The sequence below is a fragment of the Arachis hypogaea genome, chromosome 14 (assembly GCF_003086295.3).
Source record: "Arachis hypogaea cultivar Tifrunner chromosome 14, arahy.Tifrunner.gnm2.J5K5, whole genome shotgun sequence".
NCBI classification, from domain to species: domain Eukaryota; kingdom Viridiplantae; phylum Streptophyta; class Magnoliopsida; order Fabales; family Fabaceae; genus Arachis; species Arachis hypogaea.
Window position 1 is genome coordinate 69,037,015 of NC_092049.1, and position 70,604 is coordinate 69,107,618.

Below are 70,604 nucleotides of genomic sequence, written 5' to 3' on the forward strand. Positions count from 1 at the left end.
AAGTGGCACGCCCAAGTGACTTCTTGGAGTTAGCGTGCCACGCCTTCGATACCAAGTGGCACGCCATAGTGGAGGTTCTTCTTAGAATGGTGAGTTGGTGTGCCACGCCCCTTTTGCTCAAGTGGCATGCCCATAGTAGTTGGTGGGTCAGGCGTGCCACGCCCAACCTGGCGTGCCACGCCCCTTTTGTGTCCTCCAGTGTAGCTCTCTGGAATTTTGTATTAGTGTGCCACGCCTAGTCCCTGGCGTGCCATGCCCACATGCATGCTTGGACCTCTTCTCTAGACTTTAGTACTGGCGTGCCACGCCTAGCTCCTGGCGTGCCACGCCAGTGCATTTTTGTGGCGTTTGCTCCCAAGTGGCACGCTAGTTTCACACGCCCAGCTTCTTGTTTGTCTTCTACCCATTTTTTATGCCTTTTTCACCTGAAATTCAGCACAACTCATCTCAAAGTAGTGTACCATAATATTCATCAAATAATGTATGAATTGTATTGATCAAATGAGATTTATGCTCTTTTATGGTCTTCTTTATGCAAGAAAGAAGGGTAGATGATGCAAGTCATCACAACACCAAACTTAAGCTTTGCTTGTCCCAAGCAAATCAATGTGAGTAAGCCTTTATAACTTGAGGCCTTGGCTTTGAATGATTGCAATACAACTAAGAGTAAAACTAAGTGTTCAACACATGTATGAATGTTTTCATGTAATGAAAAGCTCTTGGATCCTTGAGGGTTCTTTCAGGTATAGGCTTTAGGGATCCTTTCTATTGATTGTCACCTTGAAGTAGCAAGGGTTGTTTTGCTTTTTTAACCACCACTCTATGTGTTTTGTCTTAAGACAACCCTTTATTTAAGCTTTCAATCAGCACTCCCAAACCAGTTGGTTTTAGGGTACTAGGTATTGAGACACCCCTAAGAATTTACTTGCCCAGGTCTCTTCTTGACACATCTTCACCACAAGTATTTACTAAGATCTTTAATTCTTTTTGAGCTTTTTAATGTTTCTTTTTTCCATCCCAATAGTTGATGCTCATAGCCTTGGGCCTTTATTGCTTACTACCTCTTGGTTCTATGGATATTCAAGGAGCACCCCTTAACCTTCCCTTGTTATACCTTCTAGGACTAATTGCTCTTCCATGACTCATTTTCTTTTTAGTTCATCCAAGGTTCTACACTTAGTTTCTTATTTCTTAGTTTGTTTGATGATCTCTCTTGGCCTTGGTCTCTCTTATTGTTTTTACACAACTTACAGTAACTCTTATGGAGACAAGCTCTACTTTTATTTATGTTGAAATGAAGACTTGAAATACATGGCATTTTCTTTCTTGTAAACTTAAAAGACTCATAAAGACTTCAAACAGGAATTAAAACTAAGCATAAAACATAAACTATCCTAGCATGATTATTTATTCAAAAAGTAAATCAAACAAAAGCTTAAAACAGGATTTCAGAAATTAGAAAGTGTCAACCATGGGACTCAACAACCTTGAGCAGCTTCATCTTTAGTTCATTGGCCCCTTCCCTTTGTTCTTCTTCTTGGAAGGGGAGGAGCCACCTTCATCTGGCTTGGAGGAACCTTCTTGTGCTTTGGCATCCTTGGGCTTCCAAAATCCTAGCCTCCTCATGTAGGATTTCACATTCTCCTTGTGTTGGTATGCTATTTCTTCTTGCCTTGAGCTGAGAGATAAACCCATATTTCATGAGTTCTTTTGTGCTTAATTAGAGTGATTTATTCAACTCATCACCTACTTATTCACATTAATTGCATAGTTTTACTTTCCCTTCCTTATTATGTCATATAATGAAAAACATGTTTTCTAAGCTTTAAAAATTAATTATTCTAATTACCTTTATTTCCATTCGATGTCGTGATTAGTGTGTTGAGTAGTTTCAGATTTTCTAAAGGCAGAATGACTTAAAGGATGAAAAAGGAAACATACGAGAATGGAAGGAGGAAGCAAAATGGAGCTTTAAAGAAACTGGTGTCCACGCGATCGCATGGATGACGCGATCGCGTGCCAAGCACGAATCAGCAGCGACGCGGCCGCATAACTGACGCGACCGCGTGGCAAGGAAAAGCTCCAAATGACGCGACCGCGTGACCCACGCGGACGCGTGACAGAGGCCACGCACCAGAAATTACAGAATACGCCCCCAGCGAATTCTGAAGCCCTTTTTGGCCCAGATCCAAGTACATACAGCATAGACCAGAGGTTATAAAGTGTGGGAATGCTTCCATTCAAAGGAGAGCTCGCATATTTTCACCTTTCAATGATTTGGATTTAGTTGAGAGGGAGATCTTCTCTCTCTCTCTTTTAGGATTTAGGATTTCTTCTTGTTTTAAGAGTAACTCTGGATCCAGGTTTAATGTTCTTTTAGTTTTACTTTTATTTATTTATTCCAACATTTGAATTGATTATTATAATTTATGAATTATTCCATGTTATAGATTTCTAATTGAATTAATGATAATTGAGGTATTTTCAGTTTATGATTGTTCTCTTGAGATACCACAGTTGATGCTAAGGAGGATACCGTACAATCTCCAAGGCAAGTTGTTTACGAAGAATCAGACGGAATAATCCAAGAAGCAAATTTCCTTGATGATGATAGTCACAACTCTAGTGCTCCTAGTGATGAACTTGCGTCCGCAAGTGAATTCTCTGAGATCGAAGAATCTTCCCCAAGTGAATATGAAGATGATGCGGAGGTAAATTTCTCTCAACCTCCAATCTATGACTCAAGTGATGAGGAAGACATAGAATACTTTGACCAGAATACAGATACAATTGAAGATCTTTGCAAGGATGTGGAAGAATTCACAGAAGAACACAAGGACACAGAACTCGCAGAACCACCAAAAACACCTATCCCAAGGCCATTACCACCCAATACAAGCTTCAAGTGGGTACAATCCTTAACTTATAATTTTACTTATTCACTTGAATATGGTTTGCTTGAAATAGATGGCCAGCTTAGAGCTCTCTGCGGCTTTAAGAGTAAGAGGGAAATGGCTCGTACTCAGAGCTGGTGCACCAGGTTCAATAAGGTTCCACGCTTCACCTCGAAGTACACGGATTGGTATCGCACTCAATTGCATGGATCACGGAGAACGTTTGGTCGCCACGGTGAGATTCTACTCTTTAACCCGCCCGAATGGAAACTTACAAATCAAAACGGAGGCGGATCTAAAAACACAGCTTGGGATCATGGATTATGTTCTGACATTCGTCATACTGGGAGGCTGGATATCTGTTCAGAGCTGCGCAGGAGCTTTACATGCCTAGTTTGGGACCTCGGAGGCTATTGGCAAGAACTGGTGGAAATTTTTGGATGAATTTAAACACAAGCCACCATAACAGGATACTCTTCCAATGTCCAACTTAAGGACTTTAACTAAAAGTGCTAGGTGGGAGACAACCCACCATGGTATGGTCGCTTCTTTTTCAATTTATTTCTTGTTAATTGCTTTCATTTTTCCTTTTTTATTTTAATTTATTAAACCTGGAATCATGCATAAGCATCCATGATAGTCATTGCATTCTGCACTTTTCATGCATATAAAAAAAAAGAAGGTTGCACGATGCGACTGCATGCCCCATGTGATCGCGTCATATCGCGAAAAAACACCACCCATGTGACCGCGTAACCCACGCGGCTGCGTGATATATATATCGGCGTAAGGATCCAACGAACAGAAAGTTGGGCTGGAATCGTGCGGCCCTTGTACGTTTCGCACAAATTGGCCCACGCGATCGCATGCCCCATGCGATCACGTCACTTACCCAATACCAATCCCACGCGACCGCGTGAGCGACGCGATCACGTCACATGGATTGCACATCGACTCAAAAGGAGACAGAGAGTTGCGCTAAAACGGCGCTGGAGTCGTGCGTTTAGCACGACTTCCAGCGACGCGATCGCGTGACCCATGCGATCGCGTCGCCCTTCTTTCCCCCCTTTCATGCGATTGCGCACCCCACGCGATCGCGTCACTCCCATTCTCGACCCAACCACGCGACCGCGTGCCCCACGCGGCCGCGTGGATTCGAAAATATAACCCCCAGCCCGCGAACCCTATCAGTCGCGCAGCCCTCACCCCCAACCCTCTTCCCCTTCTCTGCCTCCTCTCCCTCCAACCACCACCCACCACCTTCCAGCTGCCACCGCACCATCACCCAGACGCCGTCGCCGACCCGCCGCCGCCGCCGTACCACCCCCTCCCCTTATCTCTCCTTCCTTCTTCCTCTCTCCTCCCCTTTCCACCGCTGCTCGCCACCACCAACGCCCACCACCGCCGGCCATCCACCGCGCCCCACCCCTTCAGCCAACAACACCAACACCCACCTCCCACCCCTATCCTCTTCCTCCAACACTTAACCTAAACCCTTTCGCCGCCACCAACCCCCTCCGCCGCCACCACCGCGTCACCGTGCACCACCACCGCGCCGGACGCCGCCGCAGCCACCTTCTTCCCTGTTCGACCCCTTCCGCTTACCAGGTTCTGCAACACGCAACTATTTTTTTATCTGTTCGTCACTTTTCTGTATTTTTTATTCCATTTATGTTCATAATTTGGATAGTTAGACTTGCTTGTTGTAGTGGATTTTTAGGTTGTTAGGTAGCTTAGGCTGTGGTTAGTGGATCTAGGTCTGTTTACTTGCACTGTTCTTACTTCTGTTTTATCCTATGTGCAAATCTGTTGTTGCTATAACCATGATTCATATGCTGCTTTCTTGTATGTTGCTACTGTTTACATTGAGTTTTTATGTTTATTTTATATTTATGTACATGCAGCTTGATTTTTTTAATTCATATGAACTGATTAAATTGCTGTTTATTTTCTGGGACAATCCAATTTTAGCCGGAATGCTGCCCAAATTTTTTTTAATTTTGTTTTCATTCATGTTTTGGTTTGGCATTTCTGAAATTTATTTTACTCTGCTTTACCCAAACCACTACATGAATGCTATGGCAGATCTTCTCATCCTTTTTTGATTTCCTAGTTCATAAACTGCTTGTTCAATTATGAGTACTTCTATTCTTACCTGTGAATCCTTGTTATATGGAATTTTTCTCTGCCACTTACCTTCCTAACTCACTGATTTTAATTTACTAATTTCTTTTTCAAATCCTAACCATACTAACCCTTTTGGTCTCTTTTCTGATTATTTTCACTTTCCTCTAACTTTCTAACCATGGCATATTGCTTATTTTCCTTCCATTTAACATTCATTCAATCACATTTCAATTACTCATTTTCCTTATTCTATTTCTCCCTTACCGCTTTGAGTTTCCTTTGTTTAATTTCCTATTTGCTTTCCTATTTTTTTTATCCATTCCTGATTTTCTGTTTTTCAGGATGTCTGCCTCACAGAGGAAAGGCAAAGGCAAGGCTACTGGCAAGCACAAAAGAGGAGATTCCTCCCAGTCCATCATTGCTCTAATGCACGATTCATCATGGCGGGAGAAGAACTTCACACAGCAGGAGAAAGCTAACCAGCTGCTCCTTGCGGATGATCCTATAAAATTTGCAAACCGGTACTGTGAACTGAAGTACCCGGCTTTTGCAAACTCCAGAAACCTATACCTGGAATGTACCTTGAAGATTCCAGAAGCCCTCCAGCAATACACTACTGAGCAAATCAAGTAAAGGGTCTGGTTCTTTCTGGAGAGACCACTGACAGAGGTCAATGCATCTTGGGTCAGGGAATTCTATTGCAACTACTACCTTACTACCCTTAATGCAGTGAACCTGAGGGGAAAGCAAATTCTAGTCACAGAGGAAGCCATAGAGACCATTCTCCAGCTCCCAGCCAAGTCCGATCAGCCAGATGGTTTTGCACAGGCTAAGGAGGACATGGGCCAGATGCAGTTTAATTGGGATGCCGTAAAGGCACGAATAGCTCTCGACCCTGCTGTTCCTTGGGAGATGGGTCAGAACACCACTATGCCTAGAGGGATCAAGAGAGTGTACTTGAACGATGAGGCTCGGCTATGGCATCAGATCTTGAGTAATTTTGTGATGCCGAGTACTCACGAGACGGAGATCCCGCCTACCATGATCACCCTCCTTTGGTGTGTGCTGGAGGGTAAGGACATATACTTACCTCGTTTTATCCGGCATTATATGGCCAGGGCCCACGTACGAGGCACCCTCCCCTTTCCTTACCTGGTTACACGGCTAGGCCGTCAGGCTGATGTGCGTTGGGAGGATGCCGATGAGAGACCCCCAGCAGCGGACTGCAGGAAGATCATCCCGCACAGCAGGAACTTCCTTGCTTTGGGCTACAGACCACCACCTGTCACTGCTACTGATGAGACAGTCCCTCCATCTGCTGGACCCTCTTCATCCACAGCTGCCCCTGCTGCCCCTGCTGCCACCACTGCACCTCCACCCACCTCTGAGCCAGTCTATCACCTCGTGCAGGCCGCCGACATCCCCTCCGAGCCCGACACCCCTTTAGAGCCATCAGAGGATGAGCACAAGGAGGAGGATGAGCACGAGGAGGAGCCTCATTCCCAGGCGGAGACTCATCAGCAGGCAGCCACAGAGCAGGCTGCCCCGCATCAGGAGGATACGCCCCAGATAGAGGCTGCAGATCCGGAGATCCCACTCCAGTCCGTCCCACCCCCACAGCAGCCAGACCCTCAGCCCACCACCGCCACGGAGACCCCAGCTACCATCCCTACCATTGATGACACTCCTTCACACCAAGCTTGATTGAGCATCGAGGACGATGCTTCGTTTTAAGTGTGGGGAGGTCGCCATCTCTGGCATTTATTTTGGTGAACCACTACATATTTTTTCTTTTATTTTGGATATTTTTCTGTATTTTCCTCTTTTTCTTTTACTGTTATTTTCTGAGTACTTATACATTGCTACTTGTGTATTTTACTCTATTTTCTGCATTTTGCATTTTTTTTGTTCATATTTTAGTTATTTAGTTTAGTTTAGTTATTTAGTTTAGTTTGCAATTCTGATTTCTTAGTGGATAAATTAGTATAGTTTACCCTTTTTAGCATAAGATAGTATAGTTTAAATAGAAAAATATAAAAAGGAAGTAAACTAGAAACTTTAACAGAATCAAAATAACCCACACCTTGTATATATAGCATTACATGTTAGTTGACAACATTTCATCAAGGAGGAACATTAAAACTTTAAAAGCTACCCTAAATAATTTTTTTTTTCAAGAGAATAATGGGAATTTTTAACTAAACCTGCATACAATATATGAATGATATATGATGTTTGAGTTAGAGAACACACAGCCTGTGAGTCTTGAGCTTAAATTGTATGGTTGCATTCAAACCATAATTTCATTTCTGTGTGTCACATTTCTTTTTATTCTGATGTTCTTTACTTTGCTTTAATTTATATGTCCAATTATAGAATATAGAATAGATACATACCAAGAGAATGATTGAGGCCATCATTTGATTTTAGCTCACTCACCCCAAATCAGCCTACCTTTTACATCACCCTTGTTAACCCCCTTGAGCCTTTTCAAAACCCCTTTATTCTATTTAGCCAAATTACTAGCCTTAAGCAGAAAAACAAAGGAAAATCCCAAGTGAATCCTTAGTTAGCTTAAGATAGAAAATTATGAATAGAGTTAAATGTGGGAGACCTTTTGGGAACATGGGTAATAGAAACAAAAGGGTAGAAAAAGTAAAAAGGAATAAAATAAAATTTGGGAAGCATGCTCATGAGAAAATCTAAGTGATTTAATCATCATGTGCATTAATAAAAAAAAAATTTATTTTTCAGCATCTAAATAAAAAGGGAATACAAAAAGGAAATTCCCCAATGAAAACAATGCACATGGAATAAAAAAATAAAATAAAAAGTGAAACATGAGCATGTAACAATAAGTGGGAAATTATGGGAAATTAGGTAAAGAAATTTTATTTTACTAGATGTGTATGTTAGGTGAGATCTTAGTCTAGTTAGGGATTCGCTTATTAGCTCACTTAAACCTATACATAAATCCTTACCTTTACCTTGGCCCCATTACAACCTTAATTAAGACCTCATGACTTTTTGGTATGACTATATTCTATAATTGTTGATTGGTTAGATAAAAAACAAAGCTGTAGAAATTAAGAATAAAAAGAAAAATATAGTGAATAAACCCAATAAACACTGAGTGACTAGAGAGTAAACACAAAATTCAGTGAGGGTTCAATAACTCATCAACATATATCTGTGCTTAAAATTTACTAATTATTTTGCAAGTTTGTACAATGTTTTCTTTCCCATCTCATTTGCTAAAGTGCTTTATTATTTAAGGGTTGGTTATATATATATACACAACTCCTTGAGAATGTGAATTAACTTAGCTACATGTAAGCTTTATATATGAGTGGATGAATTAGAATTGCATGACTCATTAGGTAGATGCATTTAGCATAGGTTGCATTTCATAACATTCCATCACTTTAACCTTAACTATTTACCTTGGATTTAGCATGAGGACATGCTAGTGTTTAAGTGTGGGGAGGTTGATAAACCCATATTTCATGAGTTCTTTTGTGCTTAATTAGAGTGATTTATTCAACTCTTCACCTACTTATTCACATTAATTGCATAGTTTTACTTTCCCTTCCTTATTATGTCATATAATGAAAAACATGTTTTCTAAGCTTTAAAAATTAATTATTCTAATTACCTTTATTTCCATTCGATGCCGTGATTAGTGTGTTGAGTAGTTTCAGATTTTCTAAAGGCAGAATGACTTAAAGGATAAAAAAGGAAACATACTAGAATGGAAGGAGGAAGCAAAACGGAGCTTTAAAAAAACTGGTGTCCACGCGATCGCATAGATGACGCGATCGCGTGCCAAGCACGAATCAGCAGCGACGCGGCCGCATGACTGACGCGACCGCGCGCCTTAAGCAGAATACACATGACGCGGTCGCATGACTGACGCGACCGCGTGGCAAGGAAAAGCTCCAAATGACGCGACCGCGTGACCCACGCGGACGCGTGACAAAGGCCACGCACCAGAAATTACAGAATACGCCCCCAGCAAATTCTGAAGCCCTTTTTGGCCCAGATCCAAGTACAGACAGCATAGACCAGAGGTTATAAAGTGTGAGAATGCTTCCATTCAAAGGAGTGCTCGCATATTTTCACCTTTCAATGATTTAGATTTAGTTGAGAGGGAGATCTTCTCTCTCTCTCTCTTTTAGGATTTAGGATTTCTTCTTGTTTTAAGAGTAACTCTGGATCCAGGTTTAATGTTCTTTTAGTTTTACTTTTATTTATTTATTCCAACATTTGAATTGATTAATATAATTTACGAATTATTCCATGTTACAGATTTCTAATTGAATTAATGATAATTGAGGTATTTTCAGTTTATGATTGTTCTCTTGATTTAAGTTGCCATTGCTTTCCATCTAAGGACACTTTTATTATTTCAGCAATTTACTTTCCCCTTTTGGTTTTGGTTTAGAATTCAGTAACTCAACAGTTATTAAACTCAACATAATTGATAATCGTTACCTTGCTAATTGAGTTGAACTTAATTAATCCCAACCTTTTCTTAGGAAATAATTAGGATTCAAAGGTCAATTTAATTAGTCCCTTAACTTTCCTTTGCTCTGGTAAAGGTTGACCAAGTGGAATTAAGATACAACTCTCATTATTATTGAGAAGGATAACTAAGTTGGACTTCTAATTTCCCTTATCTTGCCAAGTGTTGTTTTGTTGTTATTATTTATTTTTACTTGCCATTTAATTCCCTCGTCATTTAATTTACTTGCTTCTCACCTTCTAAACCCCGATTACAACCTTTATAGCAAATAATAAGAACATACTTCCTCGCAGTTCCTTGAGAAGACGACCCGAGGTTTGAATACTCAATTAACAATTTTTAAGGGGTTTGTTACTTGTGACACCCAACACGTTTGTACGAAGGGATTTTTGCCGGTTTAGAAACTATATCTACAACGCAACCGTTTCTATGAATTTCTTTACTAGTAGAAAACCCGACGTCACTGAGTTCCTCCAATTTATACATATAGGTGGGGTAATTGGGGTTCATGTTAGCTACTGCATTGCACAGGTAGCTCAACTTTATTTGTGCATAGCAATCATATTCCCCTCTGGCTACAGTCATTGCTTCATAAAGGTGTCTGAATTTAGCAAGGCTCCCCATTTGTTGTAATTGTTGTTCCTCGATCATTCCTAAGCTGCCTTGCATCTCTCCCCAGTTAATCTGATCTTGCTGCTCCTTGAGGTTCTCAAAACCCCCTTGGAGTTGTTGAATGTTCTGGTTGACTTGGCTCCATTGTTGTTGTTGAGTCTCCTTGAGTTGATTGACATCTTCCCTCAAGTGGTGTATGTCTCCCTTCATTTAGTGTACATCTCCTTACAATTGTTCCCAGTTGAATCCCTCTGGAAACTGCTGATATTGGTAGTGTGGTAGTGGTTGAAGTGCCAGGAAGTGAGGTTGCTCTTCTGCCTCTTCCTCTTCTTGTTGTTGTTGTGGTCCCTGAGCATGAGCTCTTCGTTCTCTGGCCCTGTTGAGTGGGTGAACAGCCACCACTTTGGCCATCTTTTTGGCAGTTATGAATTTGTCTTGCTTCAGAAGCACCTCATCAATGATCTTTTCAACTCCAGCCTTATCACATAGCCTCTGTATAATGATGAGGAATGCCAACCTTGTGTTGTCACTGGTGCTTTTCAGCACTTTGTTGATGTTGTTGGCGATCATCTCCCCCACGTTGACATTCTCTCCTTTCATGATGCTGTAGATGAGCACAGCTCTCTCCTTGGTCACCTCTGAAGTGTTGGATGTGGGGATTAGGGACCTCCTCACAAATTCTAGCCATCCTCTAGCTTGGGGGCTCAAATCTCTTCTCCTCAATTGGTTGGGTATCCCATCCTTATCATTTATCCAATGCACATTCATCACACAAATTTTATTCAGAATCTCCTCAATCCCAGGGTCTTGCTGCTTTATTCTTTTTTCATAGCTCCGAGTGGAGCTTATCCTCTTCACCATTAGCATTCTTTCTATGCTAGAGGGGCTATAGTCAATGGACTTCCCCCTTACATAGCTAATGTAGCCATAGTTTTGTCTTGGTTGAGGCACTGCGTTAGCATAGAATTTCCTCACCAACCTCTCTACCACTTTCCTTGGTAGGTTACATAGAAGTGACCAACCCCTATTGTTGATCTCAATGTTGATTTCAAGATGCTCATTCCTCCCTAGTTGAAACCCAACTTCTGGAATGATCTCCCTCTCACTCACCCAACCATAGAATTGATTTTGGTTGAATGCGGAGAGGAACTTGTAGTCATTGAAAGAGCTTGAGGATCCAGAGGTTAGTTCCTTGGTTTTTCTTTTCTTTGAGGCTGAGCTTTTTGGTGGTGCCATTAGGTTGAGAGAGTGTGTATGGGATTGTGAAAAGATGGGGGTTGCAAGAAAGAGCAAGAAAAATAAGGTTTTGCTCCAACACCAAACTTAGGACTTGATTGTCCCAATCAAGAAAAAAAAAAGAAAGTAAGTAAGAGACGAGAGAGATAGTAGAAGGAGAAGGGAAGATGAGGGGTTTATGTATGCTTTTCGCGTGTGATTGGGGTTTTGAAGTGGGAGAGGAGTTGGGAGGGTGAGGCTTTTATAAGGGGTGAATGGTGTGGTTGAAAGGTGGGAAATAAAAAGAGTTAAATGTTTTCCCACTTGGGGAGTTGCGCCTAGCGTGGGAAGAGGCGCCAACTCTTTTCTCACAGTGTCTTCTGCATGTGTTGAGTTCTAAAGTGCAAGTACACTTTGACTTCCTTACTTTGTGAGTTGTTTACCATGTGGGCCCCATCTGCTCTCTTGAAATTGAAAGTGAACCCATTAGTAATGACAAAAGAACCCCTTCACATTTCTTTTCATCAAGATTGATTTGGATTGCAACTGATGGGTGTCCCTTGGGACACCAAACTTAATCCTTTGGCATCTTAATAAATTGGTTCCATCATTGTGTATTTAATTTGTTCATAAGAATGGAGTAACATCAATCTTTTCATTTTCTTTTTATTCCAATTCCTCCAAACTCATTAACCCACGTTCATGTTCTTACCCAAAACATTAAGTGCTTTCAAATTGGGTGACTTAGGCTGCTAGGTGATTCTTGGTGGTGGCCACACCAAACTTAATCTCTGGGCTTACACTTCAAAATCAAGCTATTAATTGTTTGTAAGCCTAGATTAAGTGTGTGGGAGGCCACACCAAACTTAGAAATTTAGCTAGTTCTCAGCCCATTCACTCCTCATTAGTTATGCCTTCATCAAGTTGCAATTCCAGAATAGAAAAAAATAAAAGAGTGTAGAGAAAATCTAGCTACCAAAGCTAATATCAACTTTCTAACCTACAATTGTAAACTAATCCTAATTTGGTAATGTAACATCAACGTGAGACTAAAAATTAAACTATCTAAAGCAATAGATTTTAAACTACTTCTAAGAAAAGCAATTAAATCAAAAAGGATAAAGTGTTGGGGTGCCTCCCAACTAGCGCCTCTTTATTGTCATTAGCTTGACATTCCTTCATCTTCAGATGAGCTTGTAGCTCGCTCTCTACTCCTCTAAGGAGCCTCCCAAGTAGTGTTTGAGTCTATGGCCATTGATAGAAAAAGTTCTCTGAGTCTTGTCCTCCATGAGCTCCACATGACCATAGGGAAACACCTTGAGTATGGTAAAAGGCCCTGACCATCGAGACTTAAGTTTTCCAGAGAAGAACTTGAGTCTTGAGTTGTAGAGTAACACCTTCTGTTCTTCAGTGAACTCCCTTCTTGCTATCTTTTGGTCATGCCACCTTTTTGTGTTTTCTTTGTAGATTTTTGGATTCTCATATGCTTGATTTCTAAACTCCTCCAGCTCATTGAGTTGCATTAATCTCTTTTCTCCTGCAGCTTGCTCATCATAGTTTAACATCTTTAGAGCCCAAAATGCTCTATGCTCAAGTTCAACTGGTAAGTGACAAGCCTTGCCATATACCAGTTGGTATGGAGACATCCCAATGGGGGTTTTATAGGCTGTTCTGTAGGCCCATAGTGCATCATCCAGCTTCTTAGACCAATCCTTTCTTGAGCTTCCAACAGTTTTTTCAAGGATTCGTTTCAGCTCTCTGTTGGAAATTTCAGCTTGCCCGTTGGTCTGTGGGTGGTTGATGAGCGGATAATTTATACGCTTTTTGGCATTGTTTTTAGTATGTTTTTAGTAGGATCTAGTTACTTTTAGGGATGTTTTTATTAATTTTTATGTTAAATTCACATTTCTGGACTTTACTATGAGTTTGTGTGTTTTTCTATGATTTCAGGTATTTTTTGGCTGAAATTGAGGGACTTGAGCAAAAATCAGATTCAGAGGTTGAAGAAGGACTGCTGATGCTGTTGGATTCTGACCTCCCTGTACTCAAAGTGAATTTTCTGGAGCTACAAAACTCAAAATGGCGCACTTTCAATTGCGTTGGAAAGTAGACATCCAGGGCTTTCCCGCAATATATAATAGTCCATACTTTAGCCGAGTTTAGATGACGCAAAAGGGCGTTGAATGCCAGTTCTACGCTGCTGTCTAGAGTTAAACGCCAGAAACACATCACGAACCAGAGTTGAACGCCAGAAACACATTACAAACTGGCGTTCAACTCCAAGAATGACCTCTCCACGTGTAAACTTCAAGCTCAGCCCAAGCAAACACCAAGTGGGCCCCGGAAGTAGATTTATGCATCAATTACTTACTTTTGTAAACCCTAGTAACTAGTTTAGTATAAATAGGACTTTTTACTATTGTATTAGACATCTTGGGACGTCTAGTTCTTAGATCATGGGGGCTGGCCATTTGGCCATGCCTGAACCTTTCACTTATGTATTTTTCAACGGTAGAGTTTCTGCACTCCATAGATTAAGGTGTGGAGCTCTGCTGTTCCTCATGATTTAATGCAAAGTACTACTGTTTTATATTCAATTCAACTTATTCCGCTTCTAAGATATCGATTCGAACCCAAGAACATGATGAATGTGATGATTATGTGACGCTCATCATCATTCTCACTTATGAACGCGTGCCTGATAAACACTTCCGTTCTACATGCAAACAAGCTAGAATGAATATCTCTTAGATATCTAATGCAGGGGACCGAGTCCGAGTTATTAGTATCTTCGTGGTATAAGTTAGAACCCATGGATGGCCAGTCCTGAGATCCGGAAAGTCTAAACCTTGTCTGTGGTATTCCGAGTAGGATCTGGGAAGGGATGGCTGTGACGAACTTCAAACTCGCGAGTGCTGGGCGTAGTGACAGACGCAAAAGGAGGGTGAACCCTATTCCAGCATGATCGAGAACCTCCAGATGATAAGCCATGCCGTGACAGAGCATTTGGTCCATTTTCATAGAGAGGATGGGATGTAGCCATTGACAACGGTGATGCCCTTACAGAAAGCTTGCCATGGAGAGGAGTAAGACTGATTGGATGAAGACAGCGGGAAAGCAGAGATTCAGAGGAACGAAAGCATCTCTATACGCTTATCTGAAATTCTCACCAATGATTTACATAAGTATTTTTATCTTTATTTTCTATTTATTTATTATTATTATTCGAAAATACTATAACCATTTGATATCCGCCTGACTGAGATTTACAAGGTAACCATAGCTTGCTTTATACCAACAATCTCCGTGGGATCGACCCTTACTCACGTAAGGTTTTATTACTTGGATGACCCAGTGCACTTGCTGGTTAGTTGTGCGAAGTTGTGAAGTTATGTTTGGACCATGGTATTGTGCACCAGTTTGTTGGCGCCATTGCCAGGGAGAGAACGAACAACAAATTTTACAACCTGAGTAACAATTTCGCATACCAAGTTTTTGGCGCCGTTGCTGGGGATTGTTCGAGTTTGGACAACTGACGGTTCATCTTGTTGTTCAGATTAGGTAATTCTCTTTTTATTTTCTTTTCAAAAAATTTTTCAAAATTCTTTCAAAAATTTTTCTTTATTTTCATTTTTCAAAAAAATTTATTTTTGAAAAAAAAAGATTTTTAAATTATTCTATGGCTTCAAAACTTTCAAGAATGAATTCTAGAGTTTCATGGTAACATGTTGAATCCTATCTGGCTGTAAAGCCATATTCAAACTGCTTTGGGATTGGTCTTTAACTAATCACCACAATGCATGTAATCCCATCCTAAAGCTGACTGGCTATTAAGCCATGTCCAACTCTTTGATTGGAGCTTTGGGTTAATATTGAAAGATTCCTAGAATTCTTCTTAAAGATTTTGGAATTCTTATTTTCTTTTTCACATTAATTTTTGAAAAATCCAAAAAAATCATAAAATCATAAAAATCAAAAATATTTTGTGTTTCTTGTTTGAGTCTTGAGTCAATTTCAAGTTTGGTGTCAATTGTATTTTTTCTAAAAATTCTTTGCATTTTTCAAAAATTCATGCATTCATAGTGTTCTTCATGATCTTCAAGTTGTTCTTGGCCAGTCTTCTTGTTTGATCTTCATATTTTCTTGTTTTGTGTCTTTTCTTGTTTTTCATATGCATTCTTGCATTCATAGTGTCTATACATGAAAAATTTCTGAGTTTGGTGTCTTGCATGTTTTCTTTTCTTGAAAATTTTTCAAAAATAAGTTCTTGATGTTCATCTTGACATTCAAAATGTTCTTGCATGCATCACATGTTTAGATCCAAAATTTTCATGCATTGAATCATTTTCATGTTTTTCTCTTTCATCATTAAAAATTCAAAATTCAAAAAAATATCTTTCCCTTTTTCACTCATAAATTTTCGAAAATTTGAGTTGACTTTTTCAAAACTTTTTAAAATTTAGTTGTTTCTATGAGTCAAATCAAATTTTCAATTTAAAAATCTTATCTTTTTCAAAATCTTTTTTAAAAATTATATCTTTTTCATTTTTCTTATTTATTTTCGAAAATTTTAAAAATATTTTTTAAAAATCTTTTTCTTAATTTTACATCATATTTTCGAAAATATCATCAACAATTAATGTTTTGATTCAAAAATTTCAAGTTTGTTACTTACTTGTTAAGAAAGCTTCAAACTTTAAGTTCTAGAATCATCTCTTGTGATTTCTTGTGAATCAAGTCATTAATTGTGATTTTAAAAATCAAATCTTTTTCAAAACTAATTTCAATCATATCTTTTCAAAAATATCTTTTTATCTTATCTTTTTCAAAATCATATCTTTTTAATCATACCTTTTCATATCATATCTTTTTCAAATATCTTTTCTAACTTCTTATCTTCTTATCTTTTAAAAATTGATTTTCAAAATTTATTTCAACTAACTAATTAACTTTTTGTTTGTTTCTTATCTCTTTCAAAACTACCTAACTAACTATCCCTCTCTAATTTTCGAAAATACCTCCCCCTTTTTCAAAAATTCTTTTTAGTTAATTAATTGTTTAAATTTTAATTTTAATTTTAATTCTCCTTCAATTTTCAAAAATCATCAACCTCTTTTCAAAAATTAGTTTTCGAAATTCCCTCTCCCTCATCTCCTTCTATTTATTTATTCATCTACTAACACTTCTCTTCATCTCATATCTCTGTTATCCTCACCCTTGTGTTTGGATTCTCCTTCCTTCTCTTTCCTTACATTACATTCTTTTCTTCTTCTACTCACACAAAGGAATCTCTATACTGTGACATAGAGGATTCCATATTTTCTTTGTTATTCCCTTCTTTGTCATATGAGCAGGAGCAAGGACAAGAACATTCTTGTTGAAGCAGATCCTGAACCTGAAAGGACTCTGAAAAGGAAACTAAGAGAAGCTAAAATACAACAATCCAGAGACAATCTTACAGGAATTTTCGAACAGGAAGAGGAGATGGCAGCCGAATATAATAATAATGCAAAGAGGATGCTTGGTGACTTTACTGCACCTAATTCCAATTTACATGGAAGAAGCATCCCCATCCCTACCATTGGAGCAAATAATTTTGAGCTTAAGCCTCAATTAGTTTCTCTGATGCAACAAAACTGCAAGTTTCATGGACTTCCATCTGAAGATCCTTTTCAGTTCTTAACTGAATTCTTGCAGATATGTGATACTGTTAAGACTAATGGAGTAGATCCTGAAGTCTACAGGCTCATGCTTTTCCCTTTTACTGTGAGAGACAGAGATAGAATATGGTTAGATTCTCAACCTAAAGATAGCCTGAACTCTTGGGATAAGATGGTCACGGCTTTCTTAGCCAAGTTCTTCCCTCCTCAAAAGCTTAGTAAGCTTAGAGTGGATGTTCAAACCTTCAGACAGAAGGAAGGTGAATCCCTCTATGAAGCTTGGGAGAGATACAAGCAACTGACCAAAAAGTGTCCCTCTGACATGCTTTCAGAATGGACCATCCTGGATATATTCTATGATGGTCTGTCTGAGTTATCAAAGATGTCACTGGATACTTCTGCAGGTGGATCCATTCACCTAAAGAAAACGCCTGTAGAAGCTCAAGAACTCATTGACATGGTTGCTAACAACCAGTTTATGTACACTTCTGAGAGGAATCCTGTGAGTAATGGGACGCCTCAGAAGAAGGTAGTTCTTGAAATTGATACTCTAAATGCCATATTGGCTCAGAATAAAATATTGACTCAGCAAGTCAATATGTTTTCTCAAAGTCTGAATGGAATGCAAGCTGCATCCAACAGTACTCAAGAGGCATCTTCTGAAGAAGAAACTTATGATCTTGAGAACCCTGCAATAGTAGAGGTAAATTATATGGGTGAACCTTATGGAAACACCTATAACCCCTCATGGAGAAATCACCCAAATTTCTCATGGAAGGATCAACAAAAGCCTCAATAAGGCTTTAGTAATGGTGTAAGAAACAGGTTTAGCAATAGCAAGCCTTTTCCATCATCCACTCAGCAACAGACAGAGAACTCTTAACAAAATACCTCTAATTTAGCAAACCTAGTCTCTGATCTATCTAAGGCCACTCTGAGTTTCATGAATGAAACAAGGTCCTCCATTAGAAATTTGGAGGCACAAGTGGGACAGCTGAGTAAGAAGATCACTGAAACTCCTCCTAGTGCTCTCCCAAGCAATACAGAAGAAAATCCAAAAGGAGAGTGCAAGGTCATTGATATAACCATCATGGCCGAATCCAAGAAGGAAGGGGAGGACATGAATCCCAAGGAGGAAGACCTTCTGGGACGTCCAGTGATCAATAAGGAGTTTCCCTCTGAGGAGCCAAAGGAATCTGAGACTCATCTAGAGACCATAGAGATTCCATTGAACCTCCTTATGCCATTCATGAGCTCTGATGAGTATTCCTCTTCTGAAGAGAATGAGGATGTTACTGAAGAGCAAGTTGCCAAGTTCCTTGGTGCGATCATGAAGCTGAATGCCAATTTATTTGGTAATGAGACTTGGGGAGATGAACCTCCCCTATTCACCAATAAACTAAATGCATTGGATCAACTGAGATTGCCTCAGAAGAAACAGGATCCTGGAAAGTTCCTAATACCTTGTACCATAGGCACCATAACCTTTGAGAAGGCTTTATGTGACCTTGGGTCAGGAATAAACCTCATGCCACTCTCTGTAATGGAGAAACTGAGAATCTTTGAGGTGCAAGCTGCTAGAATCTCATTAGAGATGGCAGACAGATCCAGAAAATAGGCTTATGGACAAGTAGAGGACATATTAGTAAAGGTTGAAGGCCTTTACATCCCTGCTGATTTCATAATCCTGGATACTGGGAAGGATGAGGATGAATTAATCATTCTTGGAAGACCCTTCCTAGCCACAACAAGAGCTGTGATTGATGTAGACTGAGGTGAACTAGTCCTTCAATTGAATGAGGACTCCCTTGTGTTTAAAACTCAAGGTCATCCTTCTGTAAACATGGAAAAGAGGCACAGTAAGCTTCTCTCAGTACAGAGTCAACTAAAGCCCCCATAGTCAAACTCTAAGTTTGGTGTTGGGAGGCCTCAGCCAAACTCTAAGTTTGGTGTTGAACTCCTATATCCAAACTCTAAGTTTGGTGTTGGGAGTCTATAAAATTGACCTGATCACCTGTGTGGAGCCATAAGAGCCCACTGTCAAGCTATTGACATTAAAGAAGCGCTTGTTGGGAGGCAACCCAATTTTTATTTATCTAATTTTATTGTTATTTCATGTTTTATTAGGTTCATGATCATGTGGAGTCACAAAATAAATCAAAAAATTAAAAACAGAATCAAAAACAGCAGAAGAAAAATCACACCCTGGAGAAAAGGGCTTACTGGCGTTTAAACACCAGTAAGGAGCATCTGGCTGGCGTTCAACGGCAGAACAGAGCATGGAGTTGGCGTTGAATGCCCAAAACAAGCAGCATCCTGGCGTTCAGACGCCAGGAATGCACACTGAGGAAAAGCTGGCTCTGAACGCCAGAAACAAGCATAGAACTGGCGTTCAACGCCAGAAACATGCTGCATCTGGGCGCTGAACGCCCAGAACAAGCACCAATTCGGCGTTTAAACGCCAGAATTGCAGCAAAGGCATTTTACATGCCTAATTGGTGCAGGGATGTAAATCCTTGACACCTCAGGATCTATGGACCCCACAGGATCATTTCAGCATCTGTGGACCCCACAGGATCCCCACCTACCTCCACTCATATTTTTCCTTCTTCTCAATGTTCATCCTTTCTTCCCAATAAACACCCTTCCCCAAAACGCTTCACTAATCACCTCAAGCTCTCTTCCCTATTACCTATTCACGACTCACATCCACCCACTCTTCCCCATAAACCTACTTCATATACTCCACCTACCTTCAAAATTCAAAATCAGTTTCCCACCCAAACCCACCCTAAATGGCCGAACCTAACCCCTCTCCCTTCACTATATAAACCCCTCCATTCTTCTTCATTTTCACACAACACAACCCTCTCTTCCTCTTCTTGCCCGAAACACAAACCTCTCTCCATCTCCTCCATTTTTTCTTCTTCTTCATCTCTTCTTTCTTCTCTTGCTCGAGGGCGAGCAATATTCTAAGTTTGGTGTGGTAAAAGCATAAAGCTTTTTGTTTTTCCATTACCATTGATGGCACCTAAGACCGGAGAATCATCTAGAAAAGGGAAAGGGAAGACAAAAGCTTCCACCTCTGAGTCATGGGAGATGGAAAGATTCATCTCCAAAGCCCATCAAGACCACTTCTATGATGTTGTGGCCAAGAAGAAGGTGATCCCTGAGGTCCCTTTCAAACTCAAGAAAAATGAGTACCCGGAGATCCGACATGAGATCCATAGAAGAGGTTGGGAAGTTCTAACAAACCCCATCCAACAAGTCGGAATTCTAATGGTTCAAGAGTTCTATGCTAATGCATGGATCACTAGGAACCATGATCAAAGTAAGAACCCGAACCCAAAGAATTATCTCACCATGGTTCGGGGGAATTACTTAGATTTTAGTCCGGAAAATGTGAGGTTGGCGTTCAACTTGCCAACAATGGAAGAGAACGTACGCCCCTACACAAGGAGAGTCAACTTTGATCAAAGGTTGGACCAAGTCCTCATGGACATATGTGTGGAAGGAGCTCAATGGAAGATTGACTCAAAAGGCAAACCGGTTCAACTGAGAAGACTGGACCTTAAGCCTATAGCTAGAGGATGGTTGGAGTTCATTCAACGCTCAATCATTCCCACTAGCAACAGGTCTGAAGTTACTATAGACCGGGCCATCATGATCCATAGCATCATGATTGGAGAAGAGGTGGAGGTTCATGAGATTATACCTCAAAAAATCTACAAGATGGCTAACAAGTCCTCCACTATGGCAAGTTTAGCTTTTCCCCACCTCATTTGCCATCTATGCAACTCAGCTGGGATTGACATAGAGGGAGATATCCTTATTGATGAGGACAAGCCCATCACTAAGAAAAGGATGGAGCAAACAAGAGAGCCTATTCATGGATCTCAAGAGACGCATGAAGAAGCTCAAATCCCTGAGATGCCTCAAGGGATGCCCTTTCCTCCACAGAATTTTTGGGAGCAAATCAACACCTCCCTAGGAGAACTGAGTACCAACATGGGACAACTAAGGGTAGAACATCAAAAGCACTCAATCATCCTCCATGAAATTAGAGAAGATCAAAGAGCTGTGAGGGAGGAGCAACAAAGACAAGGAAGAGACATAGAAGAGCTCAAGGACATCATTGGTTCCTCAAGAAGAAAACGCCACCATCACTAAGGTGGACTCATTCCTTGTTCTTAAATTTTATGTTTTTCATTTTCTTTATGTTAAATGCTTATCTATGTTTGTGTCTTTATTACATGATCATTAATGTCTAAGTGTCTATGCCTTAAAGTAGTGAATATGAATCCATCACCTCTCTTAAATGAAAAAATGTTTTTAATTCAAAAGAACAAGAAGTACATGGTTTTGAATTCATCCTTGAACTTAGTTTAATTATATTGATGTAGAGACAATACTTTTTGTTTTTTTAATGAATGCTTGAACAGTGCATATGTCTTTTGAAGTTGTTATTTATGAATGTTAAATATGTTGGCTCTTGAAAGAATGATGACAAGGAGACATGTTATTTGATAATCTGAAAAATCATAAAAATGATTCTTGAAGCAAGAAAAAGCAGTGAATACAAAGCTTGCAGAAAAAAAAAAGATGGCAAAAAAAAATAGAAAAAGAAAAAGCAAGCAGAAAAAGCCAAAAGCTCTTAAAACCAAAAGGCAAGAGCAAAAAGCCAATAACCCTTAAAACCAAAAGGGAAGGGTAAATAAAAAGGATCCCAAGGCTTTGAGCATCCATGGATAGGAGGGCATAAAGGAATAAAATCCTGGCCTAAGCGGCTAAACCAAGCTGTCCCTAACTATGTGCTTGTGACGTGAAGGTGTCAAGTGAAAACTTGAGACTGAGCAGTTAAAGTCAAGGTCCAAAGCAAAAACAGAGTGTGCTTAAGAACCCTGGACACCTATAATTGGGGACTTTAGCAAAGCTGAGTCACAATCTGAAAAGGTTCACCCAGTTATGTGTCTGTGGCATTTATGTATCCGGTGGTAATACTGGAAAACAAAGTGCTTAGGGCCACGACCAAGACTCATAAAGTAGCTGTGTTCAATAATCAACATACAGAACTAGGAGAATCAATAACACTATCTGAACTCTGAGTTCCTATAGATGCCAATCATTCTGAACTTCAATGGATAATGTGAGATGCCAAAACTATTCAAGAGGCAAAAAGCTACAAGTCCCGCTCATCTGATTGGAGCTATGTTTCATTGATATTTTGGAATTTATAGTATATTCTCTTCTTTTTATCCTATTTGATTTTCAGTTGCTTGGAGACAAGCAACAATTTAAGTTTGGTGTTGTGATGAGCGGATAATTTATACGCTTTTTGGCATTGTTTTTAGTATGTTTTTAGTAGGATCTAGTTACTTTTAGGGATGTTTTTTTTAGTTTTTATGTTAAATTCATATTTCTAGTCTTTACTATGAGTTTGTATGTTTTTCTGTGATTTCAAGTATTTTCTGGCTGAAATTGAGAGACTTGAGCAAAAATCAGATTCAGAGGTTGAAGAAGGACTGCTGATGCTGTTGGATTCTGACCTCCCTGCACTCAAAATAGATTTTCTAGAGCTACAGAACTCAACATGGCGCGCTTCTAATTGCGTTGGAAAGTAGACATCCAGGGCTTTCCAGCAATATATAATAGTCCATACTTTGGCCGAGTTTAGATGATGCAAAAGGGCGTTGAACGCCAGTTCTACGCTGCAGTCTGGAGTTAAACGCCAGAAACACGTCACGAACCAGAGTTGAACGCCAGAAACACGTTACAAACTGGCGTTCAACTCCAAGAATGACCTCTCCATGTGTAAACTTCAAGCTCAGCCCAAGCACACACGAAGTGGGCCCGGAAGTGGATTTATGCATCAATTACTTACTTCTGTAAACCCTAGTAACTAGTTTAGTATAAATAGGACTTTTTACTATTGTATTAGACATCTTGGGACGTCTAGTTCTTAGATCATGGGGGCTGGCCATTCGGCCATGCCTGAACCTTTCACTTATGTATTTTTCAACGGTAGAGTTTCTGCACTCCATAGATTAAGGTGTGGAGCTCTGCTGTTCCTCATGATTTAATGCAAAGTACTACTGTTTTATATTCAATTCAACTTATTCCGTTTCTAAGATATCCATTCGCACCCAAGAACATGATGAATGTGATGATTATGTGACGCTCATCATCATTCTCACTTATGAACGCATGCCTGACAAACACTTCCGTTCTACATGCAAACAAGCTAGAATGAATATCTCTTAAATATCTAATATAGGGGACCGAGTCCGAGTTATTAGTATCTTCGTGGTATAAGTTAGAACCCATGGATGGCCAGTCCTAAGATCCGGAAAGTCTAAACCTTGTCTGTCGTATTCCGAGTAGGATCTGGGAAGGGATGGCTGTGACAAACTTCAAACTCGCGAGTGCTGGGTGTAGTGACAGACGCAAAAGGAGGGTGAACCCTATTCCAGCATGATCGAGAACCTCCAGATGATTAGCCATGCTGTGACAGAGCATTTGGACCATTTTCACAGAGAGGATGGGATGTAGCCATTGACAACGGTGATGCCCTTACAGAAAGCTTGCCATGGAGAGGAGTAAGACTGTTTGGACGAAGACAGCGGGAAAGCAGAGATTCAGAGGAACGAAAGCATCTCTATACGCTTATCTGAAATTCTCACCAATGATTTACATAAGTATTTTTATCTTTATTTTCTATTTATTTATTATTATTATTCAAAAATACTATAACCATTTGATATCCGCCTGACTGAGATTTACAAGGTGACCATAGCTTGCTTCATACCAACAATCTCCGTGGGATCGACCCTTACTCACGTAAGGTTTTATTACTTTGACGACCCAGTGCACTTGCTGGTTAGTTGTGCGAAGTTGTGAAGTTATGTTTGGACCATGGTTTTGTGCACTAGTTTGTTGGCGCCATTGCCAGGGAGAGAACGAACAACAAATTTTACAACCTGAGTAACAATTTCGCATACCAAGTTTTTGGCGCCGTTGTCGGGGATTGTTCGAGTTTGGACAACTGACGGTTCATCTTGTTGCTCAGATTAGGTAATTCTCTTTTTATTTTCTTTTCAAAAAAGTTTTCAAAATTCTTTCAAAAATTTTTCTTTATTTTCGTTTTTCAAAAAAAATTTATTTTTGAAAAAAAAATATTTTTAAATTATTCTATGGCTTCAAAACTTTCAAGAATGAATTCTAGAGTTTCATGGTAACATGTTGAATCCTATCTGGCTGTAAAGCCATATTCAAACTGCTTTGGGATTGGTCTTCAACTAATCACCACAATGCATGTAATCCCATCCTAAAGCTAACTGGCTATTAAGCTATGTCCAACCCTTTGATTGGAGCTTTGGGCTAATATTGAAAGATTCCTGGAATTCTTATTTTCTTTTTCACATTAATTTTTGAAAAATCCAAAAAAATCATAAAATCATAAAAATAAAAAATATTTTGTGTTTCTTGTTTGAGTCTTGAGTCAATTTCAAGTTTGGTGTCAATTGCATTTTTTCTAAAAATTCTTTGCATTTTTCGAAAATTCATGCATTCATAGTGTTCTTCATGATCTTCAAGTTGTTCTTGGCCAGTCTTCTTGTTTGATCTTCATATTTTCTTGTTTTGTGTCTTTTCTTGTTTTTCATATGCATTCTTGCATTCATAGTGTCTATACATGAAAATTTTCTAAGTTTGGTGTCTTGCATATTTTATTTTCTTGAAAATTTTTCAAAAATAAGTTCTTGATGTTCATCTTGACATGCAAAGTGTTCCTGGTGTTCATCTTGACATTCATGGTGTTCTTGCATGCATCACATGTTTAGATCCAAAATTTCATGCATTGCATCATTTTCATGTTTTTCTCTTTCATCATTAAAAATTCAAAATTCAAAAAAATATCTTTCCCTTTTTCACTCATAAATTTTCGAAAATTTGAGTTGACTTTTTCAAAACTTTTTAAAATTTAGTTGTTTCTTATGAGTCAAATCAAATTTTTAATTTAAAAATCTTATCTTTTTCAAAATCTTTTTCAAAAATCATATCTTTTTCATTTTTCTTATTTATTTTTGAAAATTTTAAAAATATTTTTTAAAAATATTTTTCTTAATTTTACATCATATTTTCGAAAATATAATCAACAATTAATGTTTTGATTCAAAAATTTCAAGTTTGTTACTTACTTGTTAAGAAAGATTCAAACTTTAAGTTCTAGAATCATATCTTGTGATTTCTTGTGAATCAAGTCATTAATTGTGATTTTAAAAATCAAATCTTTTTCAAAACTAATTTCAATCATATCTTTTCAAAAATATCTTTTTATCTTATCTTTTTCAAAATCATATCTTTTTAATCATACCTTTTCATATCATATCTTTTTCAAATATCTTTTCTAACTTCTTACCTTCTTATCTGTTAAAAATTGATTTTCAAAATTTGTTTCAACTAACTAATTAACTTTTTGTTTGTTTCTTATCTCTTTCAAAACTACCTAACTAACTATCCCTCTCTAATTTTCGAAAATACCTCCCCCTTTTTCAAAAATTCTTTTTAGTTAATTAATTGTTTAAATTTTAATTTTAATTTTAATTCTCCTTCAATTTTCGAAAATCATCAACCTCTTTTCAAAAATTAGTTTTCGAAATTCCCTCTCCCTCATCTCCTTCTATTTATTTATTCATCTACTGGTACGCGGAATCGTGATTACACTTTAATTATGTAAAATTCATCGCTCTTTCTTTCCCTGGTAATGGCGCCAAAAATATGATGCCAAGACCATGGTTCACAACTCCGTGTAACTAACCAACAAGTGCACTGGGTCGTCCAAGTAATACCTTACGTGAGTAAGGGTCGAATCCCACGGAGATTGTTGGTATGAAGCAAGCTATGGTCACCTTGCTAATCTCAGTCAGGTAGGGTTAAATGTGATTGGATTAGATAATTAAAAGATAAATAATAAAGGATAGAGGTACTTATGTAAATCATTGGTGAGAATTTCAGATAAGCAAATGGAGATGCTTTTCGTTCCTCTGAACCTCTGCTTTCCTGCTATCTTCATCCAGTCAGTCTTACTCCTTTCCATGGCTGGCTTTATGTGATACATCACCACTGTCAATGGCTACTTTCGGTCATCTCTCAGGAAAATGATCCAATGCCCTGTCACGGCACGGCTAATCGTCTGGAGGCATCACCCTTGTCAATGGCTTCATCTTATCCTCTCAGTGAAAATGGTCAACGCACCCTGTCACGGCACGGCTATTCATCTGTCAGTTCTCGATCATGCTGGAATAGGATTTACTATCCTTTTGCGTCTGTCACTAACGCCCCGCAATCGCGAGTTTGGAGCTCGTCACAGTCATTCATTCATTGAATCCTACTCGGAATACCACAGACAAGGTTTAGACTTTCCGGATTCTCTTGAATGCTGCCATCATTCTAGCTTACGCCACGAAGATTCTGGTTAGGAGATCTAAGAGATACTCATTCAGTCGAAGGTAGAACGGGAGTGGTTGTCAGGCACGCGTTCATAGGGAATGATGATGATTGTCACGTTCATCACATTCAGATTGAAGTACGAATGAATATCTTAGAAGCGAAATAAGATGAATTGAATAGAAAATAGTAGTACTTTGCATTAATCTTTGAGGAACAGCAGAGCTCCACACCTTAATCTATGGAGTGTAGAAACTCTACCGTATGAAAATACATAAGTGAATATCCAGGCATGGCCGAGATGGCCAGCCCCTCTGATCTAAGAACCAGGCGTCCAAAGATGTCTAATACAATAGTAAAAGGTCCTATTTATAATAAACTAGTCACTAGGGTTTACAGAAGTATGTAATTGATGCATAAATCCACTTCCGGGGCCCATTTGGTGTGTGCTTGGGCTGAGCTTGAGTGTTGCACGTGTAGAGGTCCTTCTTGGAGTTGAACGCCAGTTTTTGTGCAAGTTTGGTCGTTCAGCTCTGGTTTTGGATCCTTTTCTGGCGCTGGACGCCAGATTTGGGCAGAGAGCTGGCGTTGAACGCCAGTTTTCGTCGTCTAAACTTGGCCAAAGTATGGACTATTATACATTGCTGGAAAGCCCTGGATGTCTAATTTCCAACGCAATTGGAAGCGCGACATTGCGAGTTCTTCAGTTCCAGAAAATCCACTTTGAGTGCAGGGAGGTCAGAATCCAACAGCATCAGCAGTCCTTCTTCAACCTCTGAATCTGATTTCTGCTCAAGTCCCTCAATTTCAGCCAGAAAATACCTGAAATCACAGAAAAACATACAAACTCATAGTAAAGTCCAGAAATGTGAATTTAACATAAAAACTAATGAAAACATCCCTAAAAGTAACTAGATCCTACTAAAAACATACTAAAAACAATGTCAAAAAGCGTATAAATTATCCGCTCATCACAACACCAAACTTAAATAGTTGCTTGACCCCAAGCAACTGAAAATCAAATAGGATAAAAAGAAGAGAATATACTATAAATTCCAAACTATCAATGAAACATAGCTTCAATCATATGAGCGGGACTTATAGCTTTTTGCCTTTTGAATAGTTTTGGCATCTCACTTTATCCATTGAAGTTTAGAATGATTGGCATCTATAGGAACTTCAGATTTCGAATATTGTTATTGACTCTTCTAGTTCAGTATGATGATTCTTGAACACAGCTTCTTTATGAGTCTTGGCCGTGGCCCTAAGCACTTTGTTTTCCAGTATTACCACCGGATACATAAATGCCACAGACACATAATTGGGTGAACCTTTTCAGATTGTGACTCAGCTTTGCTAAAGTCCCCAATTAGAGGTGTCCAGGGTTCTTAAGCACACTCTTTTTTTGCTTTGGACCTTGACTTTAACCGCTCAGTCTCAAGTTTTCACTTGACACCTACACGCCACAAGCACATGGTTAGGGACAACTTGGTTTAGCCGCTTAGACCAGGATTTTATTCCTTTAGGCCCTCCTATCCACTGATGCTCAAAGCCTTGGGATCCTTTTTATTACCCTTTCTTTTTGGTTTTAAGGGCTATTGGCTTTTTGCTCTTGCCTCTTGGTTTTAAGAGCTTTTGGCTTTTCCTGCTTGCTTTTTCTTTTTTTTTCTTTCTATTTTTTTTCGCCTATATTTTTTTTTTCTGCAAGCTTTGTTCTTTGCTACTTTTTCATGCTTCAAAAATCATTTTTATGATTTTTCAGATTATCAAATAACATGTCTCCTTGTCATCATTCTTTCAAGAGCCAACATATTTAACATTCATGAACAACAACTTCAAAAGACATATGCACTGTTCAAGCATTCATTCAGAAAACAAGAAGCATTGTCACCACATCAATATAATTAAACTAAGTTCAAGGATAAATTCGAAACTCATGTACTTCTTGTTCTTTTGAATTAAAATATTTTTCATTTAAGAGAGGTGATGGATTCATAGGACATTCATATCTTTAAGCCAAAGTTACTAACTACTAATGATCATGTAATGAAGACACAAACATAGATAAGCACATAACATAGAAAACGAAAAACAGAAGAAATAAGAACAAGGAATGAATCCACCTTAGTGATGGTGGCGTTTCCTTCTTGAGGAACCAATGATGTCCTTGAGCTCTTCTATGTCTCTTCCTTGTCTTTGTTGCTCCTCCCTCATTGCTTTTTGATCTTCTCTTATTTCATGAAGCATGATGGAGTGCTCTTGATGTTCCACCCTCAGTTGTCCCATATTGGAACTCAATTCTCCTAGGGAGGTGTTGATTTGCTCCCAATAGTTTTGTGGAGGAAAGTGCATTTGAGACATTTCCGGGATCTCATGGTGATGAGCTTCATACGCCTCTTGAGCTCCATGAATGGGCTCTCTTGCTTGCTCCATATTTTTCTTAGTGATGGGCTTGTCCTCTTTAATGAGGATATCTCCCTCTATGTCAATCCCAGCTGAACTGCATAGGTGGCAAATGAGGTGAGGAAAGGCTAACCTTGCCATAGTGGAAGACTTGTCAGCCACCTTGTAGAGTTCTTGAGGTATAATCTCATGAACTTCCACCTCTTCTCCAATCATGATGCTGTGGATCATGATGGCCCGGTCTATAGTAACTTCAGATCGGTTGCTAGTGGGAATGATTGAGCATTGAATGAACTCCAACCATCCTCTTGCTATAGGCTTGAGGTCCAATCTTCTTAGTTGAACCGGCTTGCCTTTGGAGTCAATCTTCTATTGAGCTCCTTCCACGCATATGTCCATAAGGACTTGGTCCAACCTTTGATTAAAGTTGACCCTTCTAGTGTAGGGGCGTTCATCTCCTTGCATCATGGGCAAGTTAAACGCCAACCTCACATTCTCCGGACTAAAATCTAAGTATTTCCCCCGAACCATTGTAACATAGTTCTTTGGATCCGGGTTCTTACTTTGATCATGGTTCTTGGTGATCCATGCATTAGCATAGAACTCTTGAACCATTAGGATGCCGACTTGTTGGATGGGATTTGTTAGAACTTCCCAACCTCTTCTTTGAATTTCATGTCGGATCTCCGGATACTCATTTCTTTTGAGTTTGAAAGGGACCTCAGGGATCACCTTCTTCTTGGCCACAACATCATAGAAGTGGTCTTGATGGGCTTTGGAGATGAACCTTTCCATCTCCCATGACTCGGATGTGAAAGCTTTTGTCTTCCCTTTCCCCTTTCTAGAGGATTCTCCGGTCTTAGGTACCATCAATGGTAATGGAAAAACAAAAAGCTTATGCTTTTACCACACCAAACTTAGAATTTTGCTCGCCCTCGAGCAAGAGAAGAAAGAATAGATGAAGAAGAAGAAGAAATGGAGGAGAGGGAGAAGGTGATATGGTTCGGCCAAGAAGGGTATAGAGGGGTTGTGTTGTGTGAATTTGAAGAAGAGTGAAGGGCTTTATATAGGGAAGGGAGGGGGAAAGGTTTCGGCCATATGGGTGGGTTTGGGTGGGAAATTGGTTTTGAATTTTGAAGGAAGGTGGGGTTTATGAGGTAGGTTTATGGGGAAGAGTGGATGGATGTGAGTGGTGAAGAGGTGATGGGGAAGAGAGTTTGAGGTGATTGGTGAAGGGTTTTTTGGGAAGAGTGTTTATGGGGTTGTGTGAAAGAAAGTGGTGAGAAGAAGTGAGTGGAGGTAGGTAGGGATCCTGTGGGGTCCACAGATACTGAGTGGATCTTGTGGGGTCCACAGATCCTGAGTGGATCCTGTGGGGTCCACAGATCCTGAGGTGTTCAAGGATTTACATCCCTGCACCTATTAGGCATGTAAAAATGCCTTTGCACCCAACTCTGGGCGCTCAGCGCCAAGCTGCTGGCCATTTTGGGTGTTCAGCACCCATTTGTGTGCCATTCCTAGCGTTGAACGCCAGAACCATGCCTGTTCTGGCGTTCAGCGCCCAGAAGCTGCCCATTTTGGGCGTTCAGTGCCAGAACCATGCTCTGTTCTGGCGCTGAACGCCAGACAGATGCTCCTCCAGGGTGTGATTTTTCTTCTGCTATTTTTGATTCCGTTTTCAATTTTTATATTTATTTTGTGACTCCACATGATCATGAACCTACAAAGACATATAACTAAAAAATATAGTTAAATAATTAAAAATTGGGTTGCCTCCCAACAAGCGCTTCTTTAATGTCAATAGCTTGACAGTGGGCTCTCATGGAGCCTCACAGATGTGCAGAGCATTGTTGAAACTCTCCAACACCAAACATAGAGTTTGGATATGGGAGTTCAACACCAAACTTAGAGTTTGGTTGTGGCCTCCCAACACTAAACTTAGAGTTTGATTGTGGGGGCTCTGGTTGACTCTGCTTTGAGAGAAGCTTTTCATGCTTCCTCTCCAGGGTTGCAGAGGGAGATCCTTGAGTTTTAAACACAAGGGAGTCCTCGTTCCATTGAAGGACTATTTCTCCTCTGTCAACATCAATCACAGCTCTTGCTGTGGCCAGGAAAGGTCTTCCTAGGATGATGGATTCATCCTCTTCCTTTCCAGTATCCAGGACTATGAAATCAGTAGGGATGTAAAGGCCTTCAACCTTTACTAACACGTCCTCTACTTGTCCATAAGCCTATTTTCTTGAACTGTCTGCCATCTCTAATGAGATTTTAGCAGCTTGCACCCCATAGATTCTCAGTTTCTCTATTACAGAGAGGGGCATGAGGTTTATTCCTGAACCAAGGTCACATAAAGCCTTAAAGATCATGGTGCCTATGGTACAGGGTATTATGAACTTTCCAGGATCCTGTCTCTTCTGAGGCAAAGTCAGTTGATCCAGATCACTTAGTTCATTGATGAACAAGGGAGGTTCAACTTCCCAAGTATCAATGCCAAATAATTTGGCATTCAGCTTCATGATTGCACCAAGAAACTTGGCAGTTTGCTCTTCAGTAACATCCTCATTCTCTTCAGAAGAGGAATACTCGTCAGAGCTCATGAAGGGCATAAGGAGGTTCAATAGAATCTCTATGGTCTCTAGATGAGCCTCAGAGTCCTTTGGTTCCTCAGAGGGAAGCTCCTTATTGATCACTGGACGTCCCAGGAGGTCTTGCTCCTTGGGATTTGCGTCTTCCTCTCCCTCTTTGGGTTCGGCCATGGTGCTTATGTCAATGACCTTGCACTCTCCTTTTGGATTCTCTTCTGTATTGCTTGCGAGAGTACTAGGAGGGATTTCAGTGATCTTTTTACTCAGCTGGCCCACTTGTGCTTCCAGATTTCTAATGGAAGACCTTGTTTCATTCATAAAACTTACAGTGGCCTTAGATAGATCAGAGACTAAATTTGCTAAATTAGAAGTATTTTGTTCAAAGTTCTCTGTCTGTTGCTGAGTGGATGATGGAAAAGGCTTGCTATTGCTAAACCTGTTTCTTCCACCATTATTAAAGCCTTGTTGAGGCTTTTGATCCTTCCATGAGAAATTTGGATGATTTCTCCATGATGAGTTATAGGTGTTTCCATAAGGTTCACCTAAGTAATTTACCTCTGCTATTGCAGGGTTCTCAGGATCATAAGCTTCTTCTGCATAAGAAGCCTCTTGAGTACTGTTGGATGCAGCTTGCATTCCATGCAGACTCTGAGAGATCATATTGACTTGCTGAGTCAATATTTTATTCTGAGCCAATATGGCATTCAGAGTATCAACTTCAAGAACTCCCTTCTTCATAGGCGTCCCATTACTCACAGGATTCCTTTCAGAAGTGTACATGAACTGGTTATTAGCAACCATGTCAATGAGTTCTTGAGCTTCTGCAGGCGTTTTCTTTAGGTGAATGGATCCACCTGCAGAAGTGTCCAGTGACATCTTTGATAGCTCAGATAAACCATCATAGAATATATCCAGGATGGTCCATTCTGAAAGCATGTCAGAAGGACACTTTTTGGTCAACTGTTTGTATCTTTCCCAAGCTTCATAGAGGGATTCACCTTCTTTTTGTCTGAAGGTTTGAACATCAGCTCTAAGCTTGCTCAGCTTTTGAGGAGGAAAGTACTTGGCTAAGAAAGTTGTGACCAGCTTATCCCAAGAGTTCAGGCTATCTTTAGGTTGAGAGCCCAACCAGATTCTAGCTCTGTCTCTTACAGCAAAAGGGAAAAGCATGAGCCTGTAGACTTCAGGATCTACTCCATTAGTCTTAACAGTATCACATATCTGCAAGAATTCAGTTAAGAACTGAAAAGGATCTTCAGATGGAAGTCCATGAAACTTGCAGTTCTGCTGCATCAGAGAAACTAATTAAGGTTTCAGCTCAAAGTTGTTTGCTCCAATGGCAGGAATGGAGATGCTTCTTCCATGTAAATTGGAATTAGGTGCAGTAAAGTCACCAAGCATCTTCCTTACATTATTATTATTTTCGGCTGCCATCTCCTCTTCCTGTTCGAAAATTTCTGAAAGGTTATCTCTGGATTGTTGTATTTTAGCTTCTCTTAATTTTTTCTTCAGAGTCCTTTCAGGTTCTGGATCTGCTTTAACAAGAATATTCTTGTCCTTGCTCCTGCTCATATGACAAAAAAGAAGGCACAGAAAAAATAGTAATATTAATATGGATCCTTTATACCACAGTATAGGGATCCTTGTGTTAGTAGAAGAAAAAAAGGGAAGAAAATCTGAACTCAGAGAGAAAGGGGGTTCGGATTTTTGGAGAGTTGAAGGAAAGATGTTAGTATATCAATAAACAAATAGAATAAGATGAGAGGGGGAAGTGAATTTTCGAAAATAATTTTTGAAAAAGAGTTAGTGATTTTCGAAAATAGTTTTTGAAAAAGGTTAGTATTTTTTTTGAAAAATTTTTAAAATCAAAAATAAAAATAATTAGTTAATAAAAAAGAAATTTTTGAAAAAGAGGGAAGATATTTTCGAAAATTAGAGAGAGAGAGAGTTAGTTAGGTAGTTTTGAAAAATTTAAGAAACAAACAAAAAGTTAGTTAGTTAGTTGAAACAAATTTAAAAAGATAAGAAGTTGGGAAGTTAGAGAAGATATTTTGAAATCAAATTTTGAAAAAGATAAGATAAGAAGATATTTTTGAAAAGATATGATAGAAATTTGTTTTTGAAAAAGATTTGAATTTTTAAAATCACAATTAATGACTTGATTCACAAGAAATCACAAGATATGATTCTAGAACTTAAAGTTTGGATCTTTCTTAACAAGCAAGTAACAAACTTGAAATTTTTGAATCAAGACATTAGTTGCTATTGTTATTTTCGAAAATTTGGTATAAAAATAAGAAAAAGATTTTTGAAAAATATTTTTAGAATTTTCGAAAATAACTAAGAAATTTGAAAAAGATTTGATTTTTGAAAAAGATTTTGAAAAAGATAAGATTTTTAAATTGAAAATTTGATTTGACTCATAAAAATAACTAGATTTTAAAAATTTTTGAAAAAGTCAAATCTAATTTTCGAAATTATGAGAGAAAAAAGGGAAAGATATATATTTTTTTTTTGAATTTTTATGATGAGAGAGAAAAACAAGAAAAATGATGCAATGCATGAAAGTTATGGATCAAAACTATGAATGTATGCAAGAATGCTATGAATGTCAAGATGAACACCAAGAACACCGTGAATATCATGATGAACATCAAGAACATATTTTTTGAAAAATTTTTTAATGCAAAGAAAACACGCAAGACACCAAACTTAGAAATCTTTCATGTTTAGACTCTAATAAACGAAAAATGCACATGTAAAACAAGAAAAGACACAAAACAAGAAAACATCAAGATCAAACAAGAAGACTGACCAAGAACAACTTGAAGATCATGAAGAACACTATGAATGCATGATTTTTCGAAAAATGCAAGATGAATATGCAATTGACACCAAACTTATAACATGACACATGACTCAAATAAGAAACACAAAAATATTTTTGGTTTTTATGATTTTCGAATTTTTTTTTCGAATTTTTATTTTATATTTTTCGAAAATCATTTTGAAAAAAAGAAAAATAAGGATTCAAAATTTTTAATATGAATCCCAGGAATCTTATGCTCTAAAGCTCCAATCAAAGGGTCAGGCATGGCTTAATAGCCAACCAAGCTTTAGTATGTAACTCAGACATGACAAGCCTAACATGCCCTACAGTCGTATTGGACATGGCTTTACAGCCAGCCATGCTTCATGAAACACTAGAATTCATTCTTAAAAATTTTGAAGCCATAGAATAATTTTATTTTTTTGAAAACATTTTTAAAATTTTTTTTTTCGAAAACAGAAGAAAAATTTTTGAAAGATTTTTGGAAAATTTTTGAAAATAAAACAAAGAGAAAATTACCTAATCTGAGCAACAAGATGAACCGTCAGTTGTCCATACTCGAACAATCCCCGGCAACGGCGCCAAAAACTTGGTACGCGGAATCGTGATTACACTTTAATTATGTAAAATTCATCGCTCTTTCTTTCCCTGGTAATGGCGCCAAAAACATGATGCCAAGACCATGGTTCACAACTCCGTGTAACTAACCAGCAAATGCACTGGGTCGTCCAAGTAATACCTTACGTGAGTAAGGGTCAAATCCCACGGAGATTGTTGGTATAAAGCAAGCTATGGTCACCTTGCAAATCTCAGTCAGGTAGGGTTAAATGTGATTGGATTAGATAATTAAAAGATAAATAATAAAGGATAGAGGTACTTATGTAAATCATTGGTGAGAATTTCAGATAAGTGAATGGAGATGCTTTTCGTTCCTCTGAACCTCTGCTTTCCTACTATCTTCATCCAGTCAGTCTTACTCCTTTCCATGGCTGGCTTTATGTGATACATCACCACTGTCAATGGCTACTTTCGGTCATCTCTCAGGAAAATGATCCAATGCTCTGTCACGGCACGGCTAATCGTCTGGAGGCATCACCCTTGTCAATGGCTTCATCTTATCCTCTCAGTGAAAATGGTCAACGCACCCTGTCACGGCACGGCTATTCATCTGTCAGTTCTCGATCATGCTGGAATAGGATTTACTATCCTTTTGCGTCTGTCACTAACGCCCCGCAATCGCGAGTTTGGAGCTCGTCACAGTCATTCATTCATTGAATCCTACTCGGAATACCACAGACAAGGTTTAGACTTTCCGGATTCTCTTGAATGCCGCCATCATTCTAGCTTACGCCACGAAGATTCTTGTTAGGAGATCTAAGAGATACTCATTCAGTCGAAGGTAGAACGGGAGTGGTTGTCAGGCACGCGTTCATAGGGAATGATGATGATTGTCACGTTCATCACATTCAGATTGAAGTACGAATGAATATCTTAGAAGCGAAATAAGATGAATTGAATAGAAAACAGTAGTACTTTGCATTAATCTTTGAGGAACAGCAGAGCTCCACACCTTAATCTATGGAGTGTAGAAAGTCTACCATATGAAAATACATAAGTGAATGTCCAGGCATGGCCGAGATGGCCAGCCCCTCTGATCTAAGAACCAGGCGTCCAAAGATGTCTAATACAATAGTAAAAGGTCCTATTTATAATAAACTAGTCACTAGGGTTTACAGAAGTAAGTAATTGATGCATAAATCCACTTCCGGGCCCCATTTGGTGTGTGCTTGGGCTGAGCTTGAGTGTTGCACATGTAGAGGTCCTTCTTGGAGTTGAACGCCAGTTTTTGTGCCAGCTTGGGCGTTCAACTCTGGTTTTGGATCCTTTTCTGGCGCTGGACGCCAGATTTGGGCAGAGAGCTGGCGTTGAACGCCAGTTTGCGTCTTTTAAACTTGGCCAAAGCATGGACTATTATACATTTCTGGAAAGCCCTGGATGTCTAATTTCCAACATAATTGAAAGCGCGCCAATCCGAGTTCTGCAGCTCCAGAAAATCCACTTTGAGTGCAGGGAGGTCAGAATCCAACAGCATCAGCAGTCCTTCTTCAATCTCTGAATCTGATTTCTGCTCAAGTCCCTCAATTTTAGCCAAAAAATACCTGAAATCACAGAAAAATACACAAACTCATAGTAAAGTCTAGAAATGTGAATTTAACATAAAAACTAATGAAAACATCCCTAAAAGTAACTAGATCCTACTAAAAACATACTAAAAACAATGTCAAAAAGCGTATAAATTATCCGCTCATCATCTACTAACACTTCTCTTCATCTCATATCTCTGTTATCCTCACCCTTGTGTTTGGATTCTCCTTCCTTCTCTTTCCTTACATTACATTCTTTTCTTCTTCTACTCACACAAAGGAATCTCTATACTGTGACATAGAGGATTCCATATTTTCTTTGTTATTCCCTTCTTTGTCATATGAGCAGGAGCAAGGACAAGGGATTCCATATTTTCTTTGTTATTCCCTTCTTTGTCATATGAGCAGGAGCAAGGACAAGAACATTCTTGTTGAAGCAGATCCTGAACCTGAAAGGACTCTGAAAAGGAAACTAAAAGAAGCTAAAATACAACAATCCAGAGACAATCTTATAGGAATTTTCGAACAGGAAGTGGAGATGGCAGCCGAATATAATAATAATGCAAAGAGGATGCTTGGTGACTTTACTGCACCTAATTCCAATTTACATGGAAGAAGCATCCCCATCCCTACCATTGGAGCAAATAATTTTGAGCTTAAGCCTCAATTAGTTTCTCTGATGCAACAAAACTGCAAGTTTCATGGACTTCCATCTGAAGATCCTTTTCAGTTCTTAACTGAATTCTTGTAGATATGTGATACTGTTAAGACTAATGGAGTAGATCCTGAAGTCTACAGGCTCATGCTTTTCCCTTTTGCTGTGAGAGACAGAGATAGAATATGGTTAGATTCTCAACCTAAAGATAGCCTGAACTCTTGGGATAAGCTGGTCATAGCTTTCTTAGCCAAGTTCTTCCCTCCTCAAAAGCTTAGTAAGCTTAGAGTAGATGTTCAAACCTTCAGACAGAAGGAAGGTGAATCCCTCTATGAAGCTTGGGAGAGATACAAGCAACTGACCAAAAAGTGTCCCTCTGACATGCTTTCAGAATGGGCCATCCTGGATATATTCTATGATGGTCTGTCTGAGTTATCAAAGATGTCACTGGATACTTCTGCAGGTAGATCCATTCACCTAAAGAAAACGCCTGCAGAAGCTCAAGAAATCATTGACATGGTTACTAACAACCAGTTTATGTACACTTCTGAGAGGAATCCTGTGAGTAATGGGACGCCTCAGAAGAAGGGAGTTCTTGAAATTGATACACTGAATGCCATATTGGCTCAGAATAAAATATTGACTCAGCAAGTCAATATGATTTCACAAAGTCTGAATGGAATGCAAGCTGCATACAACAGTACTCAAGAGGCATCTTCTGAAGAAGAAACTTATGATCTTGAGAACCCTGCAATAGCAGAGGTAAATTATATGGGTGAACCTTATGGAAACACCTATAACCCCTCATGGAGAAATCACCCAAATTTCTCATGGAAGGATCAACAAAAGCCTCAACAAGGCTTTAATAATGGTGGAAGAAACAGGTTTAGCAATAGCAAGCCTTTTCCATCATCCACTCAGCAACAGATAGAGAACTCTGAATAAAATACCTCTAATTTAGCAAACCTAGTCCTTGATCTATCTAAGGCCACTCTGAGTTTCATGAATGAAACAAGGTCCTCCATTAGAAATTTGGAGGCACAAGTGGGTCAGCTGAGTAAGAAGATCACTGAAACTCCTCCTAGTGCTTTCCCAAGCAATACAGAAGAAAATCCAAAAGGAGAGTGCAAGGCCATTGATATAACCATCATGGCCGAATCCAAGGAGGAAGGGGAAGACGTGAATCCCAAGGAGGAAGACCTCCTGGGACATCCAGTGATCAATAAAGAGTTTCCCTCTGAGGAGCCAAAGGAATCTGAGACTCATCTAGACACCATAGAGATTCTATTGAACCTCCTTATGCCATTCATGAGCTCTGATGAGTATTCCTCTTCTGAAGAGAATGAGGATGTTACTGAAGAGCAAGTTGCCAAGTTCCTTGGTGCAATCATGAAGCTGAATGCCAATTTATTTGGTAATGAGACTTGGGGAGATAAACCTCCCCTGTTCACCAATGAACTAAATGCATTGGATCAACTGAGATTGCCTCAGAAGAAACAGGATCCTGGAAAGTTCCTAATACCTTGTACCATAGGCACCATAACCTTTGAGAAGGCTCTATGTGACCTTGGGTCAGGAATAAACCTCATGCCACTCTCTGTAATGGAGAAACTGGGAATCTTTGAGGTGCAAGCTGCTAGAATCTCATTAGAGATGGCAGACAGTTCCAGAAAACAGGCTTATGGACAAGTAGAGGACATATTAGTAAAGGTTGAAGGCCTTTACATCCCTGCTGATTTCATAATCCTGGATACTGGGAAGGATGAGGATGAATTCATTATTCTTGGAAGACCCTTCCTAGCCACAGCAAGAGCTGTGATTGATGTAGACAGAGGTGAACTAGTCCTTCAATTAAATGAGGATTCCCTTGTGTTTAAAACTCAAGGTCATCCTTCTGTAAACATGGAAAAGAGGCACAGTAAGTTTCTCTCAGTACAGAGTCAACTAAAGCCCTCACAGTCAAACTCTAAGTTTGGTGTTGGGAGGCCTCAGCCAAACTCTAGGTTTGGTGTTGAACTCCCATATCCAAACTCTAAGTTTGGTGTTGGGAGTCTATAAAATTGACCTGATCACCTGTGTGGAGCCATGAGAGCCCACTGTCAAGCTATTGACATTAAAGAAGCGCTTGTTGGGAGGCAACCCAATTTTTATTTATTAGGTTCATGATCATGTGGAGTCACAAAATAAATCAAAAAATTAAAAACAGAATCAAAAACAGCAGAAGAAAAATCACACCCTAGAGGAAGGGCTTACTGGCGTTTAAACGCCAGTAAGGAGCATCTGGCTGGCGTTCAACGCCAGAACAGAGCATGGAGCTGGCGTTGAACGCCCAAAACAAGCAGCATCCTGGCGTTCAGACGCCAGGAATGCACACTGAGGAAAGCTAGCGCTGAACGCCAGAAACAAGCATAGAACTGGCGTTCAACGCCAGAAACATGCTGCATCTGGGCGCTGAACGCCCAGAACAAGCACCAATTCGGCGTTTAAACGCCAGAATTGCATGCAAAGGCATTTTACATGTCTAATTGATGCAGGGATGTAAATCCTTGACACCTCAGGATCTGTGAACCCCACAGGATCATTTCAGCATCTGTGGACCCCACAGGATCCCCACATACCTCCACTCATATTCTTCCCTCTTCTCAATGTTCATCCTCTCTTCCCAATAAACACCCTTCCCCAAAACCCTTCACCAATCACCTCAATCTCTTTTCCCTATTACCTATTCACCACTCAGATCCACCCACTCTTCCCCATAAACCTATTTCATACACTCCACCTACCTTCAAAATTCAAAATCACTTTTCCACCCAAACCAACCCTAAATGGCCGAACCTAACCCCTCTCCCTTCACTATATAAACCCCTCCATTCTTCTTCATTTTCACACAACACAACCCTCTCTTCCTCTTCTTGCCCGAAACACAAACCTCTCTCCCTCTCCTCCATTTCTTCTTCTTCTTCATCTCTTCTTTCTTCTCTTGCTCGAGGGCGAGCAATATTCTAAGTTTAGTGTGGTAAAAGCATAAAGTTTTTTGTTTTTCCAATACCATTGATGGCACCAAAGACCGGAGAATCCTCTAGAAAAGGGAAAGGGAAGACAAATGCTTCCACCTCCGAGTCATGGGAGATGGAAAGATTCATCTCCAAAGCCCATCAAGACCACTTCTATGATGTTGTGGCCAAGAAGAAGGTGATCCCCGAGGTCCCTTTCAAACTCAAGAAAAATGAGTACCCGGAGATCCGACATGAGATCCATAGAAGAGGTTGGGAAGTTCGAACAAACCCCATCCAACAAGTCAGAATTCTAATGGTTCAAGAGTTATATGCTAATGCATGGATCACTAGGAACCATGATCAAAGTAAGAACCCGAACCCAAAGAATTATCTCACCATGGTTTGGGGGAATTACTTAGATTTTAGTCCAGAAAATGTGAGGTTGGTGTTCAACTTGCCAACAATGGAAGAGAACGTACGCCCCTACACAAGGAGAGTCAACTTTGATCAAAGGTTGGACCAAGTCCTCATGGACATATGTGTGGAAGGAGCTCAATGGAAGATTGACTCAAAAGGCAAACCGGTTCAACTGAGAAGACTGGACCTTAAGCCTGTAGCTAGAGGATGGTTGGAGTTCATTCAACGCTCAATCATTCCCACTAGCAACCGGTCTGAAGTTACTATAGAGCGGGCCATCATGATCCATAGCATCATGATTGGAGAAGAGGTGGAGGTTCATGAGATTATACCTCAAGAACTCTACAAGGTGGCTGACAAGTCCTCCACTATGGCAAGGTTAGCTTTTCCCCACCTCATTTGCCATCTATGCAACTCAACTGGGATTGACATAGAGGGAGATATCCTCATTGATGAGGACAAGCCCATCACTAAGAAAAGGATGGAGCAAACAAGAGAGCCTATTCATGGATCTCAAGAGATGCATGAAGAAACTCAAATCCCTGAGATGCCTCAAGGGATGCCCTTTCCTCCACAGAATTTTTGGGAGCAAATCAACACCTCCCTAGGAGAACTGAGTTCCAACATGGGACAACTAAGGGTGGAACATCAAGAGCACTCAATCATCCTCCATGAAATTAGAGAAGATCAAAGAGCTATGAGGGAGGAGCAACAAAGACAAGGAAGAGACATAGAAGAGCTCAAGGACATCATTGGTTCCTCAAGAAGGAAACGCCACCATTACTAAGGTGGACTCATTCCTTGTTCTCAAATTTTCTATTTTTCGTTTTCTTTATGTTAAATGCTTATCTATGTTTGTGTCTTTATTACATGATCATTAGTGTCTAAGTGTCTATGCCTTAAAGTAGTGAATATGAATCCATCACCTCTCTTAAATGAAAAAATGTTTTTAATTCAAAAGAACAAGAAGTACATGGTTTCGAATTCATCCTTGAACTTAGTTTAATTATATTGATGTGGAGACAATACTTTTTGTTTTCGGAATGATTTCTTGAACAATGCATATGTCTTTTGAAGTTGTTGTTTATGAATGATAAATATGTTGGCTCTTGAAAGAATGATGGCAAGGAGACATGTTATTTGATAATCTGAAAAATCATAAAAATGATTTTTGAAGCAAGAAAAAGCAGTGAATACAAAGCTTGCAGAAAAAAAAAGATGGCGAAAAAAATAAAAAAAGAAAAAGCAAGCAGAAAAAGCCAAAAGCTCTTAAAACCAAAAGGCAAGAGCAAAAAGCCAATAACCCTTAAAACCAAAAGGCAAGGGTAAATAAAAAGGATCCGAAGGCTTTGAGCATCAGTGGATAGGAGGTCCTAAAGGAATAAAATCTTGGCCTAAGCGGCTAAACCAAGCTGTCCCTAACCATGTGCTTGTGGCGTGAAGGTGTCAAGTAAAAACTTGAGACTGAGCAGTTAAAGTCAAGGTCCAAAGCAAAAACAGAGTGTGCTTAAGAACCCTAGACACCTCTAATTGGGGACTTTAGCAAAGCTGAGTCACAATCTGAAAAGGTTCACCCAATTATGTGTCTGTGGCGTTTATGTATCCGGTGGTAATACTGGAAAACAAAGTGCTTAGGGCCACGGCCAAGACTCATAAAGTAGCTGTGTTCAAGAATCAACATACTAAACTTGGAGAATCAATAACACTATCTGAACTCTGAGTTCCTATAGATGCCAATCATTCTGAACTTCAATGGATAAAGTGAGATGCCAAAACTATTCAAGAGGCAAAAAGCTACAAGTCCCGCTCATCTGATTGGAGCTATGTTTCATTGATATTTTGGAATTTATAGTATATTCTCTTCTTTTTATCCTATTTGATTTTCAGTTGCTTGGGGACAAGTAACAATTTACGTTTGGTGTTGTGATGAGCGAATAATTTATACGCTTTTTGGCATTATTTTTAGTATGTTTTTAGTAGGATCTAGTTACTTTTAGGGATATTTTTATTAGTTTTTATGTTAAATTCACATTTCTGGACTTTACTATGAGTTTGTGTGTTTTTCTGTGATTTCAAGTATTTTCTGGCTGAAATTGAGGGACTTGAGCAAAAATCAGATTCAGAGGTTGAAGAAGGACTGCTGATGCTGTTGGATTCTGACCTCCCTGCACTCAAAGTGGATTTTCTGGAGCTACGGAATTCAAAATGGCGCGCTTCCAATTGCGTTAGAAAGTAGACATCCAGGGCTTTCCATCAATATATAATAGTTTATACTTTGGCCGCGTTTAGACGACGCAAAAGGGCGTTGAATGCCAGTTCTATGCTGCAGTCTGGAGTTAAACGCCAGAAACACGTCACGAACCAGAGTTGAACGCCAGAAACACGTTACAAACTGGCGTTCAACTCCAAGAATTACCTCTCCACGTGTAAACTTCAAGATCAGCCCAAGCACACACCAAGTGGGCCCCGGAAGTGGATTTATGCATCCATTACTTACTTCTGTAAACCCTAGTAACTAGTTTAGTATAAATAGGACTTTTTACTATTGTATTAGACATCTTGGGACGTCTAGTTCTTAGATCATGGGGGCTGGCCATTCAGCCATGCCTGAACTTTTCACTTATGTATTTTTCAACGGTAGAGTTTCTGCACTCCATAGATTAAGGTGTGGAGCTCTGCTGTTCCTCATGATTTAATGCAAAGTACTACTGTTTTATATTCAATTCAACTTATTCCGCTTCTAAGATATCCATTCGCACCCAAGAACATGATGAATGTGATGATTATGTGACGCTCATCATCATTCTCACTTATGAACGCATGCCTGACAAACACTTCCGTTCTACATGCAAACAAGCTAGAATGAATATCTCTTAGATATCTAATATAGGGGACCGAGTCCGAGTTATTAGTATCTTCGTGGTATAAGTTAGAACCCATGGATGGCCAGTCCTGAGATCTGAAAAGTCTAAACCTTGTCTGTGGTATTTCGAGTAGGATCTGGGAAGGGATGGCTGTGACGAACTTCAAACTCGCGAGTGCTGGGCGTAGTGACAGACGCAAAAGGAGGGTGAACCCTATTCCAGCATGATCGAGAACCTCCAGATGATTAGCCATGCCGTGACAGAGCATTTGGACCATTTTCACAGAGAAGATGGGATGTAGCCATTGACAACGGTGATGCCCTTACAGAAAGCTTGCCATGGAGAGGAGTAAAACTGATTGGATGAAGACAGCGGGAAAGCAGAGATTCAGAGGAACGAAAGCATCTCTATACGCTTATCTGAAATTCTCACCAATGATTTACATAAGTATTTTTATCTTTATTTTCTATTTATTTATTATTATTATTCGAAAATACTATAACCATTTGATATCCGCCTGACTGAGATTTACAAGGTGACCATAGCTTGCTTCATACCAACAATCTCTGTAGGATCGACCCTTACTCACGTAAGGTTTTATTACTTGGACGACCCAGTGCACTTGCTGGTTAGTTGTGCGAAGTTGTGAAGTTATGTTTGGACCATGGTATTGTGCACCAGTTTGTTGGCGCCATTTCCAGGGAGAGAACGAACAACAAATTTTACAACCTGAGTAACAATTTCGCATACCAGTGGTATGGGGTTGCCACTTTATGCTTTATTCCATATCTGAGAAGGAGTGTCTCGAGTTGTTTGTTGCAGAAGTGTGTCCCTCCATCACTAATGAGAGCTCTGGGAACTCCAAATCTGTTGAAGATATTCCTTCTCAAGAAGCTTATCACAACCTTGTTGTCATTTGTTGCAGTGGCTATGGCTTCTACCCACCTTGAGACACAATCAACAGCTACCAAATAGCTCCAGTATGAATTGCTGTGGCATCTCATTTCTCTTGGTTAGATTACCAGCTCATTGGCATTCATCACACCTTGACACCATTTCCTTGGCATCCTTAAACATTGTTGGCCAGTAGAATCTGGATTGAAGCACTTTTGCTGCTGTTCTTTCTCCCCTGAAATGACCTCTATATGCGGATCCATGGCACTGCCATAATACTTCCTGCCCTTCTTCATGGGATATACACCTTCTTAGGATTCCATCAGCACACTTTTTGAACAAATAGGGGTCATCCCAGATGTAGTGTTTGTCATCCTTGATTAGCTTCCTCCTCATGTGCTTATTGATGTTAGTTGGAAGTTTTCCAATAGCCTTGAAGTTAGCTATGTCTGGAAACCAAGGGGCTACTCGAATCATCATCAATTGTTCATCAGGAAAGCTTTCATTTACGGCTACTTGATGCATTTCTTCTTCTTGTGGGATCCTTGAGAGGTGGTCAGCTACCTTGTTCTCTGCTCCGCTCCTATCTTTAATCTCAATATCAAATTCTTGGAGCAGCAGAATCCACCTTATTAGTCTGGGCTTAGATTCTTATTTGGTAATCAAGTACTTGAGTGCTGCATGATCAGTGAACACAATTACTTTTGAGCTAATAAGATATGATCTAAACTTATCAAAAGCAAAAATTATGGCTAAAAGTTCTTTCTCTGTGGTGGTATAGTTCCTTTGATTCTCATTAAGAGCCGTGCTAGCATAGTAAATAACATGTACTAGCTTGTCTTTCCTCTGTCCTAGAATGGCACCAACAGCAAAATCAGATGCATCACACATTAGTTCAAAGGGAAGATCCCAGCTTGGTGGTGCTATAATAGGTGCAGAGGAGAGTTTCTTTTTAAGTTGATCAAAGGTTACCATGCACTCTCTATCAAAAACAAAGGGAGTATTTGAGACAAGTAGGTTGCTAAGGGGTCTTGCAATCTTAGAAAAATCTTTGATAAACCTCCTATAGAACCCAGCGTGTCCCAAAAAACTTCTGATTGCTTTGACATTGCAAGGTGGAGGTAATTTTTCAATTACTTCCACTTTTGCCTTGTCTACTTCTATGCCATCTTTTGAAATCTTGTGACCAAGAACCACCCCTTCAGTTACCATAAAATGGCACTTCTCCCAGTTTAAAACCAAGTTGGTTTCTTCACACCTTTTTAGCACAAGAGCAAGATGGTATAGGCAATCAGAACATAAGTTTCCAAATACAGAGAAGTCATCCATGAATACTTCTATGAACTTCTTAATCATGTCTGAAAAAATGGAGAGCATGCACCTTTGGAATGTTGTAGGTGCATTGCTGATGCCAGGGCATTTTGGCCAGTTTCACTGACCTTTTCTTTACTGTTTTAGGGTAGTTTCATGAATTTTCTTAGTTAATAAGCAAGTTTTGGGTAGATAATCACTTACATCTTGATTCAAGCAAACATTGTGAATTTCATGTAATTTTATGAGAATTATGCATGAATTGAATGACAAATTGGATAATGCATGTCTTATAACTTGGATTAGAGCTTTGATGCACTTTATTTGCTTGATTTCAGGACAAAGGAAGCAAGGAAGAGCCACATTAGCAGCCACGTTAATCTAATTAACGTGACCACTAACGTGGAATGGGAATAAACTTGCAACGTTAATGAGAAAAGTGATTGCCAATAATGCCTTCGAAACCATCATGGCCCGCGTTAATGGCCACGTTAACTGTGTTAACGTGGTAGTTAACGTGGAGAGAAAGGGAGCTCCAGCGTTAGTGGTAAAAGTGAATACCACTAACGCTCCAAATTGACAATTAGCCACGTTAAGAGTCACGTTAACTCAGTTAACGTGAACTCTAACGTGGAAAGGGAAGACAATGCCAACGTTAGTGACACTCACCTTTGTCACTAACGTTGGACTAAGCCCAATTGGCCACGTTAAGAGTCACGTTAACTACATTAACGTGAACTCTAACGTGGGAGGAGCAAGGAATCGCCAACGTTAGTGACACTCACCCTTGTCACTAACGTTGGACTAAGCCACTATGAGCCACGTTAGTTGCCACGTTAATTGCATTAACGTGGAAGCTAACATGGAGGAAAAAAATGATGAGTCAATGTTAGTGACACTCACCTTTGTCACTAACGTTGGAGATGGCAATCACCACCACGTTAGTGGCCACGTTAAGATAATTAACGTGGGGCACTAACGTGAGAAGAGGTGTTTAGAGCGTTAGTGACAAAGGTAAGTGTCACTAATGCTCTCGAGGCTAAGGCATGCCCACGTTAAGATCCACGTTAGTTATACTAACGTGGACTCTAACGTGAGAAAAGGGGGGCTAAGAGCAACGATATTGGCAAAGGTAAACGCCAATAACGCTTGCGATGGACCAAGAGGCAACGTTAGTGGTCACGTTAGTGCCACTAACGTTGAAGTTAACGTGAACCATCTTGGGCTAGGAACGTTAGTGAAAAGGGTGATTGTCACTAACGTTCTCGAACCCACATTTTCACTGAACGTTAACGCCACTAACGTCCTAGCAAAAGTCCATGCCTACTTCACACTTTCTCTGCAAGTAAAGCTGAGCCCACTGAAGATTCCAAACTGCTTCAACTCAAGAACCAAAGGCCCATATCGAAAGACTTGAAGAGCCAACTAGAAGATCAGAAGAGTAGTATATATAGGAGTAGTTTTGAACTAGAAAAGGGAGCTTTTGGGGGATTGAGAGAACCACTCTCTGTATAATTTTACTTTCTCTGCAACTTCTAGTTATACTTTCAGAATGTATTTTCCATCTTTGCTTTCCATTCCTAGAGGTATGAACAACTAAACCCCTTTCATTGGGTTAGGGAGCTCTGTTGTAATTTGATGGATCAATAATAGTTTTCATTATTCTTCTTCTTTCTTTTCTCTTGATTTTACTAGAAAGCTTTCAATCTTCATCTAATTGGATAGTTGTCTTGGAAAAGAAGCTATTCATACTTGGATCTCTTCGGAACCTTGGAAGAGGAATGAAGAGATCATGCTAGAAATGCTTTCTCATGTTGGACCAAATTGGGGTTTGGATGGATATAGTGACATATAATCCTACTAACATTTTGATTTGGGAATACATGTGGTATAATCAGTGACCACACTTCATTTCTTCTCATGAGCAATTAGACTAAGGAATTGGCTATTGATCAAGATTTGAGAGATTGAATTACCAAGGAATTAGAATTCAATTACTTAAGATTGCCAAGGAGATCAATGAATGCATTGATTGAGGAAGACATAAAAATGAACTTGATCTAGAGAATGCAACATCTCCTGAGCCCAATGAATTCCCCATTTCTGATCTTACCTATTCTCTTTATTTTTTGCCATTTACTTTTATGCTAAATTCCCCATTTCCCATTTAAGATTCTGCAATTTATTTTCTGTCATTTATATTCAGTTCTTTATTTCCAGCATTTACAATTTCTGCTATTTACTTTCTCGCCATTTAATTTTCTGCAACTCTCAAATCAACTTCTGCTTAGCTCAACTAGAACATTCCTCTGATTAAAGTTGCTTGACCAATCAATCCCTATGGGATTCGACCTCATTCTATTGTGAGTTTTTACTTGACGACAATTCGGTATACTTGCCGAGGGAAAATTGTTAGAAGATAAGTTTTCGTGCATCAAGTTTATGGCGCCGTTGCCGGGGATTGATTTTGTATCAACAATGATTAAATTGGTTGATTACCTAGATTGAGCATTTTTCCTTTGTTTGATTTAAATTCTGTTTGAGTAATTTACTTTCAGTTTTAGTTATTTTCTTCCCTTTACCCCTACCCGTTTGTGGTGTTCTCGTATTTGTTACAATTCAATTCACTAACCCACTAACTGTTTGATATATTGCATCACTCACACTAACAGCATTTTTTTACAAGAATACTCTCTATCTCTCTTTTTGCTTTGGCCTTGTTTGTTGTATGACAGGTAGAAGAAGTGGGGCTTCAACTTCCTTTGATTCTGAACCTGAGAGAACCTTCCTTAGACTAAGGAGGGAAGCAAGAGAAAAGAGAGTCGTTAGTGCTGAGGAAGAGGAGGAGTATTTTGAACCAAACATGGATGAGAATATGGAGAACCATCATAAAGAATGGGCTAACAACCATGGCAGAGAAGGTCCAGTGCATCATGCTGGACAAGAAAGAAGAGTTCTAGGCTCTTACATCAATCCAAATTCAGAAAACTGTGGAAGCAGCATCCAAAAGCTAACCATACATGCCAATAAATTTGAACTAAAGCCACAACTCATCACCCTGGTTCAGAACAACTGTTCATTCGGAGGAAGTGTCCAAGAAGACCCCAATCAACATCTAACCACATTCCTGAGGATATGCGATACTATGAAGTCTAATGGTGTGTACCCTGACACCTATAGACTGCTTCTGTTTCCCTTCTCACTCAAGGACAATGCATCCAAATGGCTGGAATCCTTCCCGAAGGAGAGTTTAACAACCTGGGAAGATGTGGTGAACAAATTCTTGGCGAGATTCTATCCTCCTCAAAGGATCAACAGGTTAAGAGCTGAGGTACAAATCTTCAAGCAACAAGATGGTGAAACTCTCTATGAAGCATGGGAGAGGTTTAAGGACTTGACAAGAAGGTGCCCGCCAGATATGTTCAATGAATGGGTGTAGTTACACATTTTCTATGAGGGTCTTTCTTACGAATCAAAGAAGGTAGTAGACCACTCATTAGGGGATCTCTGAACAAGAAGAAGACCATTGAAGAAGTCATAGATGTCATTGAGACTGTAGCTGAGAATGACTACTTCTATGCTTCTGAAAGAGGCAACACTAGAGGAGTGATAGAGCTGAACAACGTGGATGCACTGCTGGCCCAAAATAAGTTGATAACCAAGCAGCTGGCTGACCTTACCAAGAAGATGGAAAGGAATCAAGTAGCAGCAATCACTACCTCATCAGCAGCTCAAGAATGAGTGAATACAGAGGCAGAGGGTGAGCAGGAACAAGCCAATTACCTTGAAAACTCACCTAGGCAAAACCATGATCCATACTCCAAAACTTACAATCCTGGTTGGAGGAAGTGCGGTCCAATATGCATAATCAAGATGCTGCCATCAAGAAACTTGAGACACAAATTGGCTACCTATTCAAGCAAATTCCCAGCCAGAACCTGTGCAACAACACCGATCTAAACCCAGGAGAGGAATGTCAGGCTATCACCCTCAGAAGTGGGAAGGAATTGAAGGAAATTCCCAAGAAATCACAAGAGAAGAACTCAAATGAAAGGGAAAAGGAACGAGATGAAGTCCAAATTCCCATTCCCAGTTCACAGGAAAAAGGAGAAATGATGAAGCCAGACGTCCCAAGAGCTCCATACCCTCAGCAATTGAAAAAGAAGGGGGATGACAACCAATTCTTAAGATTTCTGGAAATCTTCAAGAAACTACAAATCAACATACTCTTTGCTGAAGCAATAGAGCAAATGCCGCTCTATGCCAAGTTTTTAAAGGAATTAATGACCAAGAAGAGAAGCTGGAAGAGCAATGAGACTGTGATACTAACCGAAGAATGTAGTGCCATCATTCAGCACAAACTACCCCAGAAATTGAAGGATCCTGGGAGCTTCCAGATCCCTTGTATTATAGGGAAAATCACAGTGGAGAAGGCTCTGTGTGACTTAGGAGCCAGCATAAATCTGATGTCAGTAGCTATGATGAGAAAAATGAGAATTGAAGAGGCTAAGCCAACAAAAATGGCCCTACAATTGGCAGACCGATTGTTCAAGTTTCCTCATGGCATAGTAGAAGACTTGCTGGTGAAGGTAGGAGATTTTATCTTCCCAGCAGACTTTGTAGTGCTGGACATGAAGGAGGAAGCCAAGGCCTCCATCATCTTGGGAAGACCGTTCTTGGCCACTGCTGGAGCTATCATTGATGTCCAAAAAGGTGAACTCACCCTGAGATTACACAATGAAAAGATGACATTCAATGTGTTCAAGGCCATGAGTTACCCACCAGAACCATTGGGCGAATGCATGAGGTTGGATTCACTGGAAGACACAGTACAAGAGATTTTTGAAGAAGAAGAACTTGAAGGGTTAACAGAGGAGGAATCAACATCTAGCGAAGAGGCTGCAACAGCAGAGATTCATATACAGGGTGCACCAAAGGAAGAGAATGGAAAAAAGAAGCACCTAAACTTGAACTCAAAGCACTGCCACCCACTCTCAAATATGCATACTTAGGAGAGAATGAAAATTACCCAGTGATCATAAATTCAGCCCTCACCCAAGATCAAGAGGATGAACTACTCCAAGTATTGCGAAAGCATAAGGATGCCATTGGATGGACCCTCGTTGACCTGAAAGGAATCAGTTCGGCCATATGCATGCATAAGATACTGTTGGAAAATGATGTTAAACCATCCATTCAACCCCAAAGGAGGCTGAATCCAGTCATGAAGGAAGTGGTACAGAAAGAAGTCATGAAGTTATGGCAGTGAGGGGTAATCTACCCGATCTCAGACAGCCCATGGGTCAGCCCCGTGCAAGTTGTCCCAAAAAAGGAGGAATCACTGTAGTCCCCAATGAGAAGAACAAACTAATCCCTACAAGGACCGTCACAGGATGGCGGATGTGCATAGACTACAGAAAACTCATTGAAGCTACAAGAAAAGATCATTTCCCCCTTCCTTTCATGGATCAGATGCTGGAAAGACTTGCAGGACACGCATATTACTGTTTTCTCGATGGTTATTCAGGATATAACCAAATAGTGGTTGATCCGAGAGACCAAGAGAAAACCTCATTCACTTGCCCATATGGAGTGTTTGCCTACAGGCGCATGCCATTTGGGCTATGTAATGCACTTGTAACTTTCCAATGCTGCATGCTCTCCATTTTCTTAGATATGATAGAAAAATTCATTGAAGTCTTTATGGATGACTTTTCGGTATTCGGAGATTCCTTCCCTAATTGCCTAAATCACTTGGCCCTAGTTTTAAAAAGATGTCAAGAGACCAACTTGGTCTTGAACTGGGAGAAATGTCACTTTATGGTGACAGGAGGAATAGTTCTTGGCCATAAGGTTTCTAACCAAGGCATTGAGGTAGACAGAGCTAAGGTGGAACTCATTGAAAAATTACCCCTACCAAGTGATGTCAAGGCAATTAGGAGCTTTTTAGGGCATGCCAGCTTTTACAGAAGGTTTATTAAAGATTTTTCAAAGATAGCAAAGCCCTTAAGCAATCTCCTTGTATCTGATACACCATTTGTCTTTGATGAAAAATGCATGCTAGCATTCGAAAACTTGAAAAAGAGGCTGTCCTCTGCCCCTATCATTTCGCCACCTGATTGGAACTTACCATTTGAACTGATGTGTGATGCATCTGATTTTGCAGTTGGGGCAGTTTTAGGACAAAGGAAAGATAACTTGGCCCATGTGATATACTATGCCAGCAAAGTCCTCAATGATACTCAAAGAAATTATACCACTACTGAAAAGGAGTTGCTGGCAATAGTTTTTGCATTTGACAAGTTTAGATCATACCTCATTGGTGCCAAAGTGATCGTTTTCACAGATCACACAGCACTTAAATATTTGTTTGCCAAGCAAAAATCAAAACCAAGACTAATAAGATGGATCTTATTGTTGCAGGAATTCAATATTGAAATTAGAGACAAGAAAGGAGTGGAGAACAAAGTAGCATATCACCTATCCAGAATCCCTCATGATAAAGAAGGATCACATGATACAAGTGTAAATGAGTTCTTCCCAGATGAGCAGTTGATGACGGTTCACAGAGCACCCTGGTTTGCAGATATTGCCAATTTCAAGGCAACTGGGGCTTTACCTCCAGAAATCAACAAACATCAAAAAAGAAAGCTCATCAATGATGGGAAGTATTTTGTTTGGGATGAACCATACCTATTCAAGAAGTGTTCAGATGGAATCCTTAGAAGACGTATTTCAGAAGAAGAGGGAAGAGAGGTCTTATGGAACTGTCATGGCTCATGCTATGGAAGCCACTTTGAAGGGGAAAGTACTGTAGCCAAGGTGTTGCAAAGTGGATTCTTTTGGCCCACCCTTTTCAAGGATGCCAAGGAAGTAGCAAAGAGCTGCAATGAATACCAAAGAGCTGGAAACCTACCCAAAAGAAATGTGATGCCACAGAATTTCATCTTAGAACTGGAACTGTTTGATGTATGGGGAATCGATTTCATGGGACCATTTCCAACCTCATATTCAAACAAGTATATCCTAGTAGCAGTGGATTACGTTTCCAAGTGGGTAGAGGCCATTGCATCCCCAACAAATGATAACAAGGTGGTCATGAACTTCCTCAGAAAGAACATCTTTAGCCGGTTCGGAGTCCCACGAGCACTCATCAGTGATGGAGGGAGCCATTTTTGTAATAGGCCACTAGAAGCCCTTCTCCTACGATACGGGGTAAAGCACAAGGTTGCCACACCTTATCACCCCCAAACAAGTGGGCAAACCGAGATATCTAACAGAGAGTTAAAAAGGATTTTGGAAAAGACTATAGGAGCATCAAGAAAGGACTGGTCGAAGAAGCTAGATGATGCTCTTTGGGCATACAGAACGGCATTCAAAACACCAATCGGGATGTCCCCATATCAACTGGTGTGCGGAAAAGCCTGTCATTTACCATTGGAGCTTGAACACAAAGCCCTCTGGGCTCTCAAGCTACTAAATTTTGATAGCCTTGCCGCTGGTGAAAAAAGAGTCCTGCAGCTGCAGGAAATGGAGGAGTTCAGATCTCAAGCCTATGAAAATGCCAAGATCTATAAAGAAAAGGCAAAGAGAAGACATGACCTCAATCTGACACCTAGGAGTTTCGAAAAGGGACAGCAAGTGCTCCTCTACAACTCCAAATTGAGACTCTTCCTTGGGAAACTCAAATCAAGGTGGTCTGGACCCTTTCTTGTCACAAAGGTCTCGCCGTATGGACACATAGAAATCATAGAGGAAAGCTCAAGGAGGACTTTCACTGTGAACGGACAAAGGCTCAAGCATTACATGGGAAACATGAGGGAAAGCCCCAAAGTGAAATATCATCTCAACTGATAGAGAAATCGTCGAGCTAGTGACGCTAAAAGAGCGCTTCGTTGGGAGGCAACCCAACCTAAGGTAGTTTCCTTTTCATGATCATTTCAATAAAAGTTACAAGTAGTTTACCCTGTATTGCGAGGAGCTAAGTTTGGTGTTGCACACCAAAACAATCCAAGAGTGAATGTGTGATTCTAAGTTTGGTGTTCCACCAAGGATTTCAATTAGAACCACATTACACCTCTTCAATGGCAAGTTGCTAGCCCTGACCAATCAGGGAAACCACTTAACAATAGTTTAGTTTCTATTTCATAGTCATTTTATTAATAAAAGCACATGAGGTTCTCTGCATGTATTTAATCTGTGCATTAGGCAAGGAACTAAGTTTGGTGTTCACACACCAAATTGAGTTCAGAAATTCACAAGCATACATGCATGCTAACTATTCCTCAAGTGCTTGGGGAACAAGCAACTTCCAATAACTTTGCAGGAATTCAATCAATCTTCTGGAAAAACAGTGCACCAGCATCCAAGGAGGCGAGGAAAGATGCAGAAGCTATGGATGATGACAATAAAGGGATAGCTGAAAGGCACCACCAAAAGGTTGTATTGTTATTTGATTCCATATGCTTGGAATTGCTCAAATTGGAAGTCTGAATGTGCCCCTAATTAATAGTTACTCTTTAGCTTAAATCACTAGAATTTAATGTTTGTTTTCCTTGCTTTTGTCATATGCTTGCAAGCCTAATGTCACTACTGCATTTTCACCTTGCTCACTTGTATGCTTGTCCCTTTAAGTCAAATAAAAAGAGATGTTATGAAAGACCATAGTGATGTTCAACTTGTGGAGTAAGTGCTTAAGCTTGTGGGGTAGTAATTACTTAGCTAAGTTAGTTCACGAACAAGGTAGGAAGGCAACTATCTTTCCTGAATCATATGCTTGAAACACACCCCATGAGACTAGCTAAATAACAAGATCCTAATAAGGAAAGGGGAAAGAAAAATGAAAGTTGAGAAATAAAGAAAAAGAGTAAGAAATAAGGCTAGGCACCAAGGGTTGAATCTTAAGGCATGTGTCTGTGGTGCTCCTGTGCAAAGGATATACTTGGATGAATAAGCTCTCAGGGGTGCCTTATCACTTGGTAACTTGGGTTAACTAACCCGGGATTATCAGCTGAAAGTCCACTATCAAAGGTAACCCTTGCTACAGAGAACTTAGTAACCCAAAGAGGTGCTGGACACCAAGGTCTCAAGAAGAAAAATAACAAACCATGTGCCTGTGGTGTGAATGTATGGGGAAAAGAGACTTGAGGGGGTAAGTCCTTAGGGGTGTCTTAACACCTAGCACCTTGAACCAACTGGTTCGGGAGTGCTGGCTGAAAGCTTATCTTAAAGAGTCGCCCCCTTACAGAGCACCTAGTCTAAAGAACACAATCAAGTGAGTATTCCAGGGCATGGTAAAGGTCTGAAAGCCAATGAAGGAATGAACCTAAGTTGCTATGCATGAAATCCCATAAAACTAAGGACATGACTTCCACTATAATGACTCATTTCTCTTGTCATTTCATTCATCATTCTTACGTTTCAGTACTTGCTTAGGGACAAGCAAGCTTTAAGTTTGGTGTTGTGATGCCAGGGCATTTTGGCCAGTTTCACTGACCTTTTCTTTACTATTTTAGGGTAGTTTCATGCATTTTCTTAGTTAATAAGCAAGTTTTGGGTAGATAATTGATGAGAGAACTTTTGCGTAGTCTAAAAGTTTGCGGATAAATCCTCGTTGCAAGTATAGTTTCTAAACCTTCAAAAGTCCTTTCATACAAACATTTTGGTTGTCACAAGTAACAAACTCCTTTGAAATTGATAACCGAGTATTCAAACCTCGGGTCGTCTTCTCAAGGAACTGCAGGGAAGTATGTTCTTATTATTGGTTATGAGTCTTGTAAATTAGGGGTTTTAGAAAGTAAGGTAGGGGTTTTAGAAAGTAAGGGAGCAGTATGTTGCATAAGAAGAATAAAATAAATAAATAACTGTAAAATAAACTCTTGGCAAGGTATGAGAAATTGGAGGTCCTATCCTAGTTATCCTTATCAGATGTGAAGAGAATTGGGTTTTAATCCCACTTGGTCAGCCTTTACTAAGCAAAGGAAGGTTCAGTGGACTGATTGGCTTGATTCTCAAGTCCTAGTCAACTCCTGTGGAGAGACTAGCCTTAGAGCAATCCTAGCTCAAGCAGAATCTGCCAATTTCAATCACTTGCTGAGTTTGATAACTCAAGTATTACCAATCACTTGACCAAAGCCAAAAGGGAGAAAAAAATATCTAAATTAAATTGAAAGCAATCTTAAACAGAGCAAAGCAATCTTAAATCTGAAATACCTCAAATAACATTAATTAAGAAAATTATATGTAACATGGAAGAGTTCATAAATTAAATTGGGAAAATAAATAAAAATAAAGAACCTGGGATTGAGAGCCACTCCTAAAACAAAGAGAAATCCTAAATCCTAATCCTAAGAGAGAGGAGAGAACCTCTCTCTCTAAAAACTACATCTACTCCTAAAATTGCGAATATGAGAGCATGATTATGAATGGATGCATTCCCCTACTTTATAGCCTCTAATCTGTGTTTTCTGGGCCGCAAACTGGGTCGGAAACAGCCCAGAAATCGCTGGAGGAGAAATCTGCCACGCTGGTTTTTCGTCACTGCGATGTGTTCGCGTGGATCACGCATTCGCATCGCCTAGCTTCAAGGTAACTATGGCATATTATATATAAAATCGAAGCCCCGGACGTTAGCTTTCCAACGCACTTGAAACCACGTCGTTTGGACCTTTGTAGCTAAAGTTACAGCCGTTTGAGTGTGAGAGGGTCAGGCTGACAGCTTTTTAGTTCCTTCAACTTCTTGTATTCCTTCCACGTTTGCATGCTTCCTTTCCATCCTCTGAGCCATTCCTGCCCTGTAATCTCTGAAAGCACTTAACACACATATCAAGGCATCTAATGGTAATAAGAGAGGATTAATATTAGCAAAGATAAGTCCAAAGAAACATGCTTTCAATTAAAGCACATAATTAGGAAGGCAAATGTAAAACCATGCAAATAGTATGAATAAGTGGGTAAAGGGTAGATAAAAACCACTCAATTGAGCACAAGATAAACCATAAAATAGTGGTTTATCAACCTCCCCACACTTAAACATTAGCATGTCCTCATGCTAGGCTCGAGAGAACTATAAAAGTGAAGAGGAATGGTAAAATGTATGAAATGCAACCTATGTACATGAATGCAAAATGTTTCTACCTACTTGGTTAAAAGTAAATAAGTTCTCCAAGACAAACATAAATCAAATTCCACTAATTCAAATTATACAATAAAAAGCAAGTAAACTTGTAAGAAGACAGCTCATGAAAGCAGGGAACATAGAATCAAGCACTGAACCCTCACTAGTAGTGTATATCACTCTAATCTCTCAAGTGTATAGGGTTATTCATTCTACTCTTCTCTAGTTATGCTTTTTAAACCTTGTTCTTCATCTAACCAATCAACATTATTTTCAAGGTTGTAATGGGGCTAAGGTAAAGGTAAGGATATATGTATGGCCAAGTGAGCTATAATATGAATCTTTAATTATCCTAAACTTTCACCTAACATACATATACTTTATATAATTCTAATTCATGCCTAGCTACCCAAGATTCCCACTTTTGCATCACATACTCATGTATCAACTTTTTCTTTTTAATTTGTCAAATGTGCATTGATTTTTTCATTAACTCAACATTGGGGTAATTTTGTCCCCTTATTTATTTATTTATATTATATATTTTTTTTTTCTTTTTCTCGTTTTCTTTTCTTTTCTTTTTTTTTTTGAATCATAAAAGCAAACATAACTTATCAATGCACATAGATTTTTCATTATTTTTCTATTTTGGTTTTTCATGAGTAGGTTCCCAAATTTTCCATATTCAAATAAATTAAAAATATGATACATTCCCTTATCAACCCATGTTCCCACAATTTCCCCACACTTATTTGATACACAATCTCTATCTTAAGCTAACCAAAGATTCAATTGGGATAATTAATTTGTTTTCCGCTTAAGACTAGTGATGTGGTAAAATGTAGAACAAATGGGGATTAAAAGGCTCAAAGTGGCTGACAAGGGTGATTTAAAGGGTAGGCTTATTTGGGATAAGTGAGCTAAAATCAAACAATGGCCTCAATCATGTGCAAGCATGTAAATATACTAAATAATGGACATATAAAATGGAACAAAGCAAAGATTGCAATTATAGAGAAGAAAACACACAAGAATAAAATATTTATGGTTAAATAATATAACCATATAAATAAGCTCAAAATCTCACAGGTTGTGTGTTCTTTGGCTCAAAAACCATGTTCCACATACAACTTCAAACAAGTTTTAACATAAAAAATTTTTTCAATTTAAATTAGTGAAAATTTTCAAAGATAGGGTCTTAAAAGAATTTTATTACTTTAACCAAGTAGTAACTAAATGCATAAAATCAAACAAATATGCAAATGCAATAACTAATTTAACAAAGAAAATTTAAACATTGGTGTTGAAATAGAAATGTACTAACCCATGGAGATCGGTATCGACCTCCCCACACTTAAAGATTGCACCGTCCTCAGTGCATGCTAAGATGTGCAAGTGGACGGGTGGCTTCAACTGATGCTTTTCTCTATAGATTGTGCAGATTGACTTGCCTGTCTCCCCATGTAAACGTCTTCCGGTTCTCTTCCGGGTGGCCATCCTGAAAGAAAAAGGAAAGAAGAGTAACCCAGAAATAAAGATAGGAAAATAAATACAGTATGGGTGGGTTAATGCCAAATAATAAAGGTCTCAATTACATGGTAGCTACAACATGCAAGTGAGAAAACAATAGAAGCCATGGTATGCCAGTGGTACAAAATGTACAACAATAGGGAAGAGAGTGGGGAAGGAGAGATAATATAAATTCATGTCAATGCAAAAGTAATACAGATATAAAAGATTGGCATTGATTTAAATAATATTACTCAATCAGAATTAAACAAGTCATTAAGCACCAAGAAAATACCAGAAAAGATGTAACAGTTGAATAAGAACATTTGAACACCAATGGTAAAATAATAAATTTAGAAAAATAAAAATATGCAATGAATGAAAGTAAGCAAATAAATAAAATAAAATAAAAGATAAGAAGAATGAGAAGGGAAAGAAATAAAGTACGAAAGAAAGAAGAAAGAAGAAAAGATAGAAAAAATTAGGATTAGAGAAGAAAAGATAAGAAAATTGGCACTAATCTGGATAGGTTGTGTGACGCTGGCGACGCGGTCGCGTGGTGCGCAATAAGGTCAGGCGATGCGAACGCGTGGGGCACGCGATCGCGTTACTTGATTTGTGCTAGTGGCGGGAGTGCAGCCTCGCGGTCGTACAAATCTCTGTTCGAAACTTGGTATTGCCAAAATCCAGGGTGACGCGGTCGCGTGGTCGACGCGATCGCGTGAGTGGCCATCATGGGAATATGACGCGGACGCGTGAGCCATGCGTCAGCGTGGTAAGGCGTGTGCGGTCAGCACCAGTCTAGCTCCACTCTCGCACAACTTTCGGTCGTGCACCCTTCGTACGTCGATTTCCAGGTCACGCTGCCGCGTGAGTGACGCGGTCGCGTAGGAGCCATTTTTCCCACATGACGCGGACGCGTCAGCGACGCTGCCGCATCGCGTGCATGCTTCTCTTTTTTTTTTTTTGTTAATCTGAAAAGATGCAGAATGCAGTGTTAATATGAATGTGATGCAAAACTCCAGGTTCAATATAATAAAATAAAGTAAAACACGAAAACAAATAAAACAAAATAAAGATGAAAAGAAAGAACGATCATACCATGGTGGGTTGTCTCCCACCTAGCACTTTTTGTTAAAGTCCTTAAGTTGGGCATTTGATGAGCTTCCTGTTATGGTGGCTTATGCTTGTATTCATCCAAAAATCTCCACCAGTGTTTGGAATTCCAACAGCTTCCGAGGTCCCAAACTAGGCACGTAAAGCCTTTGAGCAGCTTCAAACAGATTCTTAGGCTCCCGGGGTGTTGGATGTCAGAACAGATTCCAGGATCCCAAACCTTGCTTTTGCACCCGTCTTCTTGTTGATCATCATGATTCCATCCGGGTGGTTCAGCCTTAGAATTCTCACTGAGGCGTCCAAAAAACTTCCTAGACCCATTCAGTTGAGCTTTACACCAACCCTTGCATTTAAACTTTGAGTATGCAGCCATGTTGAACCTTGCTTGACAACTCTAACCACTAACCATCATCCTCTTACTCTTAATACCACAAAGAGCTCTAAGTTGACCATCCGTCTCCAGTAGCCCATATTCAAGTGGAATTAGAAAGCTAAGGGATATGAATTTTACCCACTTGAATATTGTGAAGGATGATGGCAACTTAGGGGGAGGGGTCTCCAATAACTTTGGCAAGGTGATTCCAAGCTCCACTCCCTTGTGCTCTTTTACAACTTCCACCTCTTTGCAAGCTTCTTCTTCTTCTTCAATCTCCATCTCTTGATCAACCTCTTCAAAGTCTTTAGCCATGATATGCCTTGGAGGTTGTACACCCTCCTCAACATCAATTTCAAACGTCTTTGAAGGAGGCTTGATAACTTGACTTTCCCATGGAGGTTCTGCATCTCCTAAATCTTCAACCACTTTTTCCTCTTCAATAATTACTGCTTTGTCCAGTAATTGTAATATAAAATCGTACTCATCCTTGATGATTTTCTCTCCATGACAACTCCTTTTAACTACTTTTTCATCTTCAAGGGTCTCTCCTACCTTTACACGTAGGGCCTCCTCTAGCTCTTTATGAAGTATGGATTCGCGAAGATGATTCCTTCTTTCCTATTCCATATCAATAGCATAATTGGGATCATCTTGCTCTTGGATTGATGGATGTGGGTGCTCTTCCATAGAGGGTGGTGATGGGATGAAAAGATCATTATGTGGTTGAAAAGGAAGTGCACTAGAGCTTGAGGGTTGAATATTGGAGGTAGAGGATTGGTTCATACGGGATATAAGATTTTGGAGTGTAGAGGTGAGACCAATGATGTTAGAGATGAGTGTATTGTTATCCAATAGAGGTTGGGGTGGATCTATGTATGGCTCATTTGGTTTATAGGGTGGTTGGTATGGTGGATGTGGGTTAGGGTCATATGAAGGTGTTTGGTGGTAAGGGACTTGTGAGTATGGTGGTCCAGAGTTATTTTGAGGAGAGGGTTCATAGGCATATGATGGTGGTTGTTGATAGTCCATTGGAGGTGGTTGTTGCCAAGAGGGTTGATTAAATCCTTGTGGCTCCTCCCATCTTTGATTCTTCCAACCTTGGTGCCTATTCTCATTGTAATTTCCTCTTCCTGCAACATAATTGTAACCAGACTCATAGCCAAAGGGGTGAGAGTTCATAGTAGCAAATAAAAATTGAAAATAAAAATAAAAACAAATTGAAATTAAAAGGTTATTGAAATTTAAATTTCAAATTTGAAAATTAAATTTTGAAATTTGAATTTTGAAATTTTGAAATTTTGAATTTTAAATTTTTGAAATTTGAAATTTGAAAATTTTTTAAATTTGAATTTTGAAAATTTTTAAATTTGAATTTTGAAATTTGATTTTTGAAATAAGATAAGATAAAATAAAAATTTTAAAATAAAAACCAATAACCTCTTAACTTAAGAAAAAGCAAAAATAAATACAAAAATAAAAATAAATAAACAAGCAAAAATAAAATATTTACAATAACCAATAATAAGGCACACGTTTGCAATTCCCCTGCAACGGTGCCATTTTGATGAGAGAACTTTTGCGTGGTCTAGAAATTTGTGGATAAATCCTCGTTGCAAGTATAGTTTCTAAACCTTCAAAAGTCCTTTCATACAAATGTTTTGGTTGTCACAAGTAACAAACCCCTTTGAAATTGATAACCGAGTATTCAAACCTCGGGTCGTCTTCTCAAGGAACTGCAGGGAAGTATGTTCTTATTATTGGTTATGAGTCTTGTAAATTAGGGGTTTTAGAAAGTAAGGTAGGGGTTTTAGAAAGTAAGGGAGCAGTATGTTGCATAAGAAGAATAAAATAAATAAATAACTGTAAAATAAACTCTTGGAAAGATATGAGAAATTGGAGGTCCTATCCTAGTTATCCTTATCAGGTGTGAAGAGAATTGGGTTTTAATCCCACTTGGTCAGCCTTTACTAAGCAAAGGAAGGTTGAGTGGACTGATTTGCTTGATTCTCAAGTCCTAGTCAACTCCTGTGGAAAGACTAGCCTTAGAGCAATCCTAGCTCAAGCAGAATCTGCCAATTTCAATCATTTGCTGAGTTTGATAACTCAAGTATTACCAATCACTTGACCAAAGCCAAAAGGGAGAAAAAAATATCTAAATTAAATTGAAAGCAATCTTAAACAGAGCAAAGCAATCTTAAATCTGAAATACCTTAAATAACATTAATTAAGAAAATTATATGTAACATGGAAGAGTTCATAAATTAAATTGGAAAAATAAATAAAAATAAAGAACCTGGGATTGAGAGCCACTCCTAAAACAAAGAGAAATCCTAAATCCTAATCCTAAGAGAGAGGAGAGAACCTCTCTCTCTAAAAACTACATCTACTCCTAAAATTGTGAATATGAGAGCATGATTATAAATGGATGCATTCCCCCACTTTATAGCCTCTAATATGTGTTTTCTGGGCCGCAAACTGGGTCGGAAACAGCCCAGAAATCGCTGGAGGAGAAATCTGCCACGCTAGTTTTTCGTCACTGCGACGCATCCGCGTGGATCACGCATTCGTGTTACCTAGCGTCAGGGAAACTATGGCATATTATATATCAAATCGAAGCCCCGGACGTTAGCTTTCCAACGCAACTAGAACCGCATCATTTGGACCTCTGTAGCTAAAGTTACAGCCGTTTGAGTGCGAGAGAGTCAGGCTGACAGCTTTGCAGTTCCTTCAACTTCTTGTATTCCTTCCACTTTTGCATGCTTCCTTTCCATTCTCTGAGCCATTCCTGCCCTGTAATCTCTGAAAGCACTTAACACACATATCAAGGCATCTAATGGTAATAAGAGAGGATTAATATTAGCAAAGATAAGTCCAAAGAAACATGTTTTCAGTTAAGGCACATAATTAGGAAGGCAAATGTAAAACCATGCAAATAGTATGAATAAGTGGGTAAAGAGTAGATAAAAACCACTCAATTGAGCACAAGATAAATCATAAAATAGTGGTTTATCAATAATCACTTACATCTTGATTCAAGCAAACATTGTGAATTTTATGTGATTTTATGAGAATTATGCATGAATTGAATGACAAATTGGATAATGCATGTCTCATAACTTGGATTAGAGCTTTGATGCACTTTATTTGCTTGATTTCAGGACAAAGAAAGCAAGAAAGAGCCACATTAGCAGCCACGTTAATCTAATTAACGTGACCACTAACGTGGAATGGGAATAAACTTGCAACGTTAATGAGAAAAGTGATTGCCAATAACACCTTCGAAACCATCATGGCCCACGTTAATTACCACGTTAACCACGTTAACTATGTTAACGTGGTAGTTAACATGGAGAGAAAGGGAGCTCCAGCGTTAGTGGTAAAAGTGAATACTACTAACGCTCCAAATTGACAATTAGCCACGTTAAGAGTCACGTTAACGCAGTTAACGTGAACTCTAACGTGGAAAGGGAAGACAATGCCAACGTTAGTGACACTCACCTTTGTCACTAACGTTGGACTAAGCCCAATTGGCCACGTTAAGAGTCACGTTAACTACATTAACTTGAACTCTAACGTGGGAGGAGCAAGGAATCGCCAACGTTAGTGACATTCACCTTTGCCACTAACGTTGGACTATGCCACTATGAGCCACGTTAGTTGCCACGTTAATTGCATTAACATGGAAGCTAACGTGGAGGAAAGAAATGATGAGCCAACGTTAGTGACAGACACCTTTGCCACTAACGTTGGAGATGGCAATCACCACCACGTTAGTGGCCATGTTAAGACAATTAACGTGGGGCACTAACGTGAAAAGGGGCGTTTGGAGCATTAGTGACAAAGGTAAGTGTCACTAACGCTCTCGAGGCTAAAGCATGCCCACGTTAAGAGCCACGTTATTTATACTAATGTGGACTCTAAAGTGAGAAAATGGGGGCTAAGAGCTACGTTATTGGCAAAGGTAAACACCAATAACGCTTGCGATGGACCAAGAGGTAATGTTAGTGGTCACGTTAGTGCCACTAACGTTGAAGTTAACGTGAACCATCTTGGGCTAGGAATGTTAGTGAAAAAGGTGATTGTCACTAACGTTCTCGAACCCACATTTTCACTGAACGTTAACGCCACTAACGTCCTAGCCAAAGTCCATGCCTACTTCACACTTTCTCTGCAAGTAAAGCTGAGCCCACTAAAGATTCCAAACTACTTCAACTCAAGATCCAAAGGCCCATATCCAAAGACTTGAAGAGCTAACTAGAAGATCAGAAGAGTAGTATATATATGAGTAGTTTTGAACTAGAGAAGGGAGCTTTTTGGGGATTGAGAGATCCACTCTCTGTATAATTTTACTTTCTCTGCAACTTCTAGTTATACTTTCAGAATGTATTTTCCATCTTTGCTTTCCATTCCTAGAGCTATGAACAACTAAACCCCTTTCATTGGGTTAGGGAGCTCTGTTGTAATTTGATGGATCAATAATAGTTTTCATTATTCTTCTGCTTTCTTTTCTCTTGATTTTACTAGAAAGCTTTCAATCTTCATCTAATTGGGTAGTTGTCTTGGAAAAGAAGCTATTCATACTTGGATCTCTTCGGAACCTTGGAAGAGGAATGAAGAGATCATGCTAGAAATGCTTTCTCATGTTGGACCAAATTGGGGTTTAGATGGATATAGTGACATATAATCCTACCAACATTTTGATTTGGGAATACATGTGGTATAATCAGTGACCACACTTCATCTCTTCTCATGAGCAATTAGACCAAGGAATTGGCTATTGATCAAGATTTGAGAGATTGAATTACCAAGGAATTGGAATTCAATCACTTAAGATTGCCAAGGAGATCAATGAATGCATTGATTGAGGAAGAGATGAAAATGAACTTGATCCGGAGAATGCAACATCTCCTGATCCCAATGAATTCCCCGTTTTTGATCTTACCCATTCTCTTTATTTTCTGCCATTTACTTTTATGCTAAATTCCTCGTTTCCCATTTAAGATTCTGTAATTTATTTTCTGTCATTTATATTCAGTTCTTTATTTCCAGCATTTACAATTTCTGCTATTTACTTTCCCGCCATTTAATTTTCTGCAACTCTCAAATCAACTTCTGCTTAGCTCAACTAGAACATTCCTCCGATTAAAGTTGCTTGACCAATCAATCCCTCTGGGATTCGACCTCACTCTATTGTGAGTATTTACTTGACGACAATTCGGTATACTTGCCGAGGGAAAATTGTTGAAAGACAAGTTTCCGTGCATCAATTGCACAATCCAAAGGGCATTCTCTTATAAGCAAAGACACCATATGAACAAGTAAATGAAGTTTTTTCCTGATCCTTGGGGCTACAACAATTTGATTGTAGCCCGAATACCCATCCAGGAAGCAATAATACTCATGTCCTGCCAATCTTTCAAGCATCTGGTCCATGAAAGGTAGGGGAAAGTGATCCTTCCGGGTGGCTTCATTAAGTTTCTGGTAGTCAATGCACATACGCCATCCGGTCACTATCCTTGTGGGTATCAATTCATTCTTCTCATTTGTTACAACAGTGATCCCTCCCTTCTTAGGGACTACTTGCACCGGACTTACCCAAGTGCTGTCTGAGATGGGGTAGATCACCCCTGCTTGCCACAATTTCAACACTTCTTTCTGAACCACATCATTCATAGTTGGGTTCAGCCTCCTTTGTTGTTGCCTTGAAGGTTTGGCATCTTCTTCAAGTAGGATTTTATGCATACATATTGAAGGACTGATCCCTTTTAAATCTGCAAGTGTCCAACCTATGGCATTCTTGTGTTGTCTCAGCACTTGGATAAGCTCCTCTTCTTGTTTATTACACAGACTTGAATTTATGATCACTGGGTGAGTGTTGTTAGCACCCAGATATGCATATTTCAAGTTGGGTGGTAAGGTCTTCAGCTCTAGTTTTAGTGACTCTACATCTTTGTTGTCTGTGGTAGTTGGAATGATTGAGTTTCTCATGGTTGCTTGTGGTGGATCTCCATCTGGTGCTTGTTCCAGCTCAATGGTTCCTCTACATTGTTCTTCTTCCAAGACTTCTTGAACTATCTGTTCCATGGTGCCTACCAGCATGCATTCTCCTATGGATTCCTTGGGGTAACTCATTGCTTTGAAAACGTTGAAGACCATTTTCTCTTCATGCAACCTCAAGACTAGTTCCCCTTTTTGCACATCAATGATGGCTCCAGCAGTAGCTAGAAATGGTCTTCCTAGGATAAATGACGTGTTGGCCTCTTCTTCCATGTCCAGCACAACGAAATCAGCAGGGAAAATGAACTCTCCTACTTTCACTAGCAAGTCTTCCACCACCCCATGTGGAAACTTACATGTTCTGTCAGCCAATTGGAGTGCCATTCTTGTTGGCTTGGCTTCCTCAATCTTCATCCTTCTCATCATGGTTAGGGACATAAGGTTTATGCTAGCTCCCAAGTCACACAAAGCTTTCTCAATAGTGATGTCCCCTATGATGCAGAGGATTTGGAAACTCCCTGGGTCTTTCAGCTTTTGAGGTAGCTTCTTCTGTATGATAGCGCTGCATTCCTCAGTCAATACTATGGTTTTTTTGCCTCCCAGTTCCTCTTTTTGGTTATAAGCTCCTTCAAAAATTTGGCATAGAGTGGCATTTGTTCCAATGCCTCAGCAAATGGTATGTTGATTTGGAGCTTCTTGAAGATCTATAGGAACTTAGAGAGCTGGCCATCCTTCCCATCTTTTCCCAGTCTTTGTGGATATGGTGCTTTCAGCACATAAGGCTTCAAGACTGGTTTTGGTGGAGGTGGAGCAGGGATCTCTCCTTCATCCTTGTTCCCATGCTTTGCTGCCATTTCTTCATGATTGTCTTTTCTTGGGGTTCCTTCTTCTACAACCTTCCCGCTTCTTAGAGTAATGGCTTTGGATTCCCCTCTTGGGTTAGCCATGGTATCACTGGGAAATGTGTGTGTGGGAAGTGGGATTTGCTTGGATAAAATCCCCACTTGTGCTTCCAACTTTGAGATTGCTGTTCCTTGATTTTTCAGATTTGACCTATATTCTTCTTTATTAGTGTCTATCCTTCTTTCAGTTTGTGCTTGTCTGTCCATGAGGGTGGAGACTGCCCCTGTAATCTGTGATGACAGTTGTGCTATTGTAGCCTCCATCCTTTCGGAGTTGCTCTTGATTTCACATGGTTGCATAGTTGAGGATGATGCATCTTGATTGAGGTTGTTGTGTATGGGTTGGTTACTATGGTATGATGTGTTTTGGGAGTTATGGTAGGGTCTATGATTCCCTGTTTGATGGTTGGAGTTGTGGTTGGAATGCTGATTCGATGAGTAAGGTTTGTTGTGGTTGATGAGCGGATAATTTATACGCTTTTTGGCATTATTTTTAGTATGTTTTTAGTAGGATCTAGTTACTTTTAGGGATGTTTTCATTAGTTTTTATGTTAAATTCACATTTCTGGACTTTACTATGAGTTTGTATGTTTTTCTATGATTTCAGGTATTTTCTGGCTGAAATTGAGGGACTTGAGCAAAAATCAGATTCAGAGGTTGAAGAAGGACTGCTGATGCTGTTGGATTCTGACCTCCCTGCACTCAAAATGGATTTTCCGGAGCTACAGAACTCACAATGGCGCGCTTCTAATTGCGTTGGAGAGTAGACATCCAGGGCTTTCCAGCAATATATAATAGTCTATACTTTGCCCGAGTTTAGGTGACGCAAACTGGCGTTCAACGCCAGCTCTCTGCCCAATTCTGGCGTCCAGCGCCAGAAACAAGTTGCAAAGTGGAGTTCAACGCCCAAACTGGCACAAAAGCTGGTGGTCAACTCCAAGAATGACCTCTTCACGTGTAGACTTCAAGCTCAGCCCAAGCACACACCAAGTGGGCCCCGAAAGTGGATTTATGCATCAATTACTTACTTCTGTAAACCCTAGTAGCTAGTTTATTATAAATAGGACATTTTACTATTGTATTTGATATCTTTGGATGCCTAGTTCTTAGATCATGGGGGCTGGCCATTCGGCCATGCCTGGACCTTTCACTTATGTATTTTTAACGGTAGAGTTTCTACACTCCATAGATTAAGGTGTGGAGCTCTGCTGTTCCTCAAAGATTAATGCAAAGTACTACTGTTTTCTATTCAATTCATCTTATTTCGCTTCTAATATATTCATTCGCACTTCAACCTGAATGTGATGAACGTGACAATCATCATCATTCCCTATGAACGCGTGCTTGACAACCACCTCCGTTCTACCTTAGATTGAATGAGTGTCTCTTAGATCTCTTAATCGGAATCTTCGTGGTGTAAGCTAGAATGATGGTGGCATTCAAGAGAATCTGGAAAGTCTAAACCTTGTCTGTGGTATTCTGAGTAGGATCCAATGATTGAATGACTGTGACGAGCTTCAAACTCGCGAGTGCTGGGCGTATTGACAGACGCAAAAGGAGGGTGAATCCTATTCCAGCATGATCGGGAATCTCAGATGATTAGTCGTGCCGTGACAGGGCATCTTGGACCATTTTCACAAGAGGAGGGGATGTAGCCACTGACAACGGTGATGCCCTTGCATAAAGCCAGCCATGGAAAGGAGTAAGACTGATTGGATGAAGACAGCAGGAAAGCGGAGGTTTAGAGGAACGAATGCATCTCCATACGCTTATCTGAAATTCTCACCAGTGATTTACATAAGTATTTCTATCCTTCTTTTATTACTAGATTTCGAAAACCCCATTACTATTTTATATCCGCCTGACTGAGATTTACAAGGTGACCATAGCTTGCTTCATACCAACAATCTCCGTGGGATTTGACCCTTACTCACGTAAGGTATTACTTGGACGACCCAGTGCACTTGCTGGTTAGTTGTATCGAAGTTGTGACAAATTATGAATTAAGATTAGAGCACCAAGTTTTTGGAGCCATTACCAGAGATCACAATTTCGTGCACCAAGTTTTTGGCGCCGTTGCCGGGGATTGTTTGAGTTTGGACAACTGACGGTTCATCTTGTTGCTCAGATTAGGTAATTTTCTTTTTGTTTTATTTTCAAAAATTCTTCAAAAATCTTTCAAAAATTTCTCATCAGTTTTTGAAAAAAAAATTTCTTAAAATAAAAATGTTTTCAAAAATATATTTTTCTTCAGAATTTTTAAGAATGAATTCTAGTGTTTCATGAAGCATGTTGAAGCCTGGCTGGCTGTAAAGCCATGTCTGTAGGGAATGTCAGGCGTGTCATGTCTGAATTACATGCTAAAGCTTGGCTGGCTATTAAGCCATGCCTGACCCTTTGATTGGAGCTTTAGACTAAGAATGCTAGATTCCTGGAATCCATATTAAAAATTTTGGAATCCTTATTTTTGTTTTTCAAATAATTTTCGAAAAAAAAATACAAAAAAATTAGAAAATCATAAAAATCAAAAATATTTTTTTGTGTTTCTTGTTTGAGTCTTGAGTCATGTTATAAGTTTGGTGTCGATTGCATACTCATCTTGCATTTTTTTCGAAAATTTTCATACATTCATAGTGTTCGTCATGATCTTCAAGTTGTTCTTGGTAAGTCTTCTTGTTTGATCTTTGCATTTGCATGTTTTGTGTCTTTTCTTGTTTTTCATATGCATTCTTGAATTCTTAGTGTCTAAGCATTATAGAATTCTAAGTTTGGTGTCTTGCATGTTTTCTTTGCATTAAAAATTTTTCAAAAATGTGTTCTTGATGTTCATCATGATCTTCATAGTGTTCTTGGTGTTCATCTTGACATTCATAGCATTCTTGCATGCATTCATTGTTTTGATCCATAACTTTCATGCATTGCATCATTTTTCTTGTTTTTCTCTCTCATCATAAAAATTCAAAAATCAAAAAATATCTTTCCCTTTTTCTCTCTTAAAATTTTGAAAATTAGATTTGACCTTTTCAAAAAATTTTAAAATCTAGTTATTTTTATGAGTCAAATCAAATTTTCAATTTTAAAAAAAAAATCTTATCTTTTTCAAAATCTTTTTCAAAAATCAAATCTTTTTTTCAATTTTTTTAGTTATTTTCGAAAATTTCAAAAATATTTTTCAAAAATCTTTTTCTTACTTTTACATCATATTTTCGAAAATAACATCATCAATTAATGTTTTGATTCAAAAATTTCAAGTTTGTTACTTACTTGTTAAGAAAGATTCAAACTTTAAGTTCTAGAATCATATCTTGTGATTTCTTGTGAATCAAGTCATTAATTGAGATTTTAAAAATCAAATCTTTTTCAAAAACTAATTTCTATCATATCTTTTCAAAAAAATATCTTCTGGTCTTATCTTTTTCAAAATTTGAGTTCAAAATATTTTTTCTAACTTCCTATCTTCTTATCTTTTCAAAAGTGATTTTCAAAATTTGTTTCAACTAACTAACTAACTTCTTGTTTGTTTCTTATCTTTTTCAAAACCACCTAACTAACTCTCTCTCTCTAATTTTCGAAAATATCTCCCTCTTTTTCAAAAATTCTTTTTAATCAATTAATTATTTTAACTTTTGATTTTAAACTTTTCAAAAAAATTACTAACCTTTTTCAAAAATTATTTTTCGAAAATTACTAACTCATTTTCAAAAATTATTTTTGAAAATCCTCTCCCTCTCTCATCTTATTCCATTTATTTATTCATCTACTAACATCTCTTCCTCACATCACTCACCAAATTCGAACCCCCTCTTCTATCTGTGTTCGAATTTTTTTCTTCTTTTCTTCTTCTACTAACAATAAGGAACCTCTTTACTGTGACATAGAGGATTCCTCTTCTTTTCTTTTCCTCTTCTCTTTCTTATGAGTAGGGACAAAGAAAAAGGCATTCTTGTTGAAGCTGATCTAGAACCTGAAAGGACTCTGAAGAGAAAACTAAGAGAAGCTAAATTACAACAAT

At 39.2% G+C, this 70,604-nt stretch overlaps 4 non-coding genes across 4 annotated transcripts; 1 reads left to right on the forward strand and 3 right to left on the reverse strand.

Moving 5' to 3' along the window:
* Positions 1-17,253: 17,253 nt before the first annotated feature.
* LOC112745853 (small nucleolar RNA R71) lies at positions 17,254-17,361 on the reverse strand. The gene has a single exon (XR_003173761.1). It is a non-coding gene; the product is annotated as a small nucleolar RNA R71 (small nucleolar RNA).
* A 15,034-nt stretch (positions 17,362-32,395) lies between these two features.
* On the forward strand, positions 32,396-32,503 carry LOC112745759 (small nucleolar RNA R71). Its single transcript, XR_003173671.1, has one exon. It is a non-coding gene; the product is annotated as a small nucleolar RNA R71 (small nucleolar RNA).
* A 4,870-nt stretch (positions 32,504-37,373) lies between these two features.
* Positions 37,374-37,481, reverse strand: LOC112745641 (small nucleolar RNA R71). Its single transcript, XR_003173558.1, has one exon. It is a non-coding gene; the product is annotated as a small nucleolar RNA R71 (small nucleolar RNA).
* Positions 37,482-48,892: 11,411 nt separating this feature from the next.
* LOC112746683 (small nucleolar RNA R71) lies at positions 48,893-48,999 on the reverse strand. Its single transcript, XR_003174553.1, has one exon. It is a non-coding gene; the product is annotated as a small nucleolar RNA R71 (small nucleolar RNA).
* Positions 49,000-70,604: the final 21,605 nt, after the last annotated feature.